Source organism: Eubalaena glacialis, chromosome 4 (assembly GCF_028564815.1).
Source record: "Eubalaena glacialis isolate mEubGla1 chromosome 4, mEubGla1.1.hap2.+ XY, whole genome shotgun sequence".
Classification (NCBI taxonomy): Eukaryota; Metazoa; Chordata; class Mammalia; order Artiodactyla; family Balaenidae; genus Eubalaena; species Eubalaena glacialis.
The window spans coordinates 139,338,919-139,411,007 of NC_083719.1; the positions used below are offsets into that span (position 1 = coordinate 139,338,919).

Below are 72,089 nucleotides of genomic sequence, written 5' to 3' on the forward strand. Positions count from 1 at the left end.
AGCATGGTGACTACAGTTAACAATACAGTGTTGTATATTTAAAAGTTGCTAAGAGAGTAGATCTTAAAAGTTCTCGTCACAAGGAAAAAAATTGTTATTATGTGCTGTAATGGATGTTAACTAAACTCATGGTAATCATTTCGCAATATAAACATGTATCAGATAATTATACTGTATGACTAAAACTAATACAATGTTATATGTCATTTATATCTCAATAAAAAAAAATTCTGCATAGAGCCCAAGTGGCCAGGTCTTTATACTGCCACTTTGCTCAGTCAGTAGAAGTGGGCTGCCCTGGGAAGGGCCTAACCTCCACATAGGTGGTTCTCTGCAGCTGAGACAGAAGGAGCTGATAGCTAGAGTCTGTCTGCAGACCACATCTGAAAGGTACACTCAAATATCTACCACAGTAACTTATATAAATGTTTCAGTACGGGGCACTTAGGATTAAGGCTGCTACCAGTAATACAAAAAAAAAAATGAAAAAATTAATTTTGAAAAATCCAGTTTTAGAATAAACATGAAATAGATAAACTACCAAGTTCTAAAAGTAAAGTTCAAGGCAATGAAAAACATTCAGAGACCTCATCCTACTACTCCCATTTTAGTATCTCCATTAATGTTGGCTAGTTCCAGAATTAGATGAAGTTTTTCTGGTGATTAGTGTCATCTCTTGGTATAGCACACAAGAGTTTTAAAACATTAGGTTTTCTTTATCATTTTAAGAAAATATCACTTGTCAAATTGGTATAAATTATAGGTGCATTGGCAACACATAATAATTAATTAAACCTCTTAAAGTTTGTTAAAATAGTTACAAAGGTAATGGGATATTTTTCTCTAAGCAATTTTAATCCAGTTAGAAGGTTTTGGGAGTGTCAAGGAATCTAAGACAGAAGGTTATACCACCACCTTGTGGTAAAATGACTGTAGAGCAAACAATTAAATTGTTCTGAAAAAATGCAAAAATGAAAATACTCATACCTAATACGGATACCTAATATCTAGGAGAAGAGAGATCTAAATACACAGAGCACTATAAATACTTTGGATTTAAAGGAAAATGTTCTGCTAGCTGTTGTCACTGGATTTCAGTACTTTGTTCATTTTTAAACTTCAGCAGTGTAAAGCTGGTGAGGCAAAATATTACATGCTTTTAAAAAAATTGGGATCAGTTATGTTATAAGAGATTTTACTAACTCAATATTGCCATATCATATTTGAATTGTTAATAGTTTATATGCATACCTAAAATACAAATTAGAATTTTCAGTACTTTTAAACTGATAAAGCATTTTATATCTGTTTTTACTACATTGTGTAGTATGAATTTCACTAGGATATTTCTGTAACAGAGCACAAAATACTTTCTTTACATATCACTTTTTTTTTTTTTTTACAATAAAATACAAAAGCATTCACCTCTTTATAATACATCACTTGCCCAAATCCTCAAAATCAGGGTGAAAATAGTATTGAAGAGCCTGAATGAAACATTATTGTAATTTTATAATCTTCATTTTAAAATCTTGAGGTAAAGGATGCAGTGCTGGAAATAGGTGATTTTAAGCATCTTTTAAGCAGAGCAGTGAAACTCAAAGACAACAATCAATCAATAGTTTTTAAACTTGTTTAACAGTAAGAATCATAAGGGACATTTGTTCAAAGTACAGTTTACTAGGTCCCAATTCCAGACACTCGGAATTAGAATCTTCAGGTTAGGACTCTGCAAAAATTACTTATGGAAAAATGTACCCCCTGGAGATTACTGTCCTGCTAACTCAGGAAACATAGCTCTAATTCAACTATAAAACCTAACATAAGACACAGTATTAAAGGACCAGATAAATAAGAATCCCTGTTAATATAAGTGTTGGTCTTCTTATCTGCAAAGAGGGTAGCAGTGATTGTATGTAAGTAATGATAGGACAGCGAGCACTGACTCACTGTACATAAAACACCTCGCACAGTGCCTGGCACAAAATAAGGCCTTAGATAATGTTAGCTGTGATAACTGCCTATCATCATCATTATCAGAGTGATTTCAATTCTTATAATTTATATATCATTTAAGAAAAATGCATTTGCAATAGAAATCTAATTTCTACAGTTATTAAAGCTGTAGAGAAATTAAACTATGATACAAAAATAAGCCGTTCTCATGAGTTATATGTGTTTTTATAAATCTTGAAATTACACTTTTTGCAAGTTTTTTTTTTAACTTCAAAGAGTTATACCACCACCTTGTGGCAAAATGACTGTAGAGCAAACAACCATTTACCAGCTTGTTCCTTAGTCATCACAGAGAAAAAAAATATTTATTCAAGTGAGGAAACAAAACGTAATTGTACAAATATTGGTCGATAAATGTAAATGTGTGAATGAATAAGTGAACAAATTAGCAAACTAATCCCTAAACAGAAAAGTAAAACTGAGAAATGCAACTCTCACTTGAAAATTGCATATCTTTCAGAGGCAGGAATCTGCCAACTTACTGTCTTGCCAGGTGTTCAAGTTGCCCGGGGCCTGCGGAGCCAAGTGAAGAGTCGCAGTTCAAGCTTTGAAAAGGCAGCGTTGTCAGGGCATTGGGTATCAGGTCCTGGTTAGAGGCAACTCCCACGACATCTCAGACAGCTCACTGTAGGTAGGACAGTGGGCAGGTGTGTCAGCCAAGTGATGCTTGCCGTAACACGTTTGCAGATAGATACGTTATACGCAGAATGGGCATCCCTGAAATCCTAAGTGTGTTGTTCAAATCCTCTTAGAAAAATATTTCGGATGAATTTTATGTGGAATCCCATCTTCCTACCTCCCCTTCCCATCTTGACCATTTTCAAAATGATGGCATAACTGATTTAGAATGTCAGCACAGCTTTCATGAAAATTTTAGGTTATTTCAATTTTGTTGTTTGAAATGAATGTTCAAAAATCAAACATTTATCTAATCTACCTCAAATGTGAAACGTGTCGATATTTATTTCTCTTCTGACAATTTGTATCAGCTCAAATGTACATTTTACTGCTTATCCACTTTTTGTGACCATAATTTTAAAAAGCCATTTGGTGTAAAATAAGCAATTGATTGTAAGCTCCTCGGCATTTTCCTATTTTTTTCTTTAATGAAACGTCTCTGAACTCACCTTGACATTTCCTACTTAATTCTTACCCACTGGTATCCAATTATCACTCTATTAACATATACACCCAATAATAGCTTCCTTAATTTACTTCACCATGCTAATAATTAGCAGGAGATTACCCATGATTGTAGGGATGAGGAAGGGAACATTTACTAATATATATTTCTGAATTTAGAGACCCATGATACATAGACTAACATAATCAGAAAAAAGTTTCCCGTTTAAAAAAAATGCACCTTAAAAAGTAAAATGCAGGAAGATGAAACCTAATAAGAACATGAAAAAGCAACTACTGTATAGCACAGGGAACTATACTCAACATCTTGTAATAACCTATAATGGAAAAGAATCTGAAAAAGAATATATATATATATTATATAATATATATAAAACTTAATCTTAATATATGTATGTATAAAAATGAATCACTCTCCTGTATACCTGAAACTAGCACATTGTTAATTAACTATACTTCAGTAAAAAATCCAATCAAATCAAAGTATATTACAAACACTAAAAAAAAAAAAAGACAAGGCTTCAACAAAGCTTACTTATTACTCAATAATAATTAAAAACTTTGCAAATATAATGCACCAAGCCATCCACATATAGTGATCAAGTTGTACCTTATAAATGTGGTCTTCAATGAGCATCTCAGATAAGGAGAAGAAAAAAAATACTATGGGAACAATTCACTGCCTAAGTAGCAGATGTGAGGAGACTTCAGAGATGAGAGAGGTGACTTCTGAGAGTAGTACTACTCCCCTGCTACTAACTCTTTTCTCCTTGCTAATCACTACTCAACACAGTGTGACCCTTCTCACCGTCTAGAAACTTCCTCTTTTTTGACTACCTTGACAGCCTCTTAACTGGTTACTGAAGTAGGGAAGAAAAAGAGCTGTTTCCTCTACCCTTCTAAGTTCTTGACAGAGACCCCTCTAACAAAAGACAGATTGACAAGAGAAAAGCATACAAATTCGTTTATTGCAAGTTTCACGTGACACAGGAAACTTCATTAGAAAATGAAGACCTGAAGAAGTGGTTAAACCTGAGAGTGTTTCTGTTTGGTTGGAAGAAGAGGAGAAAGTCATGGAAAATATGATAGGACAAAAAGGGGTATGAGTTTAATGCGGTAAATTAGGGGAAATAGCAAAGCCTTTTCAGTCTAATTCCTCTTGACGTCTTGGAGATGAGGATGAACATTTTCTCTGGGTATAGAAAAGGCACCCCTCACATAAGGGTCTTATGATCTCCTGCAGGGGAAGGTCAGAGAGTCCTTTCTACATATGCTCTTTCTCAAATTCCTTCAGCTGAAAATATTCAGTATGCCACGGTGTCATATTTTGGGTTAGTGTGTCCTGAACCCCGATCAACAGATTCACACAATTAGTTTCATAACAAAATGGAATTTAATTGGCAGCTCTAATTTCCAGAAGTAAGTTGTTCTGTAGACTTCTTCAAAGACACTGAGAATGTAATTTGAAATGAGATCTAAAGGGTGATTATTAGGTGGGCAAAGGGAAAAGCCTAGGCAAATGTTGTGGGGCAACATGGAAACAAGGTTGATTTCAGAAACTGCAAAGTCAGCATGGCTGCAGCAGAGAGAAAGAGCGGAGAGTAATGAGAGAAGAAGCAAGGCAGGGGCCCAGTCACATCAGCCTTTGTAGGATCGATCCTAAAAGCAATGGAAGCTCTATTTTTAGTAGTTTTTGTTGTTGTTGTTGTTTTAATTAGTCATCAATTTTATACACATCAGTGTATACATGTCAATCCCAATCGCCCAATTCATCACACCACCACCACCACCGCCCCGTAGGTTTTGTTTGTTTTTAAGAACCTCCATATTGTTCTCCATAGTGGCTGTACCAACTTACATGCCCACCAACAGTGTACAAGGGTTCCCTTTTCTCCACACCCTCTCCAGCATTAATTGTTTTTAGAGCTACCATAAGTTCTAGCAATCCTACTCCCAGGCATATATCCAGAGAAGACCATAATTTGAAAAAGATACACGCACCCGAATGTTCATTGCAGCACTATTTACCATAGCCAGGAAATGGAAGCAACCTAAATGTCCGTCAACAGATGAATGGATAAAAAAGACATGATGTGTGTGTGTGTGTGTGTGTGTGTGTGTGTATACATATATATATAATGGAATATTACTCAGGCATAAAAAAGAATGACAAAAAATAGTAACATTTGCAACATGATGGACCTAGAGATTGTCATACTGAGTGAAGTAAGTCAGAGAAAGACGAATATTATATGATATTGCTTATATGTGGAATCTAAAATCATGGTACAAAACAGAAAGAGAGTCACAGATGTAGGAAACAGTCTTATGGTTACCAGGGAGGATGGGAGGGAGGGATGAATTGGGAGATTGGGATTGACATATACACACTACTATATATAAAATAGATAGCTAATAAGGACCTACTGTATAGCACAGGAAACTCTACTCAGTACTCTGTAATGACCTATATGGGAAAAGGATCTAAAAAAGAGCAGATATATATATATGATTCACTTTGTTGTACAGCAGAGACTGACACAACATTGTAAATCAAGTATACTCTAATAAAAATATTTTTTAAAAAAAGCAATGGAAAAACATTGAATCTTAAAGCCAGGGAGGAAATGATGATATTTCCCTTCCAGGTAAAAGTTTTCCTTCAGACAATTCCTTCTTGCCTAGTGACCATGACGTGCAGCCCATCTCCAGTTGTCCTTCCTCCAGAGTTCATTGCTCAGGTATGGGCATGTGACTAATGGGCAGCAGATCCAAAGGTGGCAGGTAACCAGTGAACTCGGTGGACAGGCTCATTAAGATTAGCTAGACCAAACCGATCCACTTTCCCAGGTATTTGAACTAATACATAAAAGTAATATTCCAGTTATCAGAAGCTGTCATGTGGTTGAGGATCTATCCCAACAAGCCATGAATTAGTTGGTGATATTCATAAAGTTATTCTAGATTTTGACTTGGAAATAAAATTAGGTAATTTTATAATTTTAAAGTCATCTGTAGGGGGCCTCTTAAATTTACCAGCACACGTGCTACATTTTTATTCAATATCTGAAGTCACAGATTGTTGTCTGATTCTAAAATGGCAAAAATGTTCAATATGAGTTTATTTACTTCTACTTAATGAGGTTTGTATTTTTTTTCTTCCCCCCACACACTGACAAACTTCCTACTCTATTGAATAAAAGTGAATTTCATGAACACAGTGAAGGATTTGTGTGTGTCTGTGCACATGCATCTCAGTGTCACTTTTGAACCGATCTCAATTATTTTGGAAACTCACTCTTTGGTCCTCTGAACACCCCATTTCTAATGTGTGGAGGGAGGGTGTTTCCCACCACCAAGAAGTTTTCTGGACGCCAACTGGGTGTCCTACAGTTCAACTCAATTCGAACACTATATACTTGGAAACAGCATCAGATTCCACAGGTTATGGGCTCAGTCTTACCAGACCACATGGCCCTCCACTGCCACCCACCTCCTTACAAACACACACACACACACACACACACACACTTCAGACGTGAATCGCAAGTCCAGGTTATCACCTGTGCTTCTGACTGATTGACTGTAGATCAGCAATTCCAGTGACCCTCCTTGGTTTGGGGTTAATTTGCTTGAGTGGCTCACAGAGCTCAGAGAAACATTTACTTAACTGATTGCTGGTTTATTATAAAAGAATATGACTCAGAAGTAGCCAGATAAAAGAGATGCCTAGGGTAAGGGATGAGAAAGGGCATGGAGCTTCCTTGCCCTCTTTGGGTGTGACTCCCCAAATCTCCACGTGTTCACCAACTCGGAAGCTCTTGGAACCCCTCCTTTTGAGTTTTTATGGAGGCTTCCTGAAAGGCATGACTGATTACAACACTGCTGGCTGAACTCAGTCTCCAGCCCTGTCCCCTCCCCTGAGGCTGGAAGTTCAGGGGTGGGGAGGAAAGTGAAAGTTCCAACATTCTAATCAAATCTTTGACTCAGCTACCAACCAGCCCCCATCCTTAGGTTCTTTCCAAAAGTCACCTCATTCACGTAAAAACACACCTTTGTTGTCCTTATCACTTAGGAAATTCCAAGACTTTTAGGAGATTTGTGCCAGGAGCAGAGTTTGAAGACTGAATATATACTTTTTATTGTAAATTGCAACATAACACTCACCAAAATAGCTTTCAACATTATAGACTGTGAACTCTATGAGGAAGGACAACTTGATTTAGCCAATTAAGTTTTTGGTGCTGTAGTTTACAGAAAAAAAATAACCCTGAATTGTGGTGCTAATGCCACCTGGTTCAATTTTCTCTATCAGCTGACCTCAACTTCATAATCCCATACCTTATACACAGTTCTGTTAACTCCAAGAGTTTGCTTTTGTAATAGGCCCTCACAAACAGTAAAGTATTAAGGACATCACTGAAAAGAAAAATTCCGTTGAGATAATTTTTAAGTGCATGACACCTCTGCCTCCTAGTCATCCTAGTTCCTTCACATAAATTGTGTTCAAGTGAGAGAATGTAATTTTATTTATTATTTTTTAAAATATGTATTTATTTATTGGGCTGTGGCAGGTCTTAGTTGTGGCATGAGGGATCTTTTAGTTGCGGCATGTGAACTCTTAGTTTTGTCATGTGGTATCTAATTCCCTGACTAGGGATCGAACCTGGGCCCCCTGCATTGAGAGCACAGAGTCTTAGCCACTGGACCACCAGGGAAGTCCCAAGAGAATGTAATTTTAATAATAAATCACAAAATTGGATGTGTGTTAGCAAGCTGGGGAAGAAACAAATTCCCGAAGTAGCAACCAGGAGGATTCCCTCCAAGCAGGACAGAGGAAGACTTTGCTTGGGAATTTGAGCAGCCCCAGAGGAAAGCTCTAAATACGCCAACATCAGGATTTCCACAAGGAAATGTCCCCGCCAGATCACTCTACATAAAGACCACAGTTTAAGAAATTCATCTGCTCTCAGAGTTTCCATTTGGGTTTCTAATGTACCACTCTTAACTATGAGCAAACAGGCAAGCAACAAAACAGGTAGAAAAAAAAGAAAAAGAAAATATGAATTAAGTAGAGAGAAGAAAAACATTATTAAAATAGCATAAGTATCCTCAGAGCCATAAGATATTGCATTCATAAACTAAAATGGATGCTTTGAAAAAGTAACATTCAAAGAACTAGTAGAGATATTTTGAAAATTGAAACTATTAGAGCAGAAAAGAAAAATTCACAAGATTTAGAATATGAAGTCAACAATTCTCGCATAAACTAGGGTAAAGAAGCAAATAAATAGGAAACAGTGAGGGGGAAAAAGAAAGGCAACAGTCCAAGAGATCTGATAGAAATTTCCAAAAAGAGAAAAAAGTCCATAGAAAGGATAAAGTCATGAATAAAATAATTTTCAAAAGATTAGCAGATCTGAGAATATAAGTTTGCACTCAAAAGGGATTTACACACAGAGTGCCTAACATAATGGAAGGAAACAGAGCCCATGAAAGTATATACCTGCGAAATAGAGGAATATTGACAAGGTGAGAGAGAAAGAGAGAGAGAGACAACCAGGTTTCAAAGAAAAGAATTTGAATGATTTCAGTCACATTTGGGCCTAGAAGACAGTGGAGAAATACCTTCAAAATTTTGTGAGACGCCACTTTCCAATCTAGTGTTCTATACTTTGCCAAACTGTTAAGTAGAAAGATGACAGAATAAGGGAATATTCACATATGTAAATTCTCAAAAAATGTTTCACATGCATCTCTTTATTAGGAATATGCTGGAAGATATACTCCACCCAAACAGGAAGTAAACAAACAAACAAACACTCCCTTCTTCCCCAACAGGAGATGGAACCCAGGAAATAGGAGATCCTACAAAAGAGACAGGTGAAGGGAATTAAAATGATAGTGAAGTGTGTCCAGGACCAAAGGTGGGCACAGAGAGGAACGAGTCCAGGTTGTAGCAGCTTAGAAGTTTCCAGGAAAGTTATTTTTTAGTAAGAAGAGAAAATTCGGAGAAGACCTAATGTGTTTGGATATAATAAGAAGTTTATTATATAACAGAAGGAGGCTTTGGAGTTGAATTAGTGAAGAGTACATATAAAGTTGATAGAATATGAAAGAGAGAAAATATTAGCTCAAAGTTAAACAAAATGTACAAGAAAAAGTGATCATAGTATACTGGATTCAGTCCTAAAAAAACAAAACCAAAATTTCACTCTTACCAAGTTGAAAGGGTGTGTGTGTGTGTGTGTGTGTGTGTGTGTGTGTGTGTAGTGGGGGTTGAGAAGGGATTGTGAAAAGATATAAATCCTCATCTTCCAAAAATGGGAAGTCAAAAGGTAATTTCAATGAGAAAATACAGGAAGTAGAAACATGTATAAACATGTTACATGGAGATACAGAGGTAAACACCAGAAGATCAAGTTGAAAAATTCAAAGTGGTTGCCACTTGGAAGCAGGAAGTGGGATGGTAGAAGCTTAATAGAGTCTTTAGAAACTTCAAGCTTTGGGCCAGCATTTCCGTAAATAACAACCTCAAATAAAGGGAGGAAAGGAAAAGGAAGTGAAAAAATAATAAAATCTGGAAGAATATAACGAAAAACGATTCTATGCCTTTCTCTATGGCTTGAATATGTAGCAACGAAGGTATATCATATTTATAATAAAAAACTTATTTTAAAAATTAAGTATATACATAAATAAACAAGTAATGCACAAACACACTGGCCTAGACAGCCTATGGTATAGTGAACATATCATTATTAGCAGCAGCTTTTGGAAACAAAACCTATTGTTCCTTTAGTTTTATCATTATGAGATTAACATTTTAAAAGGCAAAGAAGCATAAAGACATAGAAATTTTCTCCCACCACTGTAAATACTATTCTTCTCTCATTGCCTTTCATGTGACAGTAACATGTTCTCCAATGATCACAGTGATTTGTGTACTTGAATAGTACTTTTACTTAATTGCCTGATTCTGCTCATGATACTTATTTTAAAAATTACACTAGTTTTCTGATATGGGGAGAATTTTCACATTCTCTAAATTTCACTTTTTTAGGTGTATTGAGTATCAGAAAGTTATAGTTTTCCTATCTTAATACAGACATAGACTTTGGAACATGACGAGACAGGTTTAAATACTAGCTCTGCCATTCAATAGCTGTGTAACTCTGCTCAGATTATATTGTATTTCTGAGTTTCAATTTCCTCATTTTAAAAATGGCAATTATAATGCCTACATTGTAGGTGTGTTATAAAGATTATAAATAATTTGTGTAACACAGTAGGTGCTCAATAAATGATTACTTTTGCTATTAATTTAGGTTAGCTAGGAAAGGGAAAAAATGCATCTTATATCCAAATTTTCTAAAACATGATGTCTCAAATTAATAGAGATCATGCTTTTTTTTTTGACATAAAATACAATGGAATAGTATTGGGGTGTTCTTCATGAACTGCAAGCAGCCTGTTTTCTGTTTCCCACAGGAACTGCTTTGGGGATGCTTTTAGGACAGCCTGAGTGGCATATTGGTGGTACTAATGGTATAAAGTATTGATTTGGGTTTATATTAAATGCAATTTTCTTTAAACATGGGAACCCCCTCCCCCCCACCCCCTCCAAATACACTCTCTGCATAAAGACAGAAGTCTCCACAAAATATTGAGAGGTAGAAGTAGGGAAGGGTGCATTTGTATGGGATGTTGACATCTTTTATCTATATAACTGTGTATAAGTGAATAGAAAACTAAAACACTTTACATCTAGATTTTTCTATTAAGGACAAATGATGAAAGCAGAAAGCTGAAGACCCAAAGCTGTCAGAAAAATCTGACTAAGCCTCATTAGTCATTTAAGAAATAAATCATAAATAGATCACAATAGAAAGGCTGTTGACTCTGAGGGACTGCTGAGCATACACTCTGTGCATCTTTGTGCATATTTAAAGTGATGAAAGGGAAAAAACCTACAACCAAGATTACTCTACCCAGCAAGGATCTCATTCAGATTTGACGGAGAAATCAAAACCTTTACAGACAAGCAAAAGCTGAGAGAGTTCAGCACCACCAAACCAGCTTTACAACAAACCCTAAAGGAACTTCTCTAGGCAAGAAACACAAGAGAAGGAAAACACCTACAATAACAAACCCAAAACATTTAAGAAAATGGTAATAGGAAAATACATATCGATAATTACCTTAAATGAAACGGATTAAATGCTCCAACCAAAAGACATAGACTGGCTGACTGGACACAAAAACAAGACCCGTATATATGCTGTCTACAAGAGACCCACTTCAGACCTAGGGACACATACAGACTGAAAGTGTGTTGATGGAAAAACATATTCCATGCAAATGGAAATCAAAAGAAAGTTGGAGTAGCAATTCTCATATCAGACAAAATAGACTTTAAAACAAAGACTATTACAAGAAACAAAGAAGAACACTACATAATGATGAAGGGATCAATCCACAAAGAAGATATAACAATTGTAAATATTTATGCACCCAACATAGAAGCACCTCAATACATAAGGCAAATGCTAACAGCCACAAAAGGGGAAATTGACAGTAACACAATCATAGTGGGGGACTTTAACACCCCCTTTCACCAATGGACAATTCATCCAAAAGGAAAATAAATAAGGAAACACAAGCTTTAAATGATACATTAAACAAGATGGACTTAATTGATATTTATACGACATTCCATCCAAAAACAACAGAATACACTTTCTTCTCAAGTGCGCATGGAACATCCTCCAGGATAGATCTTATCTTGGGTCACAAATCAAGCCTTGGTAAATTTAAGAAAATTGAAATCGTATCATGTATCTTTTCCGACCACAACGCTATCAGACTAGATATGAATTACAGGAAAAAATCTGTAAAAAAAATACAAACACATGGACGCTAAACAATACACTACTTAATAACCAGGAGATCACTGAAGAAATCAAAGAGGAAATAAAAAAATACCTAGAAACAACTGACAATGAAAACACAATGACCCAAAATCTAAGGGATGCAGCAAAAGCAGTTCTAAGAGGGAAGTTTATAGCAATACAATCCTACCTCAAGAAAAAAGAAAAATCTCAAATAAACGACCTAAACTTACACCTAAAGCAATTAAAGAAAGAATAATTTAAAAAAAACCCAAAGTTAGCAGAAGGAAAGAAATCATAAAGATGAAATCAGAAATACATGAAAAAGAAATGAAGGAGGGCTTCCCTAGTGGTGCAGTGGTTGAGAATCTGCCTGCCAATGCAGGGGACACAGGTTCAAGCCCTGGTCTGGGAAGATCCCACATGCTGCGGAGCAGCTAGGCCCATGAGCCACAACTACTGAGCCTGCGCGTCTGGAGCCTGTGCTCCGCAACAAGAGAGGCCACGATAGTGAAGAGGCCCGCGCACCGCGATGAAGAGTGGCCCCCGCTTGCCGCATCTAGAGAAAGCCCTCGCACAGAAACGAAGACCCAACACAGCCAAAAATAAATATAAAAATTAAAAAAAAAGTTAAAAAAAAGAAATTAATAAAACAATGCATAAAGGCTGGATAGGGTGTGGAGAAAAGGAAACCCTCCTGCACTGTTGGTGGGAATGTAAACGGATACAGCCATTATGGAGAACAGTATGGAGGTTCCTTAAAAGCTAAAAATAGAACTACCATATGACCCAGCAATTCCATTACTGGGCATATACCTGGAGAAAACTATAATTCAAAAAGATACATGTACCACAATGTTCACTGTAGCACTATTTACAATAGCCAGGACATAGACACAACCTAAATGTCCATCGACAGATGAATATATAAAGAAGACATGGAGGGAGGGGCAAGATGGCGGCAGAGTAAGATGCGGAGATCACCTTCCTCCCCACAGATACATGAGAAATACATCTATACGTGGAACTGCTCCTACAGAACACCCACTGAATGCTGGCAGAAGACGTCAGACCTCCCAAAAGGCTCTTGGTGCTCCAGCCAGGCATCAGGGCTGTGCCTCTGAGGTGGGAGAGCCAACTTCAGGACACTGGTCCACAAGAGACCTCCCAGCTCCACGTAATACCAAACAGCAAAAAGCTCTCAGAGATCTCCATCTCAACATCAAGACCCAGCTTCACTCAACAACCAGCAAGCTACAGTGCTGGACACCCTATGCCAAACAACTAGCAAGACAGGAACACAGCCCCATCCATTAGCAGAGAGGCTGCCTAAAATCATAATAAGGCCAGAGACACCCCAAAACACACCACCAGACGTGGACGAGCCCACCAGAAAGACAACATCCAGCCTCATCCACCAGAACCCAGGCACTAGTTCCCTCCACCAGGAAACCTACACAACCCACTGAACCAACCTTAGCCACTGGGGACAGATACCAAAAACAACGGGAACTACGAACCTGCAGCCTGTGAAAAGGAGACCCCAAACACAGTAAGATAAGCAAAATGAGAAGACAGAAAAACACACAGCAGATGAAGGAGCAGGGTCAAAACACACCAGACCTAACAAATGAAGAGGAAATAGGTAGTCTACCTGACAAAGAATTCAGAATAATGATAGTAAGGATGATCCAAAATCTTGGAAATAGAATAGACAAAATGCAAGAAACATTTAACAAGGACGTAGAAGAACTAAAGAGGAACCAAGCAACGATGAAAAGCACAATAAATGAAATTAAAAATACTCTAGATGGGATCAATAGCAGAATAACTGAGGCAGAAGAACGGATAAGTGACCTGGAAGATAAAATGGTGGAAAGAACTACTGCAGAGCAGAATAAAGAAAAAAGAATGAAAAGAACTGAGGACAGTCTCAGAGACCTCTGGGACAACATTAAACGCACCAACATTCGAATTATAGGGGTCCCAGAAGAAGAAGAGAAAAAGAAAGGGACTGAGAAAATACTTGAAGAGATTATAGTTGAAAACTTCCCTAATATGGGAAAGGAAATAGTTAATCAAGTCCTGGAAGCACAGAGAGTCCCATACAGGATAAATCCAAGGAGAAACACACCAAGACACATATTAATCAAACTATCAAAAATTAAGTATAAAGAAAACATATTAAAAGCAGCAAGGGAAAAACAACAAATAACACACAAGGGCATCCCCATAAGGTTAACAGCTGATCTTTCAGCAGAAACTCTGCAAGCCAGAAGGGAGTGGCAGGATATACTTAAAGTGATGAAGGAGAAAAACCTACAACCAAGATTACCCAGCAAGGATCTCATTCAGATTTGATGGAGAAATCAAAACCTTTACAGACAAGCAAAAGCTGAGAGAGTTCAGCACCACCAAACCAGCTTTACAACAAATGCTAAAGGAACTTCTCTAGGCAAGAAACACAAGAGAAGGAAAACACCTACAGTAACAAACCCAAAACATTTAAGAAAATGGAAATAGGAACATACATATCGATAATTACCTTAAATGTAAATGGATTAAATGCGCCCACCAAAAGACACAGACTGGCTGAATGGATACAAAAACAAGACCCATATATATGCTGTCTACAAGAGACCCACTTCAGACCTAGAGACACATACAGACTGAAAGTGAGGGGATGGAAAAAGATATTCCATGCAAATGGAAATCAAAAGAAAGCTGGAGTAGCAATTCTCATATCAGACAAAATAGACTTTAAAATAAACACTATTACAAGAGACAAAGAAGGACACTATATAATGATCAAGGGATCGATCCAAGAGGAAGGTATAACAATTGTAAATATTTATGCACCCAACATAGGAGCACCTCAATACATAAGGCAAATACTAACAGCCATAAAAGGGGAAATCGACAGTAACACAATCATAGTAGGGGACTTTAACACCCCACTTTCACCAATGGACAGATCATCCAAAATGAAAATAAATAAGGAAACACAAGCTTTAAATGATACATTAAACAAGATGGACTTAATTGATATTTATAGGACATTCCACCCAAAAACAACAGAATACACATTTTTCTCAAGTGCTCATGGAACATTCTCCAGGATAGATCATATCTTGGGTCACAAATCAAGCCTTGGTAAATTTAAAAAAATTGAAATCGTATCAAGTATCTTTTCCGACCACAACGCTATGAGACTAGATATCAATTACAGGAAAAGATCTGTAAAAAATACAAACACATGGAGGCTACACAATACACTACTTAATAACGAAGTGATCACTGAAGAAATCAAAGGGGAAATCAAAAAATGCCTAGAAACAAATGACAATGGAGACACGACGATCCAAAACCTATGGGATGCAGCAAAAGCAGTTCTAAGAGGGAAGTTTATAGCAATACAAGCCTACCTCAAGAAACAGGAAACATCTCGAATAAACAACCTAACTTTGCACCTAAAGCAATTAGAGAAAGAAGAACAAAAAAACCCCAAAGCTAGCAGAAGGAAAGAAATCATAAAGATCAGATCAGAAATAAATGAAAAAGAAATGAAGGAAACAATAGCAAAAATCAATGAAACTAAAAGCTGGTTCTTTGAGAAGATAAACAAAATTGATAAACCATTAGCCAGACTCATCAAGAGAAAAAGGGAGAAGACTCAAATTAATAGAATTAGAAATGAAAAAGGAGAAGTAACCACTGACACTGCAGAAATACAAACGATCATGAGAGATTACTACAAGCAACTCTATGCCAATAAAATGGACAACCTGGAAGAAATGGACAGATTCTTAGAAATGCACAACTTGCCAAGACTGAACCAGGAAGAAATAGAAAATATGAACAGACCAATCACAAGCACTGAAATTGAAACTGTGATTAAAAAGCTTCCAAAACACAAAACCCCAGGACCAGATGGCTTCACAGGCGAATTCTATCAAACATTTAGAGAAGAGCTAACACCTATCCTTCTCAAACTCTTCCAAAATATTGCAGAGGGAGGAACACTCCCCAACTCATTCTACGAGGCCACCATCACCCTGATACCAAAACCAGACAAAGATGTCACAAAGAAAGAAAACTACAGGCCAATATCACTGATGAACATAGATGCAAAAATCCTCAACAAAATACTAGCAAACAGAATCCAACAGCACATTAAAAGGATTATACACCATGATCAAGTGGGGTTTATTCCAGGAATGCAAGGATTCTTCAATATACGCAAATCAATCAACGTGATACATCATATTAACAAATTGAAGGAGAAAAACCATATGATCATCTCAATAGATGCAGAGAAAGCTTTCGACAAAATTCAACACCCATTTATGATAAAAGTCCTGCAGAAAGTAGGCATAGAGGGAACTTTCCTCAACATAATAAAGGCCGTATATGACAAACCCACAGCCAACATTGTCCTCAATGATGAAAAACTGAAACCATTTCCACTAAGATCAGGAACAAGACAAGGTTGCCCACTCTCACCACTATTATTCAACATAGTTTTGGAAGTGTTAGCCACAGCAATCAGAGAAGAAAAAGAAATAAAAGGAATCCAAATCGGAAAAGAAGAAGTAAAGCTGTCACTGTTTGCAGATGACATGATACTATACATAGAGAATCCTAAAGATGCTACCAGAAAACTACTAGAGCTAATCAATGAATTTGATAAAGTAGCAGGATACAAAATTAATGCACAGAAATCTCTTGCATTCCTATACACTAATGATGAAAAATCTGAAAGTGAAATTAAGAAAACACTCCCGTTTACCACTGCAACAAAAAGAATAAAATATCTAGGAATAAACCTACCTAAGGAGACAAAAGACCTGTATGCGGAAAATTATAGGACACTGATGAAAGAAATTAAAGATGATACAAATAGATGGAGAGATATACCATGTTCTTGGATTGGAAGAATCAACATTGTGAAAATGACTCTGCTACCCAAAGCAATCTACAGATTCAATGCAATCCCTATCAAACTACCACTGGCATTTTTCACAGAACTAGAACAAAAAATTTCACAATTTGTATGGAAACACAAAAGACCCCGAATAGCCAAAGCAATCTTGAGAACGAAAAATGGAGCTGGAGGAATCAGGCTCCCTGACTTCAGACTATATTACAAAGCTACAGTAATCAAGACAGTTTGGTACTGGCACAAAAACAGAAACATAGATCAATGGAACAGGATAGAAAGCCCAGAGATAAGCCCACGCACATATGGTCACCTTATCTTTGATAAAGGAGGCAAGCATATACAGTGGAGAAAAGACAGCCTCTTCAATAAGTGGTGCTGGGAAAATTGGACAGGTACATGTAAAAGTATGAAATTAGAACACTCCCTGACACCATACACAAAAATAAACTCAAAATGGATTAAAGACCTAAGTGTAAGGCCAGACACTATCAAACTCTTAGAGGAAAACATAGGCAGAACACTCTATGACATAAATCACAGCAAGATCCTTTTTGACCCAGGTCCTAGAGAAATGGAAATAAAAACACAAATAAACAAATGGGACCTAATGAAACTTAAAAGCTTTTGCACAGCAAAGGAAACCATAAACAAGACCAAAAGACAACCCTCAGAATGGGAGAAAATATTTGCAAATGAAGCAACTGACAAAGGATTAATCTCCGAGATTTACAAGCAGCTCATGCAGCTCAATAACAAAAAAACAAACAACCCAATCCAAAAATGGGCAGAAGACCTAAATAGACATTTCTCCAAAGAAGATATACAGATTGCCAACAGACACATGAAAGAATGCTCAACATCATTAATCATTAGAGAAATGCAAATCAAAACTACAATGAGGTATCATCTCACACCGGTCAGAATGGCCATCATCAAAAAATCTAGAAACAATAAATGCTGGAGAGGGTGTGGAGAAAAGGGAACACTCTTGCACTGTTGGTGGGAATGTAAATTGATACAGCCACTATGGAGAACAGTATGGAGGTTCCTTAAAAAACTAAAAATAGAACTACCATACGACCCAGCAATCCCACTACTGGGCATATACCCTGAGAAAACCATAATTCAGAAAGAGTCATGTACCAAAATATTCATTGCAGCTCTGTTTACAATAGCCAGGACATGGAAGCAACCTAGGTGTCCATCATCGGATGAATGGATAAAGAAGATGTGGCACATAAATACAATGGAATATTACTCAGCCATAAAAAGAAATGAAATGGAGGTGTTTGTAATGAGGTGGATGGAGTTAGAGTCTGTCATACAGAGTGAAGTAAGTCAGAAAGAGAAAAAGAAATACAGTATGCTAACACATATATATGGAATCTAAGGGAAAAAAAAAAAAGGTCATGAAGAACCTAGTGGCAAGATGGGAATAAAGACACACACCTACTAGAGAATGGACTTGAGGATATGGGGAGGGGGAGGGGTGAGATGTGACAGGGTGAGAGAGTGTCATGGACATATATACACTACCAAATGTAAAATAGATAGCTAGTGGGAAGCAGCCGCATAGCACAGGGAGATCAGCTCGGTGCTTTGTGACCAACTAGAGGGGTGGGATAGGGAGGGTGGGATAGGGAGGGTGGGAGGGAGGGAGATGCAAGAGGGAAGAGATATGGGAACATATGTGTATGTATAACTGATTCACTTTGTTATAAAGCAGAAGCTAACACACCATTGTAAAGCAATTATACTTCAATAAAGATGTTTAAAAAACAAAACAAAACAAAACAAAACAAAAAAAAAGAAGACATGGCACATATACACAATGGAGTATTACTCAGCCATAAAAACGAACAAAATTGAGTTATTTGTAGTGAGGTGGTTGGACCTAGAGTCTGTCATACAGAGTGAAGTAAGTCAGAAAGAGAAAAACAAATACCGTACGCTAACACATATATATGGAATCTAGAAAAATGGTACTGACGAACCTAGTGACAGGGCAGGAATAAAGACACAGACATAGAGAACGGACTTAAGGACACAGGGGGGAAGGGGAGACAGGGACGTAGTGAGAGAGTAGCACTGACATATATACACTACCAAATGTAAAATAGCTAGTGGTAAGCTGCCGCATAGTACAGGGAGATCAACTCGGTGCTTTATGTCCCCCAGAGGGGTGGGATAGGGAGTGTGGGAGGGAGGCTCAAGAGGGGGGGATATGGGGAATATATGTATACATATAGCTGATCCACTTTGTTGTAAAGCAGAAACTAATACAATGTTATAAAGCAATTATACTCCAATAAACATGTATTTTAAAAACCCACAGCATTGTAAATCAACTACACTTGAAGATATTTCTTTAGTGCAAAAAAATTTGTGAATGTAAGTTTTATTGTGTGTGTGTACCACAGGTTCAATATATATGAATTATGTCAAATTGATTACATTGTTTTTCAAAATAAAGAATTTTTGATACTTTACATCAGCTTCATAATATAAATGCAGAAAAACTATATTCTTTCTAAAGTTCAGAAATCGCCATTTTGCTCATTCGGTATACTATAAACCACTAACTTTATTAAAAAGGGATTCGTGACCGACCTCTTCCTTCCAAAGAAATATTTCTCCACTCACACAAGTTTAATAGAATGTTCCGCCATGAACTGACTTCCCACCTTACAGACACGAGATTTGCATCCTGAAATCTCTTTCTTGCAAAAATGTCCAATTAGCATCCTAGCATTACAGAAAAGAAATGCTTTTTTTCCAGATCTCAAATTCCATACAACTTTAGTCAAGACATCATGTATTTTTTTCACACACACACAATTTTATTTTTACAAGAGATAAATCAACTGACACCAAGCATTGTAAATGGATGACCACAACAAAAGCAAAAATGATTGCAATTACCAAACACGAAACACACTCATACTATGTCATAATATTGACATTCAGTCCAGTAATCCTCCACTGTAACAGCTCCTTTACTTTGCAGTGAAAGACATCATGTATTTTTAAATTATCAGCACTCACCTGAGGTCTTTAAAAATCAACAAAAACATAATTTTGTGTTCTCTTTCATTTATTCTGGTTCTAAGTGGTCATTTCTAAATGAAAGTGTTTAAGTATGTTAACGTCATCTTATAACATCATATTTCCAATGACTACCGTGTCTCTAAAGATGAAATATGAGGAACTCACAATTAGGCTCTACAAAGTTTTACTCTCTGAATCTGTATGACCCTTCTGCTGAACTCCACACTGTTCATTATTCTCTGAGAATATTCTTTTTCTTGTATGCCCATCTCACATGCTCTTTCATTTCATGAAGTTTTTTCCTACAATTTTATGCCTAGTTTATTTCTGAGAAAATGCATTATTTCAGAGTGATATTTATAGATACAAAGACTTCTCTATAATACCCTCAGAGTTTCAAGAACTCCTTCTTCTTCTTCTTTAATACCTAGATTCTGAAGCTCTCCACAAAGCATTACTAAAATTGCATTTACATAAGTATCTACATATTAATCACACATTAATGCATTTATAATTGTATTATGATTTATTGTTAATTTTGGAGCATAAACGTAGCTGTCTTATTTACCACCCTCTTGGAAATCACTTTAATATTTGCACTTAGGACTTGAAAGAGAATGGATAAATAAAAACCTGAAGAATATGCAGATACAATTTATATATTTCTCATAAAATTAGGTGATTATCTAAACTTTATCCAGAAAAAAGAAGAGCCCAGATACTCTGCAGGCATGATACTCGAGAATGTATGGTCTTCTAGCAGGAAAACATGCAGTAATCCATGTGGCAGAGTTTACCTGTGACCAGCTGGGGTTAGTGACCTATGCATTCCTTACATGCAACATATCAGGAGTGGAAAAAGGGAATTTGTCAGTTGTGGCAATAAGTATAATGAAGTTTTGTAGCAGGTCGTGCTCATATGTTCAACACAGGTACAACCAAAATTTTGCTCAATTCTGATAAATCTAAGTCTGTATCTGTTACCATGTCTTTAACGAGGAAATGTCAGAACTGACTTACTAAAAAAAAAAAGTGTTTTGTTTGTTTGTTTGTTTTAATTACAGTCACGGTGAGTAAGACATAGCTCAGAACAGCTAATGTGACTTAGTGATTCTCTCATCAGGAAATACAGTTTCTACTTCCCTGTTTATTCTCCACATCCTGTAGTAAGTAAAGTTTCAATGAAAGATAAATCTACAGGGCGAAAAGAAAAGAAAACTTACATGTGTGGATGAGATCATTTTGACAGGTTTTAACACGTATGTCAGTGTTTCTGGGGATGGACACAAGCCAGAGCTCCCTACTCTGACATTTTCACTGATGTCATTCCCCTTGATCCTCAATTTGAAAGTGGATAAAAATGTTTTCTATGTTTTCTTCTTTAAGAAATTAAATAAAGAATGCTTTCTAGACATGATACTCTAATGATTTTCAGTCAATGGTCATCAACGGAGGAAAAGCACAGAATCTCATCCCCACAGAAGGGTGACATTCAGTCAGGTAAGAAAATTCTCCCCGAAATCAGAGCTTCATCTTTAACATACAATCAAAGGCTTTCACAGGTTCTTCGTCACTCTGCACTCAGCCCTATCATATGGGATTGGCTCTGAGAATCTCACATCAGATGACTGACAAACATGTCATAGTACACTGATCTGGTACCAGATCCTACCTCTCTTAATGATCTCCTGCAGGGACATTGGAATATTCTAGGATATTTCCTGGAGCCCTCTACTCTATACAGGTACACTTCCAAGTAGAAACAGAAGCTTTGATTCTCACTGGGACCCCTGCTCTGTCCAACCAACCTCTCTAGAAATATGATGTTCTAATCTCTCCTGATTAGAACATTTCAAGGTCTCTCCCTATGCTAATTTAGTAAAGGTAAAAGAGAAACAAGAAAGAGCAAACTATGCAGGGAGCACTGTATAAGATTCCTTTACTTAATGTATTAACCTGATATATCCAAAAATTGAGAAATATAGATTCATTTCATAATGGTCAAGAAAAGAGGAGGAGGAACTTCCATTCCAACAGTATATATAAAATGGAATCAATATTGCATAAGCTCCAGCTTAAGCTTAGCTACGAGGTACTAACTCTTCTCATAAAGAAGAAATAGTTCTCCATCATTTGAAGCACACTGAGGACTCAGACAGCTGGACACTGAGGGTGTAGTCTCCTCACTCGAATTCTGTACCTGCATCACAGAGCCATGAAATATTCCCAAAGAATGATTAAGGATGTGGTGGGGAGCCGAAATAAAAAAGATGAATCCATAGTCTGCCCTACCATCTGTTCTGCTGGATATTACCACCATCTTGGCCCAATATGACCTTCCCACTTCTCTCTGGGCCTCCCTACTTTCCACCTCCATCCTCTCATTATATCTTACCTACACTTGGAAACGACTCTAGTTTTTCCACTTATCAACAAGTAATCCAAATAGCAACTGTGTATATAACTCCTTAGAAACCTCAGGTCTGACTCACTAATACATGACCTTCGAAGTCCAAGGTTTTCCTAATTCCCTTTATTATTTTTTTTCTAATTTCCATGTACTTACACTCTCAGGACCTTCACTGTTCTCAAGTTCGTCTTCCCTGCAAAATCTGTCAACCTAGACATAGACTTAAGTACCACCCTCTAATTATCTCCTAGGGAATCCAGTTTTTAAAAAAAACCTCAGCAAGCCTTATGGACTTTATTAAAGACTCTTTAAGATAACCCATGGGAGATAGCAGTGCACCCATAGATATCTATTTAATACACCCTCAGAGTAATTTCTTTTTATAAAGACTCTTCTGGCCAATGAAGACTCTCAGCTCTTCTTCTTCAACATATGCAGTGTCTCACCCTTCTGATTACTCTCTGCTCTATCCCAGGTCCACTCCCTTTCCTGATATTACATTCTTTCCCAATTGTGTATGTTGGTAAAATCAAATAACATAAAATATAACATGTTAATTATTATAAAGTGCACCGTTCAGTGATATTAAATACATTCATATTATTGGGCGATCAACATCACCATTTATCTTTCTAATTCTTTTCTACGTTTTAAAACTGTAACTCTGTATCCTTTAAACATAAGTTTCCTTTTTGTTCCATAACCACCTGAAAAGCATCATTACCCTCCCAATTTCCATGGTTTTGACTACACTAAGTACCCCATATAATTGAAATAAGTAGTTGTATTGTTATGACTCACTAAAAGTCACAAAAATGGCATTTTTGGTAGCTAAATTTCCTCAAGATTCATCCATGTAGTAGCATATTCCTAGATCTTTTCCTTCTTAAGGCTGAATAATATTGTATTATATGGGTATACCACACTTTGCTTATCCAGGAACTAGTGGATGAACACTTAGGTTGCTTTCATATTTTAGCTACTCTGATTATTACTGCTCTAAACACTGGAGTACAAATATTTCTCTAAGACCCTGATTTCAATTCCTTTGGGTATACCTCATAGTAAAATTCCTGGATCATGTAATAATTCTATTTTTCAATATCTGAAAAATTGCCATACTCTTTTGCAAAACAGCTGTATCATTCTACATTCCCACTGACATAGCACAATGGTTCCAACTCCCTCACATCCTCACCAATACTTGTTTTCTGCTTGTGTATGCGTGTGTGTGCTTGTGTGTGTATGCATGCACACAAATATATAAACATGCATTTAGTGATATGGAGCATCTATTCAAGTGCTTAGTCATTTGTACATCTTTTTGAAGAACCATCTATTCAAGTCTTTTATCCATTTTTGAATCAGGGTGTTTGCTTTTTGTTGAGGTGTAGGAGTCCTCTGTATATTCTGAACAGAAATCTCTTGTCAGATACATGGCTTTCAAATATTTTCTCCCATCTTGTGGGTTGCCATTTTATTCTGTTTACATTTCTTTGATACACATTTTTTTAAATTATGTACTGCAAATTGTTAATTTTTTTGTTAGCTCTACCTTTGTTTTTCCTTCGTTTCATATGGAGGAAAACACTGCCAAATCCAATGTCATGAAGCCCTTGTCTTGTGTCTTCTTCTAAGACTTTTTATTTTGTTAGGTCTTATATTTAGTTTCTTGATACGTTTTCATTAATTTTTGCATATGATATTAGGTAAGGGTCCATCTTCCTACTTTTGCATGTTGACAACATGACTTCTCAGCACCATTTGTTGAAAATACTATCCTTTCTACTTTGAAAAGTCTTGGCAACTTGTCAAAAATCATTTGGCCATATATCAGGGTTTATTTCTGGGTGTTCTATTCTATTCTATTGGTCTTGAATAAGGGAGAAAATAGTATAACCTATCCAGGTTGATGAAGAACATAAAGAAAGACCAGGACTGAGAATTAGGAGGGCAATATAAAACAGCAGGGAGTAAAAGACAGTGTGAGAGAAGATCTTGTATTTGCGAGTTCATGAAAATAGGATCATGCTAAAACCACTAAACGCCTGACTTTGAACAATACGGTAAATATGCTAGCAAGAAACATAACACTTACCCATCTCTGGGAAATACAGTATGGGCATAAAGATAAACTACACACAAATATATTAAACAGGGAAGGGTTTTCATGGTGTGAAAATATTGTGGGATTTGAAATACAATTTACTTCTGTTCTACCATTGTCTCTAAAATTTATCAAAGTGTATATACAAGCAATTCCAATTCTGGTAATGTGCTTGACAGGTTTATATATGAACTTCAGCAGACCAGTAAATGTACATTCATAGTAGGACTGTTCCCTAAACCAAAAAACAAAACTCAAAACCTGGAAAGACTAGAATTCACTTTGTCAACACACATACAGATGCAATGATGATTAACGGTCCGAAAACAGAAGGTGAGCATGGGTGCAAGAGGTTAATTGCCAGGCTGGGGTGGGATGGAGCGCTTGAGGGTAACACAGGTAGAAAAGGCTTTTGTCCTATCCTTGATTTTTGAGGTATGGAAATTCACAGGTCACTACCTTCATTTCAAAATGAATGAATGCACTATTCAATTTTTTTAAACAGGAGAAGTAAGCATGAGTGATAATAAATTTCAAACTGTCGCTAATCAAATAAGATACTAAGAAAACTTAAATAATATGATTTAAGAATGAAGTGGACAGATTGTCCAAGATGGTAGCATTCAAAGACCCGGAGCCTGATGCCTCTCATGGGCACACCAAAGTCACAACTGTTTACAGAACAGCAATTGATGAAACAGGCCGGGACCTACCATAAAAGATGTTTTACAGCTAAAGATATAAGGAAGGCACCTCGACAGGACAGGAAGGAAGGGCAAAATCTCAATAGAGTCAAGACCCATACCACCAGGTGGGTGGCCCACAAGTGGGAGAATAATTACAATTTCAGAGGTGCTCCCAGGTAGCAAGGGGTATGAACCCAACATCAGGCTCCCAAGCCCAGGGATCCTGTTCTGGAAAGAAGAGTTCCTAGAAAGTTGGGCTTTGAAGACCAGTAGTGCTTATTTTCCAGAGAGCCAGAGGGTTGTGGGAAATAGTGATTCCACTCTTAAAAGATGCTCACAAAATCCCACATGATCCGAGAATCAGAACAGAAGCAGTCATTTGAAAGGATCCCGGGTCACACCTACCTCCTGATCTTGGAGAGTCTCCCAGAGAGGCAAGAGGCAACTACAGCACAGCCTCAGGGACAGAGACACTGGCAGCAGCCATTCGGGGGAGCTCCTTCTACCTCGTGGACACTGGTACCAACAAGCATAATTTCAGAATCCTCCCTCTATCTTTTTAGCCTCAGGACCTAGCCCTACCCATTTCCACCAGACTAGAGACACAAGTACAAGGATGCTGCAGGCCAAGCAACTAACTGAGCAAGGGCATAGCCCCACCCACCAGCAAACAGGCTGCCTTCAGACCCTCTCAATGCACAGCTGCCCCTGGACATGGGCCCAGCCACCAAAAGCCCCAGGACCAGCCTCCACACCTCAGTGGACAGGCACCAGCCCCAGAGTCCCTGGCCCCTCTGACAAGTGAGCCTACTCTGGCCTTGGAGTCAGCCTCACCATCGGCAGGTGACAACTGCACAGGGACTGGATGGAGCTTGGACCTACCCAACAGCAAACCTGCCCTAGCATTGGGATCAGCCTCATACACCAACAGGCACACACCAGCTCCAGGAATACCACAGCCCAGCAGCCTGTGTGACCAGAACACTCACTTGCAGGCCAGAAGCAGCCATGGACTCAGCTGGGTCCTGACCCTGCCCATCAGAATGCCAACACAAGATTAGGGATACCCCAGACCCTGCAGATAGCTGTGTCAGGAACAGTGATCCAACACCAACTCTGCGACTCCTGGGCCCTGCAGCCAGAACTCAGGACCTGTCTCTTCCTCCCAGTAGCCAGCATAGCCTCAGGACCAGTGACTGGGCACTAGCCCTGATATCACCTGGACTGCAGTTCTACCCATAAGTGAACCGGCACTAGATTTGGTGTCCACCAGAGTTGTGCAGCCAGCTGCCTTATGATTTAGTCTCACCAAGCAGCACAGACAGCCTCCATACAAGGCAGAGCCTGGCAAACAAGCAGTCTCGGGGCAGCCAAGCCTACCAGACCACCCACAGTAGTCAGCCCACCACAACAGAAGAGCCCAAGCAGCCCACATAGGGGGTACACCTAGAACATATAGTTCTAGTGACCAGGGGACACTGGGCTGCTGGGACACATAGGACCTCTCCTACAAAAGGCCACTTCTCCAAGGTCAGGAAATGTAACGAACCTACTACATACATAGCAATAAAAACAGCAAGTTAAGAAAAATGAGGTGACACAGAAACACGATCCAAATGAAGGAACAAGATAAGAACTCAGAAGAAGATCTAAGTGAAGTGGAGATAGCCAATCTACTCAAGAAAGAGTTCAAGGTAATGACGGTAAAATTGATCAAAGAACTCAGGAGAAGAATGGACAACCAGAGCAAGAAGTTAGAATTTTTTCAAAAAGAGTTAGACCATTAAAGAACAACAAAACAGAGATGAGGAATGCAATAACTGAAATGAAAAATTCACTAAAAGGAAACTACTGTAGACTAAATGATACAGAGGAATGAATCAGAAAACTGAAGGACAGAGTACTGGCAATCACTGAAGATGAACGGTAAAACAATAGATTAAAATGACATGAGGAAAGTTGAACAGACTTGTGAAACAACATCAAGTGTACTAATATTTGCATTATACTGGTCCCAGAAGCAAAAAGGGAAGAGAAAGCAGTGTAGAACATACCTGAAGACATACGAGCTGAAAACTTCCGTAACCTGGGAAAGAAAACAGACATCCAAGTCCAGTAAACACAGTAAGGCCAAAACAGGATCAACCCAAAGAGGACCACACCAAGACTCACTGTAATTAAAATGGCAAAAAAATAAACATAAAAAGACACTATTAAAAGGAGCAAAGGAAAAGCAACAAGTTACAAACATGGGAACTTGCATAAAGTTACCAGCTGACTTTTCAGGATAACCTCTGCATGCCAGAAGGGAGTGGCATGGTATATTTAAAGTCATGAAAGGGAAAAGCCGATAACCAAAAATACTCTACCCAGCAAGGCTCTCCTTCAGATTTGATGGAGAGATATAAAGTTTTACAGAGAAGCAAAACTAAAAGAGCTCAGCATCGCCAAACCAGCTTTATGAGAAATCTTAAAGGGGCTTTTCTAAGTGAAAAAGAAAAGGCCACGACTGAAACATAAAAATTAGGAAAGGAAACTTACTAAAGGAAAAAGCTCATTGGTTAAGGCAAATATTCAACAAAGGTACTAAATCAACCATGTACACAGCTAATAGGAAGGATGAAAGAAAACAGTAATAAAATCATCTATATTCACAATAAGAAGTTAAGGGACACACAAAACAAGTAGATGTAAAATATAAGGTCAAATTCAGTAACTGTGGGGGAGCAGAGTAACAATGCAGGGTTGGTAGTGTCCATGTGAAATTAAGGCTCAGCAACTTAAATAATCACACACATACACACTCACACAAAACTGAAAGAAATCCAAACATAATATTAAAGATAGTCCTCACGTCACAGATGAAGGGAATAAAAGGGGAAGAAAGGAACACTGAAGAAATTAAAGAAGGATTCTAAAAATACCCAAGACAAATGAAAATGAACACACAATGATCCAAAATCTATGGGACACGGCCAACGCAGTTCACGGGGGAAGTTATAGGGACACAAGCTTATTCTTAGGAAACAAGAAAAATATCAAATAAACAACCTAACATTACACCTGAAGGAATTAGAAAAAGAAGAAAAAACAAAACCCAAAGCTGTCAGAAAGAAAAATTAAGAAAACTATACCATATGCAATCACATCAAAAAGAATAAGATACCTAGGAATAAACACACCTAAGCAGGTAAAAGACATGTGCTCAGAAATCTATCAGCCATTGGTGAAAGAAGTTGAAGGCAACACAAAAAGATGGAAAAACATAGCATGTGCATAGACTGGAAGAATTAATACTCTTAAAATAACCATACTACCAAAGACAATCTACAGATTTAATGCAATCCCTATCAGAATACCAAAGCATTTGCACAGAACTTGAAAAAGTAATTTTAAAATTTGTATAGAAACACAAAGACCCCAAATAGCCAAACAATCTTGAGAAAGAACACAGCTGGAGGCATCACGCACCTTGACTTCAGACTATACTGCAAAGTGACAGTAATCAGAGAGAATCGTACCAGAGCAAAAACAGACACAAAGATCACTGGAAGAGAACAGAGATCCCAGAAATAAGCCCACACACTTATATTTAATTGACTTACGACAAAGCAGGCAATATGGAGAAAAAACTGTCTCTTCAATAAGTGGTACTAGGAAAACTGGTCAGCTCCATGGAAAAGAATAAAATTAGATTATTTTAGCACACCATATATAAAATAAATGCAAAACTGAATAAACACCTAAATGTAGGACCAGAAACCATAAAACCCCTAGAGGAAAATATACAACATTCTTCAACATAAATGATAGCAACAGTTTTAGGTTCAGTCTACTAAGGCAAATGAAACAAAAGCAAAAATAAACAAATGGGACTTCACTAAACTTAAAAGATTTTGCACAGCAAAGGAAACCAAAGACAAAATGAAAAGACAACCTGCTGAAGGAGAGACAATATTTGCACATGATAAGAGGTTAACACCAAAAAGATGACTAAGCAAGGGTTCATATCTAAACTACAGAAACAGCACATACAACTCAATATCAAAAAAACACCCAAAATCTTTTTTTTAAAAAAATGAGAAGACCTAAATAGACATTTTTCCAAGGAAAAAGTACAGATAGACAGCCAGAACTCACAAAGATGCTAAACATAGCTAATCGGCAGTAAAATGCAAATCAAAACTATGAGATATATCACCTCAGTCTTGTCAGAATGGCTGTCATCAAAAAGATCACAAATGACAAAGGTTAGTGAGGATGTGGAGAAAGGGAAACTCTTGTACACTCTTGATGTGAATGTGAATTAGTGCAGCTACTGTGGAAAGCAGAATGGAGGTTCCACAAAAAACTAAAAACAGAACTACCATAATATCCAGCAGTTTCACTCTTGGGTATATCAGAAGAAAACAAAAACACTATTTCAAAAAACTAACTGCACCCCAATGTTCATAACAGTGTTATTTGCCATAGCCAAGATATAGAGTCAAACTAAGTGTTCATCAATAGCTTAGTGGATAAACAAGATTTTTTTATGATGACTTCAGCAAAAAATGAAATTTTGCCATTTGCAAGAACATGGATGGACTTGGAGGGTATTATGCTTAGTAAAATAAGCCGCAGAGAAAACAAGCATGGTATGTTATGAGAAAAAAAGCATGGTATGTTATGAGAAAACAAGCATGGTATGTTATCACTTACACGTGGCATCTGAAAAATTGAATACAACAACAACAACAAAAAAACAGACTCACAGATTAAAGAACAGACTAGTGGTTACCAGCAGGGAGAGATAGGGTGGAGGAGCAAAATAGTAGTAGGAGATTTTGAGGTATAATCCACTGTGTATAAAATCAATAATCTACAGTGGTGTACTGTATAGCATGGGGAATATAGCCACTCTTTTATAATAACTATAAATGGAGAAGAACCTAAACATTTATGAATCACTGTTGTACCTCTGAAACTAATATAATGTAAATTAACTATAGATCAATAAAATATAAAGTAAGAAACAATAAAGGGGAGACACAGATTATTAGATTGAAATCAATTAAATAAACACAAGTTTTGGAAATCAAGGAATTAAAACACAACATGTAAGACACAACATTGGCATTTAAAGTGTACAATCTATTCATTTAAAAGAAATCATTTAAGTGGTAAAAAATGGTACCCATTCTCACAATTTTGTACATCTAGGATAAATTATTATCTACAAAAATATGTTACAAATATTCACTCAAAAAGAAAGAGAAAATTTGGATAAACCCATTTTAGTATACAAATTTAATATCAAAGTCTCTATGTAAAATTGATTTGAATAAGTTCTGTTAGCCACTTCTAGTTTCTTTGTGATGTAAAATCTTTCAAAGCATAAAAATCAGCCTTTCTACATTATTCCATTAGACATACATGGAAGTTAAAAGAAATGAGAAGAGAGAACAATCAACCAGGAAGGTGAATTTACTGAGAAACAGTCATTCTTTCTCCCTCCTCCTTTTCTTTTCCTCCTTTTCCAGGTCTCTTTCGGTTCCAATCAAGAGAAGTCTTGAGAGTTCTGAGAATATTTCTTTGAGGGCTTCAAATCACCACAGCTACATCCTCTGACACAACTACACACATGGGAACAAAAATAAACCTCTGCTATCTACTCATGTAGGAGGGATTCATGCAAAATTAACTCCTACATGGAGATCAACAGGTGAGCTTTCTACCTGTTCTTTATAATGTCCTTCCATTATAGTAAATCCCACACATTATGAGGCAGAAGTGGTTACATGAGCTTTTCCTTGAAGTCAAAAATCTTGCATTCATTTCAAGCACCTGGTGATCATAGGGTACAGCCAGGGAAGGTGCCATCCCCCCTGGGGGTGGGGGGTGGCGGTGAATGGGCTCCCACACCCATGCACCGCCTGATGTACAGATTCTGGAGAAACGAAGGGCGATCACACCGCAGTCAGTCTGTCAGGCTGTCGGGCCACTGGGCAACCCGACCAGCCTGGAAGTGTCCCATTAGTTGCTGAAAGCAAAACTCTGTCCCCCCTGTGACGTCAGGCAATTTGGGCCAGAGAGTCAGAGGGTAATCAAATCAGAGAGTCAGAGGATAATCAGAGGTAATCAACTCCTCCTCTCTGCTCACCTCCTTGGGGTTACAGCAACCCCATCTCCAAACCCAAATCTGACCCTGGAGTGCCAAACTGGGAGTGGCAGGTGGGCTCTGCCGGTGCTTCAGCGCCCTCTAGAGGTTGTCTGCTCTAATGGCAACTCTCAGCCCTTCCTCCTCCTCCTTCCCTAGTCCTGGGGGCTGCCTTGGCCTCCTGCAGCTGCTGGCCTGATTTCATTCTTCTTTTTTCTCCAATTACAATGAAGTGTCTTACAGAGGTTTGGAATCTCTTGAAGAAGGAAGATCTTTTAGTCCATACACCTTAACTGTGAGAAGTTGGTATCAAGAATGAACCTGAAATACTGTATTTTTCTCCTGATGATTCCAAGGAGATACAGCTCAAGTTTTCTAAAGCATAAGAAGAACCAAGGTAAATATGATATTCTGAGCCAGAGATGAGAAAGCAGTTTCTAGCACCCCTTCCTCATGTCATTTAACTGGGATTTAAATCAATCAACTGCCACTGGTTTTTAAATCACATGACCCAACTTTAAATCAATCAGCTGCTTCCCTGTAACTCACGTGACTTGGCTTTGAATAGTAAGAAATGCAGAGGTATAAAAATGATGTTCTGAACAATAAATGGAAAAACAACATTTTAGAAAGTTTTTTTCTTTTCGAATGGACCATTCATTGCCTACAGAATAAAGGATTCTCTTGTGGATTTCTTGAACTGTAAACACATACAATGTCTCCGTTGGCTTGACTGACTTAGATTTTGGGGTTTTTTTGTTGTTGTTGTTAACATATTTCTTGGAGTATAATTACTTTACCTTGTTGTGTTAGCTTCTGCTGTATAACAAAGTGAATCAACTATTCATATAAATATATTCCCATATCCTCTCCCTCTTGTGTCTCCCTCTCACCTTCCCTAACCCACCCCTCTAGGTGGTCACAAAGCACTGAGCTGATCTCCCTGTGCTATATGCAGCTGCTTCCCACTAGCTATCTATTTCACCTTTGGTAGTATATATATGTCCATGCCACTCTCTCACTTCATCCCAGATTACCCTTCCCCTTCCCTGTGTCCTCCAGTCCATTCTCTACATCTACGTCTTTATTCCTCTTTAGTGACTCCTGCTAGGGATGGATACTTCCTTTTATGCTCAGGGAAATCCCCTAGTTTGAATATGATTTGAGTTTGATCCTGTGAAACCATCAGAACTTCCCACCAGAGATAAATGAGGAGATTCTGGCCTTTATTAGTATGCACGATGAACACGGGTGTCCTGGCTGTACTTGCCAACCCTCCTATTTTACCCACCTATTTTTATCCACCTTCCTCCCTGTGAGTACCTTTGACCAACCCTGAGCTCAGACTCCTGACCTATTCCAGTGACTTTGTCAGTCTTTCTTTAAAAATGGACAGGTAATAAAATGAATTTAACCTAGAAGCAGCAGCTCAGTAAGGGAAATAAAATCATCAGAAGTTATCTAATCACAGCCACAGCCATCCAGGGCTCTGTCTTATCTGCTGGGTCATAAGAATGGTACCTTCCTAAACTTGAAGGGCATCCAATCAAATAAGTAAAGGTGTTGCTCACCTCTGGCTCTTGGAGGGATTGCTAGGCAGTCTACCCAGTGTATACTAACTGCAAAACACTGTCATGGTTTTGAAACACCTATGATCCAGGAAAGCTTTTTGGGGTGCACGGGGAAGGTTTCTTTTTGACATCAAGCAAAAAATAAATCACCAAGCTCTTTGAGCACAGGCGTTCTTAAGAGGGAAGTAGAAGGAAGGAATGGGCAGAAAAGATGATCTCCAATGAAGTGAAGGACATTTTTCCAAAAGAGTAGAATTTAGTCTCAGTTTAAGGAGAACACTTTTAAATAGCTGGGACAGCTCCAAACTGCAGTTTAGGGAATGAGTGCTTCAAAAGAACAGTGCTTTAAAAGTCCTGGCAAGGCAGCAAGAGGATGAAGAGTTGGTTTTGCATAGTTTTGAACACAGGAGTAAAGAAGCAGAGGCATCTCTGACTAAAAGGCCCTGAGATCCTATGGCATCAATAGGTCAGTTGCAGGGGCAGGGGGTGTGGGGGGCGATATTTCTCTCTCAACGTCTCCCAGGGCAGCCACCCCTCCCCACCCCACCCCCCTCTCCCTTCACCCTTCCTCCCTCCACTGTTGGGTCCCCGGGGACAGCACTTCTTAAGCTGGAGCGCTCAGGCACCATCTCTGCAGTCTGGATTCTTCCTGGAACCTGGCAAGTTCTGGGACAGGAAGGCAGGTCTGCAAGGCCGCTGCAGTGCAGTCGGACCTGGAGGCCTGGAGAGGAACTGGAGCCCTGAAGCCCACCCACGTCCTTGAAGCCGAGGGAGGAACACATCCTCCTAACAGTACTTCTCAGGGGTCAGCGTGCTCCCCACCCGACGGTGATCCATACTCACTTGAGGCAGCAAGCACTGCCTCTAACTGACCCCTCGATTCCGCCTTAAGGGTCCTCGCACATGTGTGATAGCGCAGGCCCCGGATCTCTTTAGTCAGCTGAGGCCAGTGCTGCCGGGATCCCTCCAGTCCCATCCCCCAGCCCCTCCCTCTGGGACTGTATCTAATAGAAGAAAGAGCACAGAGGAATTGGCTGAATCAAGGGACCTGGAAGCCTGGTTATGAGTTTGAAGACCGAGAACCTAAGGCGCAATTACATATTATTGGAAACTCTTGTGGGGTGTGTGGGGGGAGGTTAGGAGGCTGAGAGGCTGAGTCGACCTGGTGAGGCCAGCCCCAGGACACCACACAGCCCTGCCCCCCTTTCCCTGCCATCAGACAAGGGTGCCGCAACTCCAGCTGGGACTCTGCACTTCCCCCTCCCTGATTCTCCAGAAGAGCAGGTGGCCCCCCTCTGAGGGCAGGGGCAAGACAACGGACCAAGTCCCCCTGCACTAAGGCGCTACTGGAAGCTCTTCCTGAACAGCAATGCTGGCTTGGAGTGAACCCGTGCACCGCCAAAGCTGGTCTCATCCTGCAGCTGAGGGACGCAGGCTTTAAGTCAGCTGCCTTGGCTTTAAATCAATCAGTCTCCCCTAAGTCAGGTGACCCGACTTTAAATCACTGTATGCCCCTCAAGCCTGCAACTTCAAAAGTTGGGAACTTCACTTTGATCCCAGCACCTCACACAGCTGAATGCACACTGTAGTCACCCCCAACCCTGGCTTAGAGGCAGGATATAAGGTAAGGGGATGGGCGTGCACACATGGTGATGAGGGTGTACTTCATGTACCAGAAGGGTCCAGGTACTCTGGGTACAGCAAGCAGTGCACGATACAGCAGCTCCCTGGCAAAGCTGGTGATGCACAGGGGGAGCAGGCACACCCAGGCATGCAGAGGCTCCAGGGCGGGAGCTGGGGCACAGCCAGCCGGGAGGGTGTGAAAGCGCAGAATCTGAGCCTTCTTGAGAAAGGCAGACACAGAGGATGGATGAGAAACAAAGACCAGATGAAACATGGATTTGAAAAACACACCCTGCTCTTGAAATTGGGGTGTGGGGCACCCCGGATTTGAGTCTTCTTACTCCCCAGTAGCTAGTGCTTTGGCATTTGCCCAATTACTTATAAAATGTGACTGATAATATCTAACCCATAGAATACAGCGTTTGGAGTGGTTTGCGTGTTTATGTTTCCATAGGGGAATAAACTTTTCTACAAGAAAAATGTCTATTTTCTGAAATAAATTAAAACCCCTTTTTAAAAAGTACTATATCGGACTTCCCTGGTGGCGCAGTGGTTAAGAATCTGCCTGCCAAGGCAGAGGACATGGGCTCGAGTCCTGGTCAGGGAAGATCCCAAATGCCGCGGAGCAGCTAAGCCCATGCGACACAACTACTGAGCCTGGAGGCCACAACAACTGAAGCCCGCGCGCCTAAAGCCGGTGCTCCACAACAAGCACAACAAGAGAATCCACCGCAATGAGAAGCCGCAACAAAGAGTAACCCCCGCTCACTGCAACTAGAGAAAGCCCACACGCAGCAACGAAGACCCAACGCAGCCAAAAATAATTAAATTAATTATTTTTTTTAAAAAAACTACTATATCCTTCTTTACATCTTCTCTGGGAAGAACAGAGAGAAGGAGTGGGAGAGTGAGAAAGACCAATATTTAGTGCACATCCCTGATGCAGGTGCTCTGCTGGCTCAGATAGTTTTATCCCCACTTTACAAAGGAGGAAGTAAGCTCAGAGAGGTTTAGTAAATTTCCCAAAGCCAAACAGCTATCGAGTGGCAGAACCAGGATCTGAACCAAGTCTGTTACCTTCAAAGCCTAAGCCCTCATCACAACAAAACTCAATTAATATTTACATTTATCGAATTACATTGCAACCTGGGGAGTTCTTGGCACAGTCCTGAATAAGAGTGAGAAAGAAAGAAATAGCATTGTTCATCCAGTCAACCAAAATTTTTGAAGCAGCTGCTAGATGCCTGGCCCTGTTTGGAGTTCAGCAGTGATCAAGACAGGAAGAGTCCTGCTTTCATGAACCATGTAGTGGGGAGGAGAGACAGGTGCAACTTGGGTGAGGGATTTCACCTTGCTGGGCCTCTGTTTTCTCATCTGGAAAATGGGATGGGTGTTTCTCATTTTCTGGGATTGTCCAGCCCTCACATTCTCTGATTCCATAAGAAGCATTTATTTTCCTGTTTCTTTAAAATTCAATCAGGCCATGAGCTGTGATGAATGTCGTTAGCTGCTCCCCAAATCACTCTATTTCCACCCATTTCCTGTGATCAGGTCTTTCCCCCAACATGACTCACAATCAATCAAGTCACAGAAGCTAAGGGGCACCCAGCAGAAGAATTCCAACCCTGGCTTCTCAGGAGCTCTGCGGTCTACCTGGCCAGGTAAACTTCACTCACCTGGCACAAGGTGGCCATCCCTGGTTTCACATCAACATGATCTCAGGCACAAACCTCCTTGTTTTTCCATTTTGTCTTTAAGTTACTTACTGAAACAACTGCACAAATATGAAAAAGATATAAAATCAGGCATCCTCTGCCCTCAGTGCCTACTAATAAATGATTTTCTGCCACTTTAATGATAAAGATACATTTCAGCATTCCGCTGCCCTTATTATTTTTCATTTTGTTGATATTTCTACTGAATACACCTTTCAATATTTTAACAACGGAACATGTATTTAGGTTGTTCCACACACAGCCTTTGGTGGTAAGGGTTTTGTTGTTATATTTCTATTATGTTTCCTTTAAAAATCATTATCCTGTTTAAATGGATTTTGTCAATTTTATAGGCATTTATCATGATAAATATCATATCATGATATGATATTGATGAAATTAATACATACAGGGCAGTAGTACAAATTTATTGGAATTGAGCGCCTCCGTTAGCACAGTTAAATATAAATATTATATATATATATATATATATATATATATATATGCCAAATTACATGCTGAGTGAGATTCTCCTACTCTTTTTCACCTCTGCCCCTCAAGCCTGTGAGAAATGGAATATTTCTTGCCATATCAGTAAAAAAAGGATGTCACAGTCATCAGCACTTGCAGACCTCCAATGTGAGCTGGTGGGCCCTGAGGAACTCAGGGTATGCAAATACAGAATGCTGGCCCCAGAGAGCTGAGGTGCATATCAAAGGAATGATTTCAGTGAGCCCAGACTCTTGCATCTTCCCATACAAAGAAAAACGCTACATTCCTCACCTTGGGAGAGCTGGTTTTCCTTAGTTAACAATCATTTTTGATGTTCCCCATTACCTGCGCCATTGCCCTCCCCTGTCCCCTCCCACCGGTACTTTAGCTCAGGGAGGAAGGAGCGCAGAGAGAATCGGCTGAACAAGGGGGCTGTGAGCCTGGGGATGCGTTTTCAGCCGCTTTCCCCGCAGTCAGGAGGAGGGGCGCTGACACTCCAACCGGACCCTGTGCCTCCCTTGCCCCGTTTCCCCTCAGGACGCTCAGGCCGACCCCCTCCCCACGCCCACCAGGCCCCGCGAGCCAGGCCGAGGGCAGGGGCGAGAGGAGGGACCGAAGTTCCCCAGGACCAGAATGCTGGGGGCCACTCTTTCTGCACAGCAGCGGCCGGTGGCAGCGAACCCCTGCCCCTCAGAAGCTGGTCTTGCACTGACGCCCGGGCACCGGACCAGGAGGAGGGTCGGCACCCACTTACCTGGCCCGCGGTCCCCAGGACTGTCACGGCTTCGGCCGCCGGGGCCCCTCCAGAGCTGGCCGCCTCAGTGAGGACGCCCTCCCCTCGGGCTCCGGGGCACTTCAGTGACGGCGGAGGGAAGAGACCCCGAGCCGGGAGTTCCAGCTCTGCGGAAACGCGGGCTCCGTTCTGGGCGAGGAGGTGGGACCGCTTTGCCCCGAGGCCTTCCGGGAGGGAGGGCGGCGCCGGGGGAGGAGCCGCCTGGAGCCTCCAGGAGCCCTTCCAGGGTTCCTGGAGGGGCGGCCTGGCCTGGGGGCCCCGCCCACTGTGGCCGCAGCCCAGGCCTTTTCCCTGGAATCCTACACAAAAAAGAAAGATACACAGTCTATGGTAAATATTCACAAATGTTTGTTGCTGCCGTGCTTACTATTCTATTAAAGGTGTAAAATCCATAAAACACTTTTAGTTCAAAGTTAAATATGAATTTTTACCATTCTAATTATCTCTCTGCTATTCCCAACTGTGGTTAATGAATCAGAGACTGTGGCATCACTAGTTAAAAATGAGCTTGAGAAAAAAATAGAACTCAGGCCCACCAGACCTACTGAATCACGATCTGCAATTTTACAATCTCCCCAGTGTACTTGTGTACCCATGAATAGTTGAAAGGCACATTTCTACCTCGACATGTCTTTTCTGTCTGAGAAATACACACATTTTATCCAGTTTGATATAAATAAAACACTCAAAAATGCATATGCCTGTGTTGAAACCATCATTTTATCATTTCTTTTCCAGATAAGTATAGTCTCTACACTGGTTTTGTGGATCACATGCCATACTCTTTTCTTGTAGTTAGAAATAAGGTAGAGAAAGTTACTTTGTAAATATATATATATATATATATATATATATATATATATATATATATATATATTAGTGGATAATTGAAGACAGTCTTCTAAATTAAAACCAGTTCTCTTAACTTGCTGTTTTCTTCTTGGGTCACATTATGAACTCTTCCCGTGGCCACATGGCATGTGTACTTTTAATTTCAGGGACTGCTGACATTCCAGGATGTGACCATAGATTTCTCTCAAGAGGAGTGAGAATGCCTGGACCAAGATCAATGGGAATTGTACAGGGATGTGATGTTAGAGAAGTATAGGAACCTGCTCTCCTTGGGTGAGGATACCTTCCTTCCAGAATTCCTTATCCAACCACAGGGTTTAGAGTCCTTCATTTGTAGAATGTCTCCTGGAATCTTCTGCTTCCTACAATAGGGTTTCAGATTGCAACGTTTCAGGAAAGATTGGGAGTTTGTGGGTATAATTTATCTTATTCTTTTAAAATTGCAGCCTCCCTTTTAATATACTTTGTAACTGCTTGGGATGTGTCTATACGAACTGTGTACTATATGCTTCTGTTAGAGTCCTTACAATATTTTATTGTCTTATTTTCTGTAACAATTTTCCATGGATTCTTTGGGCTTAAGGTATATTAATTAAAAGGGAGACTGCGATTCTGGGACTTCCCTGGTGATGCAGTGGTTAAGAATTCACCTGCCAATGCAGGGGACAGGGGTTCGATCCCTGGTCCGGGAAGATCCCACGTGCCACGGAGCAACTAACCCAGTGGGCCACAACTACTGAGCCTGCACACCACAACTACTGAAGCCGGTGCGCCTTGAGCCCGTGCGCCATTTATTTTTTGGAGAATAAAACCGCCTCTGAGTGATTAAAATTTAGACCAGATAGTCAAAATGCTTTATCACCTGTTCTTCTAAAACACTGATCAACGGAACAAGTTTTACTAGGGATAACAGTGTGATTGTATTCTGGAGTTCATATGGGCAATATGGTTTATGACCTTGATGCTGGATCACGACATTTCAATGGTATAACTGCTATTAATTGTCTGTTTGTTCAACGATTAAAGTCTCACGGGATCTGAGTTCAGACTGGAGTCATCCTGGTTGGTTTCTGTCTATTGCAGATTTCTTCCAGTATGAAAGGACAAGAGCAACACGGCTTACTTTACAAAATGTCTTCAAACTAAATGATGATATAATCTACATTCAATTAATTTATACATACCCTACTGTAGAACAGGGTTTGTTACGGTGGCAGAGCCCGGTAATTAAGTAAGACTGAAACATTTATCTGCAGTGGTTCAAGTTCTCTTCCTAAGAATATGTTTATAATCAACATGCTTTCACAAAGTACCCAATTTAATTCACCATAGCATTCCTCATATTAACTAAATGGAGAATCCTAGGCTATATACAAATCCAGAAAGGGCCAAAAGTCAGCAGCCCCTATGGATTATTACAACCCATTACTGAGACATTCAAATTATTTATTAAAGAACCACCATGACCATCAACATCATCAATTTATATATTATTGCCTCAATGCTAGCCTTAACCGTGGCTCTCACAACATGAATTCCTCTTCCCATATCTTATCCACTAATTAATATAAATGTAGGCATACTGTTTATATTAGCCATATCAAGCCTAGCCATTTATTCCATCCTCTGATCTGGATGGGCTTCAGATTCAAAATACTTACTCACTGGAGCTCTACGGACAGTAGCACAGACAATCTCATATGAAGTCTTGTTAGCAGTTATTCTATTCTCAGTCCTACTGCTAAATGGATCATTTACACTTTCAGCAGTATTTATTACACAAGAACACCTATGACTAATTTTCTCCTGACCCCTACCCAGAATTTGATTATCTCCGCAGTAGCAGAAATCCAATGAACCCCACTTGATTTAACAGAAGTAGAATCAAAACCTGTATATGTCTTCAATGTAGAAAATGTAGCAGGCCCATTCACCCCGTCCTTCCTAGAGAATATGTCAATTTCCTTATAATAAACATTTCCACAACATTCTATTTTTAGGAGCATTCGACAATCCCTACGTGCCAGAATTATGTACAGCCCAAGTCATCATTAAAACACATCTAACAATCTCCTTTCTATGAATTCGAGCATCCTACCCACAATTTTGATATGATCAACGTATACATCTCTCATAAAAATTTTTTTACTACTAACATTAGCCCTATGTATATGAGAGTTTTCACTACCTGTCATCATACCAGGCAACCCACAGCAAACTTAAGAAATATGTTTGACTAAAGAGTTACTTTGATAAAGTAAATGATAGAGGTTTAAATGCACTTATTCCTGGAATTGAACTTATTTCTAAGAATTTTACATTCTCCATGCTACCACATTACACCACAATGCTATATAGTAAGGTTCTCTAAGAAAGCTTCAAGGCCCATACCCCCAAAATATTGTTGTATATCCTTCCTGTACTAATAAACTCTCATTGTTTTTACTATCATTCTACTGACCATTATTTCAGGAAATATAATTGTAGTAACAAGCTCACACTGGTTAATGGTACCCCCATTCTAATAAAAAACATGAACCCATAAGCTACAGAAGCATCCAACAAATATTTTCTAAAACAATCCACCACATCAGTACTACTTATAATGGCTATTATCATTAATCTAATATACTCTGGTCGAAGAACACAATGAATTACAAAAATCTTTAATCCAGCAGCATCCACTATCATGACAATCGTCCTTGTCACTAAAGTAGGACTTTCCCCATTTCACTTCTGAGTGCCCGAAGTAACTCAAGGCATTCCATGAACAGCAGGCCTGATGCTATCAATGTCACAAAATTGCACCCCTATCAGTTTTATACCACATGTCACCATCCATCAACCTAAACATACTGTTAATCATAGTGATATTATAAATCATAGTTGGACGCTGAGGCAGACTTAGCCATACTCACCTGGAAAAAATTACAGCCTCCTCATCAATTGCCCATATAGGATGAATAACAGCTATTATCATGTATATTCCAAGTATAACAATCCTAAACATACTAATTTATATCATAACAACACTATCTTCTTCTTATTTATACCCAGATCATGTACTACAAGAGTATCATTATCACACACATGAGATAAAACACCTCCCATCAGGATCCTTATCCTCAGCATTATAGTGTCATTAGGAGGTCGCCCACCATTATCAGGGTTTTGACCCAAATGAATAATTATCCAAGAGATAACAAAAATGATAACATCATTCTACCAACACTAATAGCCATCACAGCAGTCCTCAGCATATATTTCTACTTGCAGCTAACATAATCCACATCACTAACTATATTCCCTTCATTAAACAACACAAAAGTACAACAATTTGAACATACAAAACAAAACATACAATACAAAACCCTAACTTTCCTATCATTACTCATCATAATAGCCACACGATTACTACCCATAACACCCATCCTATCAGTGCTGGACTAGGAATTTAGGTTAGTTTAGACCAAGAGCTTTCAAAACCCTAATAAAGTACAATTTACTTAATTTCTAAAAATAAGGACTGCAGGACTTTATCCTACATCAACTGAATGCAAAGCAAACATTGTAATTAAGCCAAATCCTTACGAGATTGATGAGTTTTAACCCCAGGAAATTTTAGTTAACAGGCAAATCATCTAGTCAACTGGCTTCAATCTACTTCTCCTGCCTTTGAGAAAGAAAAAAGAAGAAAAAAAAAAAAGGCAGGAAAATCACCGGCAGAATTGAAGCTGCTTCTCTCAAGTTACAATTCAATTTGTTGATTCACCACAGGGTTTGCCAGAAAGAGGGCTCAATCTCTGTCTTTAGATTTAGAGTCTAATGCTAACTCAGTCATTTTACCTCTGTTCATACACTGCTGATTATTTTCAACAAATCGCAAAGATATCGGCATTTTATCTTTACTATTTGGTGCTTGAGCTGGAGTAGCAGGCAGCGCCTTAAGTATTTTAATCCTGGCTGAGCTATGCTAACCTGGAGCGCTACTTGGAGATGCCCAAATCTGTAAGGTAGTCATAACAGTCCCTGCACTTGTAATAATTTTCTTTATAGTTGTACCCATTATGATTGCAGGCTTTGAAAACTGACTTGGGCCACTAATAACTCGGACACCAGAAGTAGCATTTCCCCAAATAAATCATATAAACTTTTGACTACTTCCCCCATCATTCTTACTCCTACTCATATCACCAATAGTAGAAGCTGGTTCTGGTACAAGTGGAACCGTATATTCAGCTCTAGCCTGCAATCTGGCCCATGAAGGAGCCTCTGTCGACCTAACCGTTTTCTCCTTACATTTAGCAGGTGTCTCTTCAATTCTTGGTGCTATTACTTTTATTACTATAGTCTTTAATACAAAACTAGCAGTCATATCCCAATACCAAACACCAGTATTTGTTTAATCTTTCCCAACTATAGCCATATTACTATCATTACCACTCTCAGTCCGAGCAGCCAGAATTGCCATACTGTTAAGAGATAGAAATCTAAACACTACTTTCTTTGACCCTGCAGGAGGAGACCGAATCCTATACCAACACCTATTTTGACTCTTTGGTCACCCTGAAGTCTGTATTCATGGTCTACCAGGAGTTGTTATAATCTCACATATCATTACATACTATTTAGGACAAAAAGTGCCTTTCAGCTATTTGGGACTAGTATGAGTCATGTCCACTGGCTTTTTAGGATTTCTCTTGTGGGCCCATCATATGTTTACCATAGGGATAGCTGTCGACTCAGGAGCATACTTTGCATCAGCTACCGTAATTACTTCTATCCCTACAGGACTAAAAGTATCTAGCTGATTAGCAACTCTTTAATTTTTTTTTCTCTTTTCTTTTTTTTTGGCTGCGTTGGGTCTTGGTTGCTGCACGTGGGCTTTCTCTGGTTGCGGTGCGCGACCTTTTCATTGCAGTGGCTTCTCTTGTTGCAGAGCACAGCCTCTAGGCGTGTGGGCTTCAGTAGTTGTGGCTTGCAGGCTCTAGAGAGCAGCTCAGTAGTTGTGGCGCACGGGCTTTTTGCTCCACGGCATGTGGAATCTTCCCAGACGAGGGCTCGAACCCGTGTCCCCTGCATTGGCAGGCGAATTCTTAACCACTGCGTCACCAGGGAAGTCCCTGGTTAGCAACTGTTCACGGAGGTAATATTATATGACTTCCCACTATACTATGAGTTTTAGGCTTTAGTTTTTCTTTTTATAGTAGGTGGTTTGACAGGAATCATCTTAGCCAACTCACCCCCAGGCATTGTCCTCCAGGATACATACTATGTAGTAGCACACTTCCACGACCTAATGTCCATGCGAGCCGTCTTCACTATTATAGGAGGCTTCCTACACTGATTCCCACTATTCTCAGGTTATACAGTTAACTCAGCATGAGCAAAAATTCACTTCACAAGTATATTTGTAGTAGTAAATATGACTTCCTGCAGCACTTTCTTGGCCTCTCAGGGATGTCACTACGTTAGTCTGAGTACCCTGAGGCACACACCACATGAAATATTTTGTCTTTAGGCTCATTCATCTCAGTAGCAGCAGTAATGCTAATAATCTTCATACTTTGAAAAGCATTTGTGTCTAAACAAGAAGTCTTAGCAGTGGAAATTGCTACTCCTAACCTAGAATGGTTACATGAATGGCCTCCACCATATCCTATGTTTCAAGATCCTACCTATGTAAATGTAAAATAAGGAAGGACTCAAGTCCTTCTCAACCAGTTTCAAGCCAACACCATAACAATTATGTCTTTCTCAATAAATGAGATAAAAGTAAAAAGTGATGTAGCTTTGTCAAAGTTAAATCATAGGCTAAAATCCTGTATATCACTAAGGCATATCAATTTCATCTAGGCTCTCAAGATATAACATCACCGATAATGGAAGAACTTTTACATTTTCATCATCACACATGAATAGTGATTTTTAAAATAAGTTCTCTAGTCATCTATATCATTTCACTAATATTGACATCTAAACTAACTCATATGCATACAATAGATGCACAGGTAGAGAAAATGTGAACAATTTACTAGCCATTATTGTAATCTTAATTGCCCTATCATCATTGTGAATCCTTTACATGATACATGAAATCAATAACTCTTCCCAAACCATAAAAAACTATGGGTCAGTAATGATACGGAAGCTACAAATACACAGATTATGAAGATTTAAATGTTGACTCCTCTGTAATTCCCACATCAGAGCTAAAACCAGGAGAATAATGACTAATAGAAGTCAACAACCGAGTAGTTAGAGATAGTCATTGAATATTAGTTTCATCTGAAATTGTTGTACACTCCTGAGTTGTTCCTTCTCAGGCCTAAAAAGAGCTATCCCAGGACGCCTAACTTAAAGAATCCTGATACCAACAGGACCAGGCCTATGTTGTGGACAAGAGAGCTCGTTTTCCTAAGTTCAAAGACAGGACAGAGGGAAATGGCTGAGATATGGGGTGAATCTGGAGCCCATGGGGATGCACTCTCCAAGCTCCAGGATAGGAATGGGGCCTCTAGGGTCCCAGGCCACCCACCACACCCTCCCGAGCAGGATCTGGGCAACATTCCCTGTCAGTGATGAGGCAGCCCTAATACTTGTCACTCCCCAACGTTGTGTCCTATGTGGGCCCCATGCTCTTGGGACCACACCCCACACTCTGCAGGTCCATGCTACAGGGTCCTTCGTGCCTCAGGAGTAGAGACCACACAGCAAGTAGTTCCCTCCCCAACCAGCAGGAGGAGGGGAGGAGAGCAGGGGCACCAGGGGAATCTCACTCAGACAACAACACCCCAGGGGTGCCAGCGGGGACAGTGATGATGCAGATGAGGCACACACCAAGAGATGGGACCAGAGGACCCAAAAGGCAGCTGGTCAGGTCCTGGCTCATCTGCACCCCAGACACCTTTGTCCCTCCTACACCCCCTTCCTCATACACCCTCTCCTTAAATGCAGATTCTTCAGATGCAAACAGGCAGAGCTTCAGACTGAAAGTCAGCTCTTCCAAAATGACCCATCAGCAAACACTGCAGGATTCCACTCCCTGTGCTTTGTGGTTGCTTCCCACTAGCTATCTATTTTACATTTGGTAGTGTATATATGTCCATGCCACTCTCTCACTTCATCCCAGATTACCCTTCCCCCTCCCTGTGTCCTCAAGTCCATTCTCTATGGCTGAGTCTTTATTCCCGTCCTGCCCTTAGGTTCTTCATAACAATTTTTTCTTTTTTTTTTAGATTCCATATATATGTGTTAGCATACGGTATTTGTTTTTCTCTTTCTGACTTACTTCACTCTGTATGACAGTCTCTAGGTCAATCCACCTCACTACAAATAACTCAATTTCATTTCTTCTTATGGCTGAGTAATATTCCATTGTATATATGTGCCACATCTTTATCCATTCATCTGTCGATCCTGCCAACACTTTTACTTTACTCAATTGAGACCAATGTCAGACTTGTAAGGTAATAAATTTACGTTGTTTTGAGTCACTCAATTTGTGGTAATTCGTATGAAAGCAATAAAAAACAAATACAGAGGTCCTACAAGAGCCAGGCTATATATTTATATTTAAGTATTTCTAAAATGAATTTAACCTTGTGATTGACAGCAGCAGCAGCTTCCAAGGGATCCCACCACACACTTGAGGCAAAAGCAGCCTAATAAAGAAACAGTGACAGCAGCAGGTCACTGCCCCACACTTGGGGCAAAGGGGGATTTGATCTACTGTAGCAGCAGCATAGCCTGAATGGGAATGCATCCTCCTGTGGCACTAGTCCCATCAACATTAGTCTAATCTGCTAGCATCTGCTGTGTCAACAGGCCCAACATATACAAACCCTCCAACTCAGTAGCATCAAGTGAGCCAGGCTCAGTGTTTCCTGAAACTCATATCCAATGGCACTGGAAAGCCCAGATATCACCTACTGTTATGAAAACATAAAAAAACAATAACAGAAGACTGGGAACTTCAGAAAGAAAAGGGGAACAATGGAATGGGTGAAAACAAATGGGGTAAATATAAGAGACTATCATTAGCCTCATGAGTTTCTTAAATTCTATATGATGGTCAAAGCAAAAATTATGACACCATCTGATGTGGTTCTCAATGTATATAAAGGAAATACTACAGAAAATCATACTTTAAAACTGGGGAATATTAAGAGACCTAAATGGAAGTAAAATTTTGAAACTTCACTTGAAGTAATAAAACACTGATTCCAGTAGGCTATGATAAGTTACATATGTATAGTGTAATGCCAAAAGCAACCACTAAGAAAACTATACAAACAGTATACACAAATGATTATAAATAAATTAGATTAAAATGCACTTATTAAAAAATGCTTAAGTAATGCACAAGAAGGCAAAATAAGAGAAACACAGGATTGAGAAACTAAGGTAAAAGACAAAACAAAAAATAAAATGGTAGACCTAATCTTTAACATAGCAATAATTATATTAACTGTAAATGATCTAAATAACCAAGTCAAAGACAGAGATTGGAAGAGTAGATGAAAAAATCACAAGCATGACCCAACTATATACTGTCTATAAGAAGCTTACTTTAAACATCATGATATAGGTAGTTCAAAGTAAAAGGATGAAAAAGATATATCATATGAACATTAATCAGAAAAAGCAGGAATGGCTATATTAATATCAGATAAAGTAGATTTCAGAGCAAAGGAAATTAATAGGGGCAAAGAGGGTCATTACATAAAGATAACAGGAATAATCCACCTAGATGACCTAGTGATACTAAATGTGTGTGCACCAAACAACAGAACTTCAAAACACATGAAGCAAACACTGAAAAAGGTAAAAGGAGAAAATTTTAAATCCACAATTATTATTTGAGACTTCAACACAGCAATTTATAGAACTACCAGAGAGAAAAATCAGCAAGGATATGGAAGAACTGAAAACATCATCAATCAACAGGATATAACTGACATTTAAAGAACACACTCAATAAAAGCAAAATACATATTCAAGTGTCCATGGAACATTCACTCATATACCATATACTGGGTGATTAAAAAAACACTAGCAGATTTAAAAGAATTAAAATCATAGAGAGTATGTTCTCTAGCCATAATGGAATCAGACTAGAAATCAATAACAGAAAGACAACAGGAAAATCTTCAATCACATGAAAACTAAACATCACAATTCCCAATAACTCATGGGTAAAAAGTCAAGGAAAAAATTTTAAATGCATAGAATAAAAGAAAATGGAGATATAACAGATCAAAGTTTGTGGAATGAAGTGAAAGCAATGCTGAAAGGGAAGTTTATAGGACTAAATTGGGAAAGAAAATATTTCAAAGCAATAATCTAATTTTCTATATTAAAATAGTAAAAACGGAAGAGGAAAAAACACTAAACAAGCAGAAAGAAGGAAATAATAAGGATGAAACAAAAATCCATGAAACTGAAAACAGGAAAATAGGGGGGAAAAAATCAATGAAACAAAAGGCTGGTTCTTTGAAATAAACAATCTAATCAATAAAGGTGTAGCAAGACTGATAAAGATAAAAAGAGAGATGGCACAAATCACAGATATCAGAAATGCAACCAGGGATACCATGACATATCCTGCAGGTTAATAAGGGACAAGCTATTATGAACAAGTCTACACTATAAATTCAAAAATGTGGATGAAATGGACCAATGCTTCTACACCCAAAACTACTAAAACTCAGCCAAGATGAACTAGATAATCTCAATTTTCCTGTAACCATTAGAAACACTGACTTTTCATTTAAAAACTCCCAAAAGAAATATTCAGGCTTAGATGTTTCACTTTCACCCAAGACTTAAAAAATTAACACCAATTTTACATGACTTGATAAGAAATAGAAGTAGAGGGAACAGTTCCTAATTAATTTTATGAAGCCAGTATTACCTTGATACCAAAACCAGACAGGGATAGTATAGAAAGAAGAAAACTACAGACCAATATTTTTTATGAAATTGGCTGTAAAAATGCTCAGCCAAATATTAGCAAATTAAATCCAGAAATATATAAAAAGAATAATATACCATGACCAAGTGGTATTTATTCCAGTTATGCAAAGTTGGTTAAATATTTGAAAATCAAACAATGTAATCCACCATATCCAATAGATTAAGGGGGAAAAGTCATGTGATCCTATCCATTAATGCAGAGAAAGCATTTGACAAAATCCAATCCCATTCATGATTTTAAAAAAAGAAGAAAAAAAACTCCAAGCAAACTAGGAATAGAAAAGGAACATCCTGAAACTCATAAAGATGATCTACAAACAACCTATACCGACATTATATTTAACTGTGAAAGACTGAATGCTTTCTCTGTAAGATCAGAAACAAGGCACCGATATCTGCTCTCACCACTTTTATTCAATATATTACTGGAGGTTCTAGTAAGAAAATAAAGCAAAAATAAATAAATACATAAATTGAAAAGTTAAATTTTTAAAAAATTTATTTAAAAGATAAAAGGACTATTCCTACTATGTTGAATAAGAAGGAATATATCCTACTGAATGTTGAATAGTAATATATCCTATTATATTGAATAAGGAAAACTAAAACTGTCTATATCTGAAGATGAGATGATAATCTAAATGGAGAAAATACCAAGGAATCCACAAAAAGCTTGAGAAATAATATTAGTTTGTAAATGTTTTAGAGTGCAAGATCAACACAATTTTATCAAATTATATATTAATAACAAACGTGTAGAAGCTTAAATAAAAATATGTGATGCCATTTACAACTGACCTAAATACATACTTAAATATAAGCCCAATAAGACATTTATAGGACCTCTATACTGAAAATTACCAAATGCTGATGAAGAAAATTTTAAAAGTCCCAAACAAATAGGGAGATATACCTTGTTCATGGATTAGAACACACAACATAATAAAGATGTCAATTCTCCCCAAGTTAAGAGGCTTAACACAATTACTCTTAAAATGACCTCAAGGTTTTTGTGGATATAGACAAGCTTATTCTAAGATTTATATGGTAAGAAGAGGCTGAAGAATAGCTAAAACAATTTGTAAAGGAAGATTAAAATGGGAGGAATTAATCCACCCAATTTCAAGATTTTGCAGTAATGATGGAGGGTAGATACATAGATCAATGGAATGGAACAGAGAACCCAGAAATAGACTGACATAAATACATTTAACTTGTTTTTGACAGCAGTGCAAAAGCTATCAAGGAAGAATAGACTTTTCAAAAAATGGTACTGAAACAGTTGGACATCCCTCGACAAAAACAAACAAACAAAAAATGAACCTTAACCTAAACCTTACACACCTTACACAAAAATTAAATCAAAGTGGATCATAATCTTAAACGTAAAAGCAGGACATTTTTAGAAAAAAATATAGGAGAAAATCTTTGGCATCTAGAACTAGGTGAATAATTCTTAGACTTGACACCGAAAGTATGGTCAATAAAAGCAAAAACTGATAAATTGGATCTCATCAAAATGAGTTAAAAATGCTTCATAGAAGATCCTTTTAAGTGGATGAAAACTCAAATTACACAGTGGGAAAACATATTTGAAAATCCCATATGAGACAAATGACTTGTATCTATAATATACAAAGAACTCTCCAAACAACTTAAAAAAATCCAACTAGAAAATAGGCAGAAGACAGGAACAGACATTTCATGGAAGAGAATATACACATGGCAAAGAAGCACAGGAAAAGATGTTCAACATCGTTAGCCATCAGGGAAATGCAAATTAAGACCATAATGAGATATCAGAGAATAACTAAAATTAAAGTATAGTGACAACATCAAATGCTGGCGAGTACGTAGAAAAATTATGTCACATCACTGGTGGGAAAATAAAATGGTTTAGCCACTCTGAGAAACAGCTTGACAGTCTCTTTTAATCCTAAAAGTAGATTCACCCTACAATGCAGTAATTGTACTCTTGAGCATTTATCCAAAAGAAACAAAAACTTAATGAAGTTCCCACAGAAACTTACACATAAATGTTCATAGCAGTTTTATTTATAATAGCCAAAAACTGGCAACTACCCAAATGTCTTTCAATGGGTGAATGTTGAAACAAATTGTGATAAAATCTTATGATAGAATACTACCGAGCAACAAAAAGGAACAAAGTATTAATATATGCAAAAATTGAAATGAACTTCAAGGGAATGATGCCGAGGGAAAAATTTTAAAAAGCCAATCTCCGAAGATTAAGTAATTCATGATTATGTTTACATATTATTCTTAAAATAACAAAACTGTGGAGATGGAGAACACATTAGAAGTTGCCAAGGGTTAGAGATGGAGGTAGAAGGTACAGCGGGGGAACTTTGTGAGGTTTTTGTGGTCCCAGTACAAATAATACAGCAATCTTGGTTTTAATCCCTAAAGATTTTTAAAAGCAATTCCTAATAAGAGGTGTCCAGATATTTAGCAATGGCAGCAGATTAGAGGTATAGCTCCCCAACATGACAACTTCGAAAGAGATCTATACTATCAATACTAATTTAATGCATATGTTAATTTTTAAAAGGCCAGTCACAATACTTAAATGGTATATATCTTAACGATATTATTCTGGGTATCCAGCTATACCAGATGGACTAGCAGGATTTTCTGTACATTCAATCTTATTTAAGACAATAAATCTTATAATAAGACAGTTAAAAAAAGAAAAAGAAAAAAAAACAAACCTCAACTACAGTTGGATATTCTCATAGGAAGATGAGGTGAAAATATGTAGCAGCGGTTCAAAAGCTTAAGCAGTGACACCTAAATTTGGCTGCACATTAGAATCATCTGAAGCACTTTTTTAAAACCCTCACACCGACAGTTGGTCATCCTAGACCAATAAAATCATTTTAAATCTCCTCAGACGATGCCAATGTCTAGCCAGAACTGAGAACCAGCGGACTAAGCAGAAGGGGATGTTTCTACAAAGATCTCTTAACAATAAGTCCTTTCACCCAATCAGATTTACCTCCCCGCAAAGGGGTAAAGAAGGCTAGATGTTGTCCATACTTGCTTAGCTTTAATTAGCACTTGTGACTTGCCCAAAACCTAGATCATGTTTCCCCTAAATTTCATGTTATTCCCTAAGTTTTTCAAACCCAGGGCTAAGGGGTTTGCCAGGATGAGATTTTAAGTGCTCACACAGGGGAAGTCCCTGGCAAACCAGGACAGCGGTCACTCTACATTGAAATGTAAAGCATCCTAAATAACCCTGCCACTGCTCCCAGATACTAGTCTGTGCCAACCAGTGGAGAAAAGGCATTCTCCATTACTACCACGGCAAATGCTGCTGTACTTGCCTTGGCTAGTCCCTATCTTTTCCAGGCGCCACTCCCCTTCACCTGCTGGTGGACGCTTTGGCCAGCTGACAATGCAGATATTTTCAAACTTTAAGGTGAATAAAAATCATCTGGAGGGCCTGTTGTAACAGAGATCACTGAGCCCCACCAGAGTTGCTGATTCCATAGGGCTGGGACCGGGCCCTAAAACTTGAATATCTAACACATTATCAGGGGACGCTGGTAAAGCTGGTCAGGAAAAAGAAACCCGACGTGTCAGATCATAAAGTACGGAAGGGCAAGCCCGCCGGCAGTCCAGGCCGGGGGCGGGGGGGACCGGGGTCCTCAGCCCTACAGAGCCAACGGCAGACCAGCTCGGGCGCCCCTCGGAAGCGCGGGGTCCCCGCGGCCAAGTCTGCGCCCCCGGCCGGCCCCGGCTCCCCTCTGCCCACGCTACACGCGGGGGCTGGAAACGGCCGCGGAGAACCACGGCGGGGCGGGAAAGGGGGCTCCAAAGAGGGTCTGGCGACTCGAGTCGCTCCGTTTCTTGGTGGGCTCAGCGCGCGCCGTGGGGGAAGAGAGGCGGGGGTCCGGGAAGAGGGGACGGGCGGCACTCACGTAGACCGGCAGCGGCCACGGGTAGACGGCGGGCTCGGCCCCCACGGGCGACTCCAGCCTCAGCTTCTCCCCCATGTCTTCACGCGCGGCCCCCGCACCAGGCTAGTCTGGCGGTTGGGGGAGGGGCGGGGCGCCGCCGGCGGGGGCGGGGCAGGCGGGCGGGAGGCTGAGGGGAGGGGGCCTGGCCTGGGCCTCAGCCGCCGCCGCCGCCGCCGCGCTCCCGTCCGGCCCCCGGCTCCCTCTTTGTTGTCACAGGCCCGGGGCCTCCAGCGCTGCTGCCAACTGGGGCCGGCGTGAGGCAAGCACAATGAGCCAGGGCTGGGCTGAACCACTCACTCGCGGCGAGCACCGCCCGCCCCGTGGACACGCCCCCTCTCACGCACGTACGTACGCACGCAAGCACGTGTTCGGCTGCCCCCGGCCACACCCACCGGCCCGAAGTGGGGACCCGGGGAGATCCCTCGGGGCCTGGGGTGGCGGGTTCGACTCCCGCCCTTGACGTACCATGACACCTCCCCCCGAATAATAAGACTATAATTCCTCATTAAATATGACAGCCGGAATCCCAGCTTCTGTTCACAAAAATGCTGTGTATTTAGCCTATGCTAGGCACCAGACCCTGGACGCTCAGTACTGGCAAAAAAGGAAATGCCCTGTCCTCATGGCGCTGCCATTTTAATTGGAATAGTAGTGACAATGGTCAAGGGAGAAAATAAAGTGTCATCATCGCCACGGGGATGGTTAATCTCATGTGTGCACTGCGTGGGGCCCCGGCAACCACAAACATTATTCCAAATGTGGCCAGGAAGGTATTTTTCAGAAGAGATGAACACTGAAATTGGTCCACTTTGCGTAAAGGAGATTGTCAATGCCACGGCGTGGGTGGGCCTCGTCCATTAGTTGAAGGACTGGAGAGAAAAATGAGGTTCCGTAGAAAGAGGGAACTGTTCCTCCAATGGCCTTGGGACATCAGCTCTTCCCTGTGTCTCCAGCCCAGAGTCCTGCCCTGACTTGCCTGCCTCACGGTCACATGAGTCAACTCCTTAAAACAAAACTGTATATGTAAAAATACTGAATATATACAAGCCTATTAATTTGTATATGTGTGTATACGTATTATATATATGTGTACACATGTTTATATGTGCGTGCGTTTGTAGTATATGTGTAAGTACTATATACAGTATACATACAAGCTTATATATTTGTATGTATATATTGTATACATGTATGTATGTGTATATATATAGTATACATATTATATATGTGAACATGCTGTATATATACACACACCCATATATTGATATATGGGTGTGTGTATATATATAGTATATGTACACTGTATGTATGTATGTATACAGTGTATATTTATATATAGGTGTGTATATATGTTGTATACCTGTATGTGTATATGTTTCTAGGTATTATATGTATATATGTATATACTATTATATACACACTTGCGTATGTATTTATATGTGTATGTACATGCGCATATTTACATATAGGTGTGTATGTGTGTGTATACATTGTATATATGTATGTGTATATATCTTATATATATGATATATGTATGTATATATACGATGAATTTATATATACAGTACATATATATTTTTATGCTATATGCTTTTATATGTAGGTGTATATGTGTGTCTATATGTATGTACGTGTATGTATTGCATATATTATATGTGTACGTATGTATACTGTCTAATACACACCTAGATATCTTTGTATGTGTGTATATATGTATGATATATATGTACCTAGGTGTGTATATTGCATATGTTATACGTATGTGTACATACTGTATATATACAAACTATGCATTTTATATGTGTGTATGTATAGTGTATATGTATGTGTGTATTGTATATATTATGTGTATATGTGTGTATACATACTGTATATATACAAACTGCATTTTATATGTGTGTATATATGTATGTGTGTATTGTATATACTATATGTGTATATGTGTGTATGCATACTGCATATATACACAGCTGTATATTTTTGTATGCGTGTACATATGTATGTGTGTGTGTATATACACACACACACCCTATGGATTCTGTTTGTCTGGAGAACCCTCACTGATACGGACACTTATGACAATTGAGTACCTGCTCTTTGCCAGCCAGGGAGCCAAAGGCTTGTCCTTTCGGTGTCTCCCTTAAGTGTCACAAATCCCAGGAGGGAAGGTGATGTGGCTCCTACCAGTTGAGGTGCCTCAGGGTCAGAGAGGTGCACAGGGCGGGGGGCTGGAGCCTGGTGGAACCCAGGTGGAGTTCTAGCAGCAGGACAGCCTAGCAGTCCCACTTCCCCGAGTGCTTCTCACAAAGACGTCGAGGGAGAGATGGGATCTGAAGGAGCGGATGAGGAAGCTTTCGTGGGTCCGCAAGCCCAGACCAAGGCTGACTCGTCAAGGGTGTTAGAGGTCAGGACTGTGGTTACCCTGGGGGTGGGCTTACACAGAGCCATTCACATTCTGAAAAAGTATCCATTCTGCTCTTGTTTGTATGTTTACCCCCCTCCCCCAAATCTTTTAAAAACAGATTCTCTTGGTTGCTGGGAACACACACAGGGAAGTTGTGTGTGAGCGGGTATGATCCAGGGGACAGGGAGGATAAGCCCCCTACTCGTAGGGCCAGGAGTGGCTCAGCTTTGTGAGCTGAGGATGGCCCACGAGGTCCCCGAGAGAAGGGTCCCTGCTCCGTCCCTGCTCTGTGCACCCCATTCCCAGCCTGAGAAACCCAGAGCCACCCCCCCCCAACCAACACACACACACCAGGGAGGAGAGCCAGTCACCCTGGCTCCCAGGCTCTGGCTCCAAGGCTCCCAGCACTAGGAGCTATTTTCAGCTTTCATGCCCTAGCACACGGCCAGAGCTATTGTCTCCGGAAACTCTCTGTCTGTCTCTCGCCCGCCCTCCCTCCCTCCCTCCTCCACTTCTGCCCCTCCCGCTCCATCTGTCCTCCCCTCCACACTGCATTTCTACACAGGATGGCTCACAGACAGCTGCTCCCCGTGCCCACCTGCCACCATTCGATGGATGTCAAAGCAAGCCCTAGGGACTTCCCTGGAGGTCCAGTGATTAAGACTCCGAGCTTCCACTGCAGGGGACGCGGGTTTGATCCCTGGTCAGGGAAATAAGATCTCACATGCCGCACAGCACGGCCAAAAAAATAAATGAATAAAAAATAAAGTTATAGTGATGAAACAGCCCTAGTGGTGCAAGGATGGGACGTATAGCTCTATGGTATAGAATAAAGGTCCAGAAACAGATATATGAGAACTTGATATGACAGAAAGTGGGGAAATTAAGGAGTTTTCAATAAATGGCATTAGGACAATTGCATATCCATGTGGGAAAAAGTAAATTAGAAAAAAAAATGCAAGTCCTGGTCAGGTGTGACCTTGGGCCCAGGGCCATTGGCACACGTTGTCATGTGGGACGTTCTTCCTTAGACTCCTCCCTCCTTCCTGTGTCACTGTCTCTTCCTCCAGAACCTTCCTGGACTCCCCTACACAAGCCCGGGGTGTGCCCTCACCCGCCCTGGATCACCAGAATTCCAATCCTGGCCCACCCTTCCCCGCCAGGTAAAGAACTGTGCATGGTCAATAAGACCGTAGAGGTCATTGGCCATTGCTATTGCAGCTGGAATTGTTACTGTGTTTAGATAGGGTGACCAACACCCACCCCCAGTTTGCCCATGACCGCTCAGGTTTGAACGCTGGAACTCTGGGGAAACCCTCAGTCCCGGGGAACCCCAGAAGGCTGGTCAGCCTATTTAGGATGGATCTTTCACTTGCTCTCCCAACCACCGAGAGCCAGAAAGGGAATCTCCCCCCTCCTTCCATTGTAACCTTCATTCATTCATCCACTCATCCCTTTATTCAACTCCTTTATTCAGCAAGTATTTATGAAGCATCTACTACACAGCAGACACTCTTCTAGGTGCTGGGGACATAACAGAATCCCTGTCCTCAAAGAGCTCACGTTCTAGCGAGGGCAGCAAACAGTAAACTGAGAAGGTGTGATTTATTACATGGGGATGATGTCTCGGAGACCACTGCAGGGCAGGGGAGGTGGGAGAGGAAAGGGGCAGTTCTAAATGCAGGCGCTGATGGGATTGGGGCAGACCTTGCCCTTGGCCAGGCTGGTTGCTTCAACACAGCTGTCCTCGCCCAGGGCCATCCTGCCCCAGCCTCACCCAGTTCTTCCGTGATGTGTGGGGAAAATCTGTGGTTGTCACAACTGGTGGGGAGGGGCCCCTGGAATCAAATGGGTGCGGCCAGGGATGCTGCTAAACCCCACACAGTGCCCAGGAGGGGCCCTCAGCAGAGGATGACCTGCCCCGAATAACCCCAGTGCCACGGGGGAGACCCTGCACTAATATTATTCAGACCCGCTGGTGCCCCCAGATTCCTGCACAGGCAGGGACTCTAACCGGGTCACCTCTGTATCCCGAGGTGACCTAGAGTGGGGCAGCCAGGAGGGCTGAGATGAGTATCGGGAGTGAAATGACAAATCTCTGTGCCCACTCTCCCCGCCGCACCCCAGGGGCGATGGCCTCTATCTCCTCCCTGTGCAGGTAGCTTTTCCCTGAGCCATTTCTTCTTGTCAAGGTCCCTGTCGCAGGTTGGGTTCCCCGAAGATGACGTTGAGAGCAAGGATTGGAGTGCAGGTGGTTGATGTGAGATGTGCAGGAACAGATACAGCTGCCATAGGGTCCCGCAATTCCACTCCTGGGCATAGATCCGGAGAAAACTCTAATTCAAAACTATACATACACCCCTGGGATTTCCCTGGTGGTCCAGTGGTTAAGAATCCCTGCTTCCAGTGCAGGGGGCATGGGTTCCATCTCTGGTCAGGGAACTAAGATCTCACATGCCATGTGACAATAAAAGAAGAAAGAAAGAAAGAGAGAAAGACAGAAAGAGAGAAAGAGAGAAAGAAAGAAAGAAAGAGAGAAAGAAAGAAAGAAAGAGAGAAAGAAAGAAAGAAAGAAAGAAAGAAAGAAAGAAAGAAAGAAAGAAAGAAAGAGAGAGAGAAAGAGAGAAAGAAAGAAAGAAAGAAGAGAAAGAAAGAAAGAAAGAAAGAAAGAAAGAAAGAAAGGAAGGAAGGAAGGAAGAAAGAAAGAAAGAAAAGATACATGCACCCCAATGTTCATTGCAGCACTATTTACAAGAGTCAAGACATGGAAGCTACCTAAATGTCCACTGATGGATGAATGGATAAAGAAGATGTGGTACATATATACAATGGAATATTATTCAGCCATAAAAAGAATGAAATAATGCTATTTGCAGCAACGTGGATGGACCTAGAGATTATCATACTAAGTGAAGTAAGTCAGAAGAGAAAGACAAATATCATATGATCTCACTTATATGTGAAATCTAAAATACGACACAAATGAACTCGTCTACGAAACAAAAACAGACTCACAGACATAGAGAACAGACTTGTGGTTGCCAAGGGGGAGAAACAGTGAGGGAGGGTTGGATTGGGAGTTTGGGGTTAGCAGGTGCAAGCTATTAAATATAGGATGGATAAACTACAACGTCCTACTGTCTAGCACAGGGAACTATATTTAATATCCTGTGATAAGCCATATGGAAAAGAAAAAAGTTTTATTTATAGGTTCCATCCCTAACTGAGCTGGCCCATCCCCTCCCATGGTTCTAAGTGCAGCCCGAGGCTGCAGACTTCCCAGCGTGGTCTTCAGCTCCAGAGCAAGCCACCTGCAAACCACCCACATCTTCCCAGGGGCTGGCAACTCTCCTTTGCTACTGATTCCAAGACACATCCAGATAGCAAAAATGTGACCATGAAAAGAAACTCAGGCATGTTCAAATCAGGGAAATAACATTCTTATCTCTGTTCAGTACTCGCTTAATTTTAGAGTAGCTTAGAGTTACAAAAAAGTTGCAAAGATCTGTACAGAGTGTACAGAGTGCCGTGGACCCTGACCCAGTACCCCTATTTCCAACACGTTAGTACGTTAGTACGACATGTTTATCCAACTAAGGAACCAAGATGGATACATTGTTATTAACTAAAGTCCACACTTGATTAGAATTTCCCTAGTTTTCCCCTAACATCCTTTTTCTGTCCCAGTCTCCTCTGGGCTGTGACATTTCTCAGACGTCTCTGGGTTTTGATACCTTGAAAGTTTTGAGGAGGACTGGTCAGGTATTTTGTCCCTCAATTTGTTTGTCTGTTTGTTTTCTGATGTTTTCTTATGGTTGGTCTGGAGTTATGGGGTTTGGGGCGGAAGATCCAGACAGAGATAAAAATGCCATTCTCCTCAGGTCACATCAAGGATACACACCATCAACGGGACTTATGACAAACGATTTTACCCTTGATCACCTGGCCAGTATCGTCTTTTTTTTTGCTGCGTTGGGTCTTCGTTGCGTGCGGGCTTCTGTAGTTGTGGCACGGGGGCTCAGTAGTTCTGGCTCCCAGGATCTAGAGCGCAGGCTCAGTAGTTGTGGCCCACGGGCTTAGTTGATCTGCGGCACCTGGGATCTTCCCAGACCAGGGCTTGAACCTGTGTCCCCTGCATTGGCAGGCGGATTCTTTTCTTTTCTTTTTTCTTTTGCAACCAAAACTTTAATCCCAAGGATTCTCACAAAACATATTACAAATGACAGCATAAAAAAAATAATTGCACAGTAACTCAAAGTTCAGCTCTACAATATACTCTTAATCTGGCAGGACATTGGTATCTTGATAATCTCAAATTTCCAAAAAATATCACAAAGAGCTATGTATTCATGTACAGCAATCACAGAGGGGACTTATGACCTAACTCAAAGGTAAACTAACTTCCTTGAAACTTCTTAGATTCTAAACTCCCTGGACAACCTCTTGTCCAGTGTGAAGACTAGTGGAATTATTAAACCTCTAATCTAGGGTAAGGGTGCAGCTTTCATTTTTACCTGCTGGCTTGTGTTCACAGGACCTTTTAAAGACTGCTTGCTTAACTACAGCTGCATATCATATCCCAGCTACAGAAAGTCTTTTCAATGTTTGCCAGTGTTGTTTCCATAATAGTAAACATCACACTTTAGGTGGGCAGGAGTTAGAGTTTTATTATCAGTCTAGGCAAGACCAAAAATTCAAAGCAAATTCAATTTTGCTTAAGGGAACATTGTAAGGTAACAATTCTTCATATTACATGCCTCATATGACCCATTTCAAACCATAGAGAATGACACCTTTATGTGTCACTGTCCCAAGAGACAAACAAATGTGAACAACCAAAACATTTTAAAAGTGCACCAAGCTTCGGAAGTCCCAAAGAAAACTTGAATTTTCTGTACATACTCCTGCCAAATGAAGTTATTGCCTGTACACCACTCCTCTTGCAAAGTGGTCTTCTATTTCCTTTCATTTGACCTAGATCGGCTAGGAGACCTAGAGAAAGATCGGGACGGCTTGTGATTTCTCTCCTGGGACAGTGATCTCTCTCTTCTCCTATATCTAGAAAGGGACCTGCTCTGGCTGACAGAGAAGGCTCTCCATCTTGGAGATGTGTGGGAGGTGGAGGACTCCTCCTCCCATAATCATCTCGAGGGCGACGACCCCAAGAAGGAGGCGGTCACGATTTCGACTTCTCTTTTCCCCATTCCACAGGTCCACCCTTACTCGGCAGCCACATAGTGTTCTCCCATCTAGTTCTCGGACAGCATCGGCTACATCTCAGGGATCTTCACATTCAACAACAGCGAAGCCGGGAGGGTTTTTAGCACCCCACACACTTCAGAGTGGTTCATAATAGCCTAAAGCTCGTTCCAATTCAGGCTTGTTACCACTGTTTCCAAGATTCCCTACATAAACTTTACAGTCCAACGGACCGGAATCACGATGCAAGACCCTCGTGGCTCCTTGGTTTCACGGGCCGCAGGGTGGTCCCGGGCCTCTAGAATCTGGCAGCTGAATCTGCTCACACAAGCTGTCTTGTGGGGATGCTTTTCCCCCTATGTGTCCAGCCCGGGGCCCTGCTGTCTTGGCCCGGCCTCCCGGGTGAGAGGGTGAACCCCAGCTCCCTGGAGCAGACACTCAGAGCCCTGGTGACCGGACTCACGGCTGACGGGGCTGGAGCGGCGGTTGGACATGTGTGGCCAGCCTGGTGGTGTTTGGCCCCCTCTGCAGTTCCAGTTCCAGCTGAGAAAGAGCCTCCCTGTGTTATTTTCTCCTGCTTGTGTAAGGATCCCCGGTGTCATTTGACAGAAGTGTAGATGGTGTGTTCTTTCTCTCTTTTCTCCCTGCTTCCTCTCCTCCCTCTATCCCTCCCTCTCTCCCTGTCCCTCTTTCCCTGTTCTGCTCTCCCTCTACCTCTTTCCCTCTCCCTCTTTCCCTCTCCCTCTCTCTCTCTCCATCTGTCTCTCCCTCTCTCCCTCCCTCTCTCCCTCTCCCTCTCTCTCTTTCCTCTCCCTCTCTCCCTCTTTCCCTCTTTCCTCTCCCTCTCTCCCTCTGCCTCTTTCCTCTCCCTCTTTCATCTCCCTCTTCCCTCTCCTCTCTCCCTCTCCCTCTCTCCCTCCCTATCTCCTGTGCCTGTTTCCCTGTCCTTGTTTCCCTGTCCCGCTCTGCCTCTACCTCTTTCCCTCTCCCTCCCTCCCTCCTTCTCCCTCTCCCTCCACCTCCTTCCCTCTCTGGGGATGGAAGGAGGTGGAGGGAGAGGGAGAGAGAGCAGGAGAGGGAGGGGGAGAGGGAGAGAAAGGGGGGGAGAGAGAGAGAGGGATAGAGGGACGGAGGGAAAGACATCTCTCCCTCCCTCCCTATATCCCTCTCTCCCTCCCTCTCTTCCTCTCCCTCCCTCCCTCTCCTCCCTCTCCCTCTCCCTCTAACTCTCCTTCTCCCTCCGTCTCTCCATCTCCCTCACTCCCTCCCAGAGAGGGAGAGACTAGACGGAGGGAGAGGCAGAGACAAGGGAGAGGGAGAGAGGGAGAGGGAGAGGGAGGGGGGAGAGAGGGAGAGAGAGAGATGTCTTTTCCTCCCTCCCTCTCCCTCTCTCCTCCTTCTCTCCCTCTCTCCCTCACCCTCTCTCCCTCTCCCTCCCTCCATCACATTCCCTCCTTCTCACTCTCCCTCCCTCTCCCTCTCCCTCCCTCTCAGAGAGGGAGAGACAGAGGGAGAGGGAGAGGGGGGAGAGAGGGACACGGAGAGGGAGGCAGGGAGACAGAGAGGGAAGCAGGCACCCACTCTCCTTCTCGCTCTCCCTAACTCCTTCTCCAACTCCCCCTCTCCTTCGCTCAATCCCTCTCCTCTCCCTCCGTCTCTCGCTCTCCCTCCCTCCCCCTCCCTCCCTCTAGGAGAGGAAGAGGAAGGGAGGGAGAGAGAGAAGGAGGTGGAGGGAGAGGGAGAGGGAGAGACGTCTCGCTCTCCCTCCCTCTCCCTCCCTCGCCCTTTCCCTTCCTCTCTCCCTCTCCCTCTCCCTCCTTCTGTCTCTCCCTCTCCCTCCGTCTCCCCCTCTCCCTCACTCCCTCCCAGAGAGGGAGAGACGGAGGGAGAGGCAGAGACGAGGGAGAGGGAGAGGGGTAGAGGGATAGATGGAGGGAGAGGGAGAGGGAAGAGGGAGAGAGGAAGAGAAGGAGGAGAGAGAGAGAGGAAGGAAGAGACCTCTCTCCCTCTCCCTCTCTCCCTCTCTCCCCTCTCTCTCGCCCTCTCCCTCTCTACCCCTCCCATGGCTCAGACTCTTCCTCCATATCTCCAATTCTGGGAGGGACTGAGGGAGATGGAGACAGGGAGGGAGAGGGAGAGCAGGAGGGAGAGGGAGAGGGAGAGGGAGGAGAGGGACCGAGGGAGAGGGAAAGAGGGAGGGAGAGAGGGATAGAGGGAGGGAGGGAGAGACGACTTTGTCTTTCCCTCCTTCCCTCTATCTATCTCTCCCACTCCCCCCTCTCTCTCCCTCGCCTCCCTCCATCTCCTGCTCTCTGTCCCTCTCCCTGAACCTCTTTCCCTTCTCCCTCCTGGCACGTTTAGGCCAATCAAGCAAGCAGGAAATGCAAATCAGCACTACCTGCTCAGTGAACTGGACTAAACACCCCCTATTCACTGTACAAGAATATATCTGACTAGTAAGAATCTTAAAACCTATGTATTGATATCTCTCTGGAAGTGAATCAAGAGGGTGTAAAGCGGCATAAACACAGCAGTGAAAAGCAGCTAAACCCCATTATAAACATAAATTACTTAAAAAAAACCCATAAAACAAAGACAGTGAAAGAGAGAGAAATTCTTACAAAATCCGTTCAGGGGCTCTGATGCAACCTGGATTGACTATATCGAGACCCACAGCTGGATGAGACATAAGGCTGGACACTCTTGGGGCTGAGAGGATTATTGAGGTTGGGTGAGCAAACGCAGACCCTTTAAAGTCATACTGCGTGGTACCCATCCCATGGGTCCCAAATCTCCAGGTTCAAGGGCATCTTCCCACATCGAAAACATGCATGGGAAACCCAGAAGATGGTACACCGTGTGGTCGGGAAAGGTTTCTAAAACGCACCTCATTTCTCCTCTCCTTGTGCTCGGGTTCGCCATTCCAGCCGCTTTACTAACAATCTCCCTACGTGGAGAATCAGCACCGTTAACCTCCTCTTTCGTACAGGTTGCAATTTGTCCTGAGGATGAACGGGAAGAGGGGGTACCAATGAGAGACTAGCTCTAGGTGTTGGGACAGGCACAGGTCACTCTATTTTTCCATCAGGAAGAAGAATGAACCACAGGCTCAGCCTGCCCCCCCCCCCCCCGAACCAGAATAGGGCCTGAAGCAATTCTGCGCTTTTGCGGCCAGCTCCCAAAAAAGCGAGTTGACAAATGGAGCTCAGGGGCACTGCAATTCACAAACCTGCAGAGTTATAAATGATAACTCTCGTCCACAAATATATTGAGGGAAGGCAACGAAGAGGATTTGAAAGCAAGGCAGAATTGCAGGAAACAGATTTCAGGAGGTAGGTGCGACTCGCCTTTAAAGCACAAGAAAAGCGGCAAAACGTCAACAATGATGCCCTAGGCCAAAAAGGGCGTATGCGTTTTTTCCTGAATATATTCAGGAAAAAACGCATACGCCCTTTTTGGCCAACCAAGCAAGCCGGAAAGGCAAATCAGCACTACAAACAAGTCTCGCTTGCCATCGGTCAAAAGGGCCATGCTGAAAAAAGTGTAAAACCCAGAAATGCAGGACAGGCCATGGAGACATGGGAGCCTTGCTACGCTGATGGGCGGGATGTAAATTGCCAACAGCCACTCTGGAGAAGTGTACGGTGTGTCCTGAAACATGTAATAAACACAGCTTAGAGAGCATAGGGCACTTCCACTCATGGGCGTATACATTGGGAAAACTGAAAATCCACAAGACACAGGCACCCCAAAGTGTAGGGCTGCTCTGTTTACAAGAACCTCCACTTCGGTACACCTTAAATAGCTCAGGATAGAGAAAAATGGATAAAGAAGTTGTGGTACTTATGCACAATGGAATATCACTCAGCCATAAAATCAATGTCATAAGGCTAGTAGCAGCAAGCATGATGAGTGGATTTAGGTACGATGACTCTAAGTGAAATAAGTCACACAGAAAAAGACACTTTTCCTAAGATATCACTTATAGAGGGAATGTCAAAATCGCTACCCTTGAACTGAATTACAAGACAGAACACAGTCACACGTTTAGAAAACACACTATGGCTGCTTAACGGGAAAGGTCAGGTGGGGTGATGCATAAAACAAGGGTTTGAAATTAGCTCAGATTCCGTTCCATAAGCCAAATATGTAATGGACAAGACGTACAACCTGCTCAGTGAAATGGACTCAACACCCCCTATTCACCGCACAAGAATATATCTGACTGGTAAGAATCTTAAAACCTATGTATTGATATCTCTCTGGAAGTGAATCAAGAGGGTGTAAAGCGGCATAAACACAGCAGTGAAAAGCAGCTAAACCCCATTATAAAAATAAATTACTTAAAAAAAACCCATAAAACACCGACAGTGAAAGAGAGAGAAATTCTTACAAAATCCATTCAGGGGCTCTGATGCAACCTGAATTGACCATATCTAGACCCACAGCTGGATGAGACATAAGGGTGGACACTCTTGGAGCTGAGAGGATTGGTGAGGTTGGGTGAGCAAACGCAGACCCTTTAAAGTCATACTGCGTGGTACCCATCCCATGGGTCCCAAATCTCCAGGTTCAAGGGCATCTTCCTACGTCGAAAACATGCCTGGGAAACCCAGAAGATGGTACACCGTGTGGTCGGGAAAGGTTTCTAAAACGCACCTCATTTCTCCTCTCCTTGTGCTCGGGTTCGCCATTCCAGCCGCTTTACTAACAATCTCCCTACGTGGAGAATCAGCACCGTTAACCTCCTCTTTCGTACAGGTTGCAATTTGTCCTGAGGATGAACGGGAAGAGGGGGAACCAATGAGAGACTAGCTCTAGGTGTTGGGACAGGCACAAGTCACTCTATTTTTCCATCATTAAGAAGAATGAAACACAGGCTCAGCCTGCCCCCCCGGAACCAGAATAGGGCCTGAAGCAATCCTGCGCTTTTGCGGCCAGCTCCCAAAAAAGCGAGTTGACAAATGGAGCTCAGGGGCACTGCAATTCACAAACCTGCAGAGTTATAAATGATAACTCTCGTCCACAAATATATTGAGGGAAGGCAACGAAGAGGATTTGAAAGCAAGGCAGAATTGCAGGAAACAGATTTCAGGAGGTAGGTGCGACTCGCCTTTAAAGCACATGAAAAGCGGCAAAACGTCGACAATGATGCCCTTGGCCAAAAAGGGCGTATGCGTTTTTTCCTGAATATATTCAGGAAAAAACGCATACGCCCTTTTTGGCCAACCAAGCAAGCCGGAAAGGCAAATCAGCACTACAAACAAGTCTCGCTTGCCATCGGTCAAAAGGGCCATGCTGAAAAAAGTGTAAAACCCGGAAATGCAGGACAGGCCATGGAGACATGGGAGCCTTGCTACGCTGATGGGCGGGATGTAAATTGCCAACAGCCACTCTGGAGAAGTGTACGGTGTGTCCTGAAACATGTAATAAACACAGCTTAGAGAGCATAGGGCACTTCCACTCATGGGCGTATACATTGGGAAAACTGAAAATCCACAAGACACAGGCACCCCAAAGTGTAGGGCTGCTCTGTTTACAAGAACCTCCACTTCGGTACACCTTAAATAGCTCAGGATAGAGAAAAATGGATAAAGAAGTTGTGGTACTTATGAACAATGGAATATCACTCAGCCATGAAATCAATGTCATAAGGCTAGTAGCAGCAAGCATGATGAGTGGATTTAGGTACGATGACTCTAAGTGAAATAAGTCACACAGAAAAAGACACTTATCCTAAGATATCACTTATAGAGGGAATGTCAAAATCGCTACCCTTGAACTGAATTACAAGACAGAACAGAGTCACACGTTTAGAAAACACACTATGGCTGCTTAACGGGAAAGGTCAGGTGGGGTGATGCATAAAACAAGGGTTTGAAATTACCTCAGATACCGTTCCATAAGCCAAATATGTAATGGATAAGACGTACACCCTGCTCAGTGAAATGGACTCAACACCCCCTATTCACCGCACAAGAATATATCTGACTAGTAAGAATCTTAAAACCTATGTATTGATATCTCTCTGGAAGTGAATCAAGAGGGTGTAAAGCGGCATAAACACAGCAGTGAAAAGCAGCTAAATCCCATTATAAACATAAATTACTTAAAAAAAAAACCCGTAAAACAAAGACAGTGAAAGAGAGAGAAATTCTTACAAAATCCGTTCAGGGGCTCTAATGCCACCTGGATTGACCATATCTAGACCCACAGCTGGATGAGACATAAGGCTGGACACTCTTGGGGCTGAGAGGATTGGTGAGGTTGGGTGAGCAAACGCAGAGCCTTTAAAGTCATACTGCGTGGTACACATCCCATGGGTCCCAAATCTCCAGGTTCAAGGGCATCTTCCCACATCGAAAACATGCCTGGGAAACCCAGAAGATGCTACACCGTGTGATAGGGAAAGGTTTCTGAAACGCACCTCATTTCTCCTCTCCTTGTGCTCGGGTTCGCCATTCCAGCCGCTTTACTAACAATCTCCCTACGTGGAGAATCAGCACCGTTAACCTCCTGTTTCGTACAGGTTGCAATTTGTCCTGAGGATGAACGGGAAGAGGGGGAAGCAATGAGAGACTAGCTCTAGGTGTTGGGACAGGCACAGGTCACTCTATTTTTCCATCAGGAAGAAGAAAGAACCACAGGCTCAACCTGCCCCCCCGGAACCAGAATAAGGCCTGAAGCAATCCTGCGCTTTTGCGGCCAGCTCCCAAAAAAGCGAGTTGACAAATGGAGCTCAGGGGCACTGCAATTCACAAACCTGCAGAGTTATAAATGATAACTCTCGTCCACAAATATATTGAGGGAAGGCAACGAAGAGGATTTGAAAGCAAGGCAGAATTGCAGGAAACAGATTTCAGGAGGTAGGTGCGACTCGCCTTTAAAGCACATGAAAAGCGGCAAAACGTCGACAATGATGCCCTTGGCCAAAAAGGGCGTATGCGTTTTTTCCTGAATATATTCAGGAAAAAACGCATACGCCCTTTTTGGCCAACCAAGCAAGCCGGAAAGGCAAATCAGCACTACAAACAAGTCTCGCTTGCCATCGGTCAAAAGGGCCATGCTGAAAAAAGTGTAAAACCCGGAAATGCAGGACAGGCCATGGAGACATGGGAGCCTTGCTACGCTGATGGGCGGGATGTAAATTGCCAACAGCCACTCTGGAGAAGTGTACGGTGTGTCCTGAAACATGTAATAAACACAGCTTAGAGAGCATAGGGCACTTCCACTCATGGGCGTATACATTGGGAAAACTGAAAATCCACAAGACACAGGCACCCCAAAGTGTAGGGCTGCTCTGTTTACAAGAACCTCCACTTCGGTACACCTTAAATAGCTCAGGATAGAGAAAAATGGATAAAGAAGTTGTGGTACTTATGAACAATGGAATATCACTCAGCCATGAAATCAATGTCATAAGGCTAGTAGCAGCAAGCATGATGAGTGGATTTAGGTACGATGACTCTAAGTGAAATAAGTCACACAGAAAAAGACACTTATCCTAAGATATCACTTATAGAGGGAATGTCAAAATCGCTACCCTTGAACTGAATTACAAGACAGAACAGAGTCACACGTTTAGAAAACACACTATGGCTGCTTAACGGGAAAGGTCAGGTGGGGTGATGCATAAAACAAGGGTTTGAAATTACCTCAGATACCGTTCCATAAGCCAAATATGTAATGGATAAGACGTACACCCTGCTCAGTGAAATGGACTCAACACCCCCTATTCACCGCACAAGAATATATCTGACTAGTAAGAATCTTAAAACCTATGTATTGATATCTCTCTGGAAGTGAATCAAGAGGGTGTAAAGCGGCATAAACACAGCAGTGAAAAGCAGCTAAACCCCATTATAAAAATAAATTACTTAAAAAAAACCCATAAAACACCGACAGTGAAAGAGAGAGAAATTCTTACAAAATCCATTCAGGGGCTCTGATGCAACCTGGATTGACCATATCTAGACCCACAGCTGGATGAGACATAAGGGTGGACACTCTTGGAGCTGAGAGGATTGGTGAGGTTGGGTGAGCAAACGCAGACCCTTTAAAGTCATACTGCGTGGTACCCATCCCATGGGTCCCAAATCTCCAGGTTCAAGGGCATCTTCCTACATCGAAAACATGCCTGGGAAACCCAGAAGATGGTACACCGTGTGGTCGGGAAAGGTTTTTAAAAGGCACCTCATTTCTCCTCTCCTTGTGCTCGGGTTCGCCATTCCAGCCGCTTTACTAACAATCTCCCTACGTGGAGAATCAGCACCGTTAACCTCCTGTTTCGTACAGGTGGCAATTTGTCCTGAGGATGAACGGGAAGAGGGGGAACCAATGAGAGACTAGCTCTAGGTGTTGGGACAGGCACAAGTCACTCTATTTTTCCATCAGGAAGAAGAATGAACCACAGGCTCAGCCTGCCCCCCCGGAACCAGAATAGGGCCTGAAGCAATCCTGCGCTTTTGCGGCCAGCTCCCAAAAAAGCGAGTTGACAAATGGAGCTCAGGGGCACTGCAATTCACAAACCTGCAGAGTTATAAATGATAACTCTCGTCCACAAATATATTGAGGGAAGGCAACGAAGAGGATTTGAAAGCAAGGCAGAATTGCAGGAAACAGATTTCAGGAGGTAGGTGCGACTCGCCTTTAAAGCACATGAAAAGCGGCAAAACGTCGACAATGATGCCCTTGGCCAAAAAGGGCGTATGCGTTTTTTCCTGAATATATTCAGGAAAAAACGCATACGCCCTTTTTGGCCAACCAAGCAAGCCGGAAAGGCAAATCAGCACTACAAACAAGTCTCGCTTGCCATCGGTCAAAAGGGCCATGCTGAAAAAAGTGTAAAACCCGGAAATGCAGGACAGGCCATGGAGACATGGGAGCCTTGCTACGCTGATGGGCGGGATGTAAATTGCCAACAGCCACTCTGCAGAAGTGTACGGTGTGTCCTGAAACATGTAATAAACACAGCTTAGAGAGCATAGGGCACTTCCACTCATGGGCGTATACATTGGGAAAACTGAAAATCCACAAGACACAGGCACCCCAAAGTGTAGGGCTGCTCTGTTTACAAGAACCTCCACTTCGGTACACCTTAAATAGCTCAGGATAGAGAAAAATGGATAAAGAAGTTGTGGTACTTATGCACAATGGAATATCACTCAGCCATGAAATCAATGTCATAAGGCTAGTAGCAGCAAGCATGATGAGTGGATTTAGGTACGATGACTCTAAGTGAAATAAGTCACACAGAAAAAGACACTTTTCCTAAGATATCACTTATAGAGGGAATGTCAAAATCGCTACCCTTGAACTGAATTACAAGACAGAACAGAGTCACACGTTTAGAAAACACACTATGGCTGCTTAACGGGAAAGGTCAGGTGGGGTGATGCATAAAACAAGGGTTTGAAATTAGCTCAGATTCCGTTCCATAAGCCAAATATGTAATGGACAAGACGTACACCCTGCTCAGTGAAATGGACTCAACACCCCCTATTCACCGCACAAGAATATATCTGACTGGTAAGAATCTTAAAACCTATGTATTGATATCTCTCTGGAAGTGAATCAAGAGGGTGTAAAGCGGCATAAACACAGCAGTGAAAAGCAGCTAAACCCCATTATAAAAATAAATTACTTAAAAAAAACCCATAAAACACCGACAGTGAAAGAGAGAGAAATTCTTACAAAATCCATTCAGGGGCTCTGATGCAACCTGGATTGACCATATCTAGACCCACAGCTGGATGAGACATAAGGGTGGACACTCTTGGAGCTGAGAGGATTGGTGAGGTTGGGTGAGCAAACGCAGACCCTTTAAAGTCATACTGCGTGGTACCCATCCCATGGGTCCCAAATCTCCAGGTTCAAGGGCATCTTCCCACATCGAAAACATGCCTGGGAAACCCAGAAGATGGTACACCGTGTGGTCGGGAAAGGTTTCTAAAACGCACCTCATTTCTCCTCTCCTTGTGCTCGGGTTCGCCATTCCAGCCGCTTTACTAACAATCTCCCTACGTGGAGAATCAGCACCGTTAACCTCCTCTTTCGTACAGGTTGCAATTTGTCCTGAGGATGAACGGGAAGAGGGGGAACCAATGAGAGACTAGCTCTAGGTGTTGGGACAGGCACAGGTCACTCTATTTTTCCATCAGGAAGAAGAATGAACCACAGGCTCAGCCTGCCCCCCCGGAACCAGAATAGGGCCTGAAGCAATCCTGCGCTTTTGCGGCCAGCTCCCAAAAAAGCGAGTTGACAAATGGAGCTCAGGGGCACTGCAATTCACAAACCTGCAGAGTTATAAATGATAACTCTCGTCCACAAATATATTGAGGGAAGGCAACGAAGAGGATTTGAAAGCAAGGCAGAATTGCAGGAAACAGATTTCAGGAGGTAGGTGCGACTCGCCTTTAAAGCACATGAAAAGCGGCAAAACGTCGACAATGATGCCCTTGGCCAAAAAGGGCGTATGCGTTTTTTTATTCAGGAAAAAACGCATACGCCCTTTTTGGCCAACCAAGCAAGCCGGAAAGGCAAATCAGCACTACAAACAAGTCTCGCTTGCCATCGGTCAAAAGGGCCATGCTGAAAAAAGTGTAAAACCCGGAAATGCAGGACAGGCCATGGAGACATGGGAGCCTTGCTACGCTGATGGGCGGGATGTAAATTGCCAACAGCCACTCTGGAGAAGTGTACGGTGTGTCCTGAAACATGTAATAAACACAGCTTAGAGAGCATAGGGCACTTCCACTCATGGGCGTATACATTGGGAAAACTGAAAATCCACAAGACACAGGCACCCCAAAGTGTAGGGCTGCTCTGTTTACAAGAACCTCCACTTCGGTACACCTTAAATAGCTCAGGATAGAGAAAAATGGATAAAGAAGTTGTGGTACTTATGAACAATGGAATATCACTCAGCCATGAACTCAATGTCATAAGGCTAGTAGCAGCAAGCATGATGAGTGGATTTAGGTACGATGACTCTAAGTGAAATAAGTCACACAGAAAAAGACACTTATCCTAAGATATCACTTATAGAGGGAATGTCAAAATCGCTACCCTTGAACTGAATTACAAGACAGAACAGAGTCACACGTTTAGAAAACACACTATGGCTGCTTAACGGGAAAGGTCAGGTGGGGTGATGCATAAAACAAGGGTTTGAAATTACCTCAGATACCGTTCCATAAGCCAAATATGTAATGGATAAGACGTACACCCTGCTCAGTGAAATGGACTCAACACCCCCTATTCACCGCACAAGAATATATCTGACTAGTAAGAATCTTAAAACCTATGTATTGATATCTCTCTGGAAGTGAATCAAGAGGGTGTAAAGCGGCATAAACACAGCAGTGAAAAGCAGCTAAATCCCATTATAAACATAAATTACTTAAAAAAAAAACCCGTAAAACAAAGACAGTGAAAGAGAGAGAAATTCTTACAAAATCCGTTCAGGGGCTCTAATGCCACCTGGATTGACCATATCTAGACCCACAGCTGGATGAGACATAAGGCTGGACACTCTTGGGGCTGAGAGGATTGGTGAGGTTGGGTGAGCAAACGCAGAGCCTTTAAAGTCATACTGCGTGGTACACATCCCATGGGTCCCAAATCTCCAGGTTCAAGGGCATCTTCCCACATCGAAAACATGCCTGGGAAACCCAGAAGATGCTACACCGTGTGATAGGGAAAGGTTTCTGAAACGCACCTCATTTCTCCTCTCCTTGTGCTCGGGTTCGCCATTCCAGCCGCTTTACTAACAATCTCCCTACGTGGAGAATCAGCACCGTTAACCTCCTGTTTCGTACAGGTTGCAATTTGTCCTGAGGATGAACGGGAAGAGGGGGAACCAATGAGAGACTAGCTCTAGGTGTTGGGACAGGCACAGGTCACTCTATTTTTCCATCAGGAAGAAGAAAGAACCACAGGCTCAACCTGCCCCCCCCGGAACCAGAATAAGGCCTGAAGCAATCCTGCGCTTTTGCGGCCAGCTCCCAAAAAAGCGAGTTGACAAATGGAGCTCAGGGGCACTGCAATTCACAAACCTGCAGAGTTATAAATGATAACTCTCGTCCACAAATAT

General features: G+C 41.3%; 1 long non-coding RNA gene across 1 annotated transcript; it reads right to left on the reverse strand.

Moving 5' to 3' along the window:
- Positions 1-2,503: 2,503 nt before the first annotated feature.
- Positions 2,504-52,438, reverse strand: LOC133090109 (uncharacterized). The gene is made up of 3 exons (XR_009700780.1): positions 52,354-52,438; positions 37,538-37,875; positions 2,504-2,641 (listed from the first exon to the last, which is right to left on the reverse strand). It is a non-coding gene; the product is annotated as an uncharacterized LOC133090109 (long non-coding RNA).
- Positions 52,439-72,089: the final 19,651 nt, after the last annotated feature.